Here is a 72,089-nt window from a genome sequence, read left to right on the forward strand (position 1 = left end):
CGCCCTCGATCAACGGGGTGTGCGGATCAGCTTTTGACCTTTGAGGTTTGGGAGTCGCCACCTAGTTATTACGGTCTAAGAATCGAATATAGACTCGAAATGGATAAATCAACTAATCTACTAAAAAAAACATGGGTCCGGGGATCACGTTATGGGGTTGGAAGGTATTAGGCACCAACCTCGCCCGGCAAACACCGGTCTCTACTAATTCCCAAATAAACTACATCGCTAAAAGACCTAAATAATAAAAAGATTACGAAATTTATATCTTTCTGAAGACAACGTTCACGTTCCCTCAGATCTGACAGAGTAACTTCTTGTACAGTATTCCTCATTTTGTTCTGTCTCCGGATCTGATTTCTGATCTCCGAGACAAGGTATCTCTTTCTTAGATCTATGTTATTCGGATTTGTTTATGGATTTTGGGGTGTTTTTGAAGGGTTTCTAGGTATTTTTTAGGTTAAAATTGAAGTATAGGTGTTAGGTAAGGAGTTGGGGCTTCAAAATTAGGGTTTATGCGAGGCTATAGAAGCTTTTTGACCTACTTCTCTTGACGTTTATTATTTGATACGAAAATAGGGTGTGAGGACCCCTATTTATAGATTTTTTTAAGTGTTTGTTTAGATAGAATTAGTGTTTAATTATAATTCTTTTAGTTAGAGTTATATTTTAATTAAAATTGTTTTATGTAGAGTTATATTTTAATTAGGATTGTTTTAGGTAGAGTTATATTTTAATTAGGATTGTTTTAAATAGAATTATTATTTAATTAAAACTCTATTATGGTTTTGACTTTTGGTATTATTTGATTGACTTTATGATTTTGACTTTAGTCTTACTTGGTTGACTTTAATATCTTGACTTTAGTCTTACTTGATTGACTTTAATTTTGACTTTAGTCTTACTTGATTGACTTTAAGATCTTGACTTTAGTCTTACTTGATTGACTTTAATTTTTTGGAGAACCCCCCTCTATTATATCTTTAATTTTTTGGACCCCCAAATGGAGGGGTCCTTGAATAAATATCTTGGCAACCATCAACAATTTTGCTTGAGAACCTAATTGATCATTTTTTTTTGTCAAACTTTTAAATTAATTTTATTAATATTTTAATTTAATTATTTAATGTTTTATTTATTAATTTTGAAAATTTTAATTGTAAAAATTGTTAAATTACCGTTTTACCCTCGGAGAGGACTTTTTGTGTTTCAAGTCGATTTTTGGTGTTCTATGATGTTTTGGAATCGGTTTTTCATAAGGAATTCAATGGGAATGTTGATTTTTGTCATTTATAAAAAAATTTGTGTGAAATGGTCGTGAACTTTATGAGGGGCATTTTCGTAATTTTGTCGAATTCTGTGAAAATTGGCGAAATGATTTATTTAATTTCGATTTGTTATTTTATGTGTTTGAATGAGTTTTTCTAAGCGTAACGTAGGCTCTAGGGTTGTTTTGATGTTAGGGGTATTTTGGTAATTTGGTCATTTTTTAGTGATTTTTATCGTAAAGCTTCTTTTTGGTCTGCAAGATGATGATTTTTTATGTTTCTGGGGTCATATTTTCCAGTTCAAGATACCTCATCCGAATTTCTGAAACATATCTAGTAACAAAATAAAGCATAAGAATAAACATCCATCATTGGGAACCGTTGGGAATGGGTTGACGAGTTGATTAATCAGACGAGTGCAAAAATAAGGTGTCTACAACAATGATCAGAAAAATAAATGTTTATTCAAAAGAAAAATAGCTTGATTGAAAGTGATTGACAAAGAAATGTTCTCATTAAAACATTTTTCAACAAATCTAACTAAATTATTTTTTACATGGACGCTTGGCTTTATTTTGATGGTCATCAAGATTGCTATCAGGCTTAATCCTCTTGGCTCTAATAACGGGTTCTTTGAATTCCGCTGGTCCGTCTGGATACCCTAAGGTGCGTTTGTTCCAAGCCTTCTCAATGAGATGCACTAACTTTTCAGTCAATGGCTCGGGAGGGAAAAAAGCTTTGTGTTGAGGTAAAGATAAATCTATAAGTACATCGTACTACTTTGGGATCTATGCAGGTTTGTAAAAAGATGTCTCTTCTAGTCCGATCAAACGAACATAATAGGATCTTTTGGTTCCTATAGGGGAATCAGTCATCCACCAAGGGCATCTTAAACCGATATGACGGACAAGGTGAAAATCCAACCATTTACTCCAAGCCTTGACTGAGTTGTGACGCACAAACAGGTTTCTTTTGGAAAAGTGTTCTGGCCCATACTCGAGGTTTGAAAGGACATCTACAATTTTAAGACGGTCACAAAGTCACATATAGAGTAGGTGGGGGCTTCCTTTGAAGTTTTCTCCCTCACCATTCTTTATGGCATTTAGACCTGAGAAAGTTTCAACTAGGATAAGAAGTACAGGGTTGGTTTTCCTTGAGAGTTGGGAGGCTATGTCAATGAAGGACTCAGGGACAGTTTGACCATCACTTTTGGAGGTTAGTATGTATTGGATTAGGATTCCTAGGCACAATCGATAGTCTCTAGTGGCTCGCCAAGCTTTTGGTTTTACATTGACGGGATGATTGCGGGAACGATACGGGCCCAGTAAAGGTACTATGTCCAATCTCCTGTTATAGACTAGGGTCTTAGCTTCTTCCTTTGAAATGTTCAGTCTTCTGACGAGGTCACCAGAATATCATGTCTTCAATAAGAGCCTGACTAGAGGTCCTGAAGTGGATATCCCCATAATGCCACAATAATCCTTATGAGTGGGGCACAAGTGCATATGCCCAATATGGAATAGGTGAAGGTAGGGGTTCCAACACTTAGCCATAGCACGTAAAAGGTTCCATTATATCTCAAATTCGTGGAAGTATATAGCACATCTCAACATGAATTTGTCAAAGTTGATTTTCTTTACAGGATGCATCCCTAGGACGGTTGTTTTGATTAACTGGTCGATCGGGTTATTGCCTGTGATTAGCATCCGGGTTTGACACAAAATGGTATCTTAGTATACTTCCAAAGTCCATGTAAAATATCTTTGTAAGTCATTATTCAAACAAATCATTTCCTTTATTTTACTTTCTTTTTGGGAAATTTTTTTCTTTGAAAAACATTTTCTTTTGGAAAAGATTCTTTCTGGAAAATATATATATATATATTTTAAATAACACTTTTTAGAGAACACTTTTTTTTGGAAAATACTTTTCTTTGGAAAACATTTTCTTCTTTTAAGATGGGTTGGACCTCGAAAGACTTTGATTTCCATTTTGATTTAAATGGCCTGGCCCATCATAATCGTTGAATCGAGATGGACTGGGTCATTATGAATCATTGCTAAAAATGGATTCTTTATTGGGTCGATGCACCCATTTTAATTTCAAGTCAGGTTAAATAAAAAATCTTGATTTTTGAGGACAACCATACATTCTGATCTCATCATTCACATATATTCATTATTCACAAGGTCCCATTCAATAAACAACCCAAGAACACCCATGATAAGTTCGAGTCGTGACCTATTGGGGAGGTTTCTAGACTTTAAGCTTACTATGTGCAATGTAATTTTATCTGACCACCCTTGCCCAAGTGCACCTATATACTTCTCGAGTGTACTTAATCAGACGGTACGTGGTGACTTGATTTGATATACTGTATATGTGATAATCTAAAACTTCAACCCACTTTTCTAAAGTCAAAAGCAGTCAGTTTAATCCCCAGATCAGAGGTGGCGTGCGATGCTTAAGCGAAAACACTCTTAAATCGCCTCTTTTGTAGAATAGACGTAGTTTATCCTCTTAGTACCGTAGTACATCGAAGTAGGATCTCGCTTCGACACTGGTTTTGACCAAGAAATGCAATTGATATCCTTATATTATCTTTGATATACCTATGGATACGAGTCAAGAGTTGTAGTTTTCATGAATAAGGATTTTTCTTTATGTTACTAAGGAGGCAAGATTGAGAGGTTCAAAGGTTGAGCCAGCACAGTTTGCAGTTCACCCAAATAGTAAGAAAAATTTCAAGAATAAGGATTTCAACAAAGGTGACAACAAGAACTTCAAGGTCTTCTAGATTAACATGTTCCGGGGTTTAAACGTCTTAGTTCATCAAAAAACTCTTCTATGTTATGGCATTTGAGATTATGTTACATTTTCAAGAGAAGATTAGAATCCTTAGTTAAGGAAGGAATTCTAGGTCCTCTAGATTTTTCAGATTTTAATGTCTCTGTGGATTGCCTTAAGGGAAAATATGATTAAGTAATAGAAGTTTGTAGTTACTAAAGCTACTAATTTGCTAGGATTAGTTCATATAGATATTTATGGTCCTTTTTAGATTCCTTCTCGAGGTGGTCAGTGTTATTTTATTACTTTCATTGATAATTATTTTAAATTTGCCTATTTGTATCTGATATACCATAAGGATGAGGTATTAGAAATTTTCAAAATCTATTAAGCAGAAGTTGAAAAGTAGTTGGATAAGAAGATCAAATCTATTAGTCTGATAAAAGTAAAAAGTATTATGGGATAATGGATAATGGATAATGATGGTATTAATCACAGGAAGTTTGTGGAATATTTGAGGGAGCAGGGAATAGTTTCTCAATATACCACACCTAGAATACTTAAGCAAAATGGGGTTGTTGAAAAAAAAATCGGACTTATGAAGAAGCTATTCGTAGTATGATGAGTCATTCAGACCTACCAGAAATTTTTGGGGTGAAATCTTGAAGACAACAATTTATATTCTCAATAGAATTCCTTACAAAGCAGCTTTAGAAGCTCTTTTCAAGTTATGGACTGGCAGGAAACCAAGACTTGGGTATTTTCATATTTGGGGTGTTTTACCAAGGCAAAGCTGTACAATCCAAATCAGAAAAAGCTTGATCCTCGAATGACAACTTGTCACTTTCTTGATTATCCCGAGAGGTCGAAGGGTTACAGGTTTTTTTGTCCGTCGAGACATATGGAAAATTTTGAAATCAATCGTGTTAGGTTTATTGAATATGGTCAAAATAGTGGGAATGAAAAGCGAAGGAAGATTATATTTGAAGAGAAACGTAGTGATTCACCAATATATTTTATTTCGCAACCTTTACCTCATTTGGTGGCTTCACTTGTCCATATAGTCGTTGTAGAAAAAGATACAACAATCCAACCAGAACCCAATCCTCAAGCGATGGTGGTCCCAGTTCCACAACCAATCATTCCTATTAGGAGATCTACCTGAAAACGTAGACCCGCTATTATAGATGATTATGAGGTGTACTTTCAAGAAGAAGATATTATCACAGGCGATGTAGATGATCCTTCTACATTCAAAGAAGCGATGAACTCAAATAAATCTAATTCTAGAAAGAAACAAATGAAAGAAAAATTGAGATCTATAGAAAAGAATGAAGTATGTGGATTAATGACGCTTTTAGAAGGTCATAAGATAATAGACTGCAAATAGGTTTTCAAAACTAAAAGAGATTCAAAAGATAAGGTCGAGAGGTTTAAAGCAAGACTTGTGATAAAAGGGTTTCAAGAAAAAGCAAGGTATTGACTTCAGTGAAACTTATTCCCTGATTTCTTCTGAAGATTCATTGAGGATCATCTTGGCGATAGTGGCACATTATGATTTAGATTTACATCAGATGGATGTAAAAACTGCATTTTTGAATGGTGAACTCGAGGAGGAGATTTACATAGCACAACCTGATGGTTTTAAAATTGATAAAAGATAACATCTTGTTTGCAAATTAAAAAGATCAATATATGGGTTGAAGCAAGCATCAAGACAGTGGTACTTGAAATTTGATCAAGTGGTGACCGGATACGGATTTAAAGAAAATATTGTCGATAAGTGTATATATCTTAAGATGAGTGGGATTCGATTCATTATTCTTGTGTTTTATGTTGATGATATATTGCTGGCAAGCAATAATGTTCATTTCTTGTATGTTACAAAGTCTTTTCTGTCAAAAAGTTTTGACATGAAAGATATGGGGGATGCTTAATATGTTTTACGGATTAAAATTCGTAGAGATGGACAAATTGGGTGTTTAGGTTTGTCACAGAGGGCATACATTGAAAAGGTGCTCAAAAGATTGGTATGGATAAATGTGCCCCTGGTGAAGCTCCTGTGGTAAAAGGAGATGTATTCAGCCAAGATTAGTGTCCTAAGAACAAGTTTGAGAAGATGGAGGTCGATGCATCAGAATATGCCTCAGCAGTCCGTAGTCTTATGTATGCAATGATTTGCATCCGACCTGATATCAGTTACATCTTTGGTATGCTTAGGAGATATCAGCAAAACCCTAATATTACTTATTGGAGAGCAGTAAATAAAGGACTTCAATATTTGTAGAGAACAAAATACTTTATATTAGTATATAAAAGATCGAGTGAGCTTCGAGTTGTTGGTTATTCTGATGCAGATCAAGCTGGATGTCATGATAATTCATGGAGCCATCTCATGGAGAAGCTCAAAACATACCATTTTGATAGATTCGACCATGTATTCAGAGTTCATTGGATACTACGAAGCAATCGGTCAAACAGTTTGATTGAAGAATTTTATCTGTAAATTAAAGATTGTGGATTCCATTGATATACTTATTATTATCTATTGTGACAACAAGGTTGCTATTGATTTTGCAAAGAATGAAAGAGTGACTAGAGGAAACAAGCACATCGAAATAAAATACCTTTTAGTATATGAAAATGTTCATGAAGGATTGTTCGAGATTGCTAAGATAAATTTTAGCAATATCATAGTTGACCTTCTTATCAAAGGACTCCCGCCAAAGATTTTCAAGGAACATGTAACTCATATGGGAGTTATCATGTCATTTATTTAAGTTATTTAAGTATTGATTTTATTTTATACTTGCTTTTTATTTATACTCTTGATAAACTATTTATTGTTGGTTAAAAAAATTGATTATGACTAGTCATTATTTATGCATTATTGTGTATATATATTATCTTTACCTGTGAGTAAATGTACTAGTAAAGTGTTAAAAAAATGCTTGGACTAGACACGACTTGGCATCACGTTGATGAAGTCTTCATTCTGGATAAAAAGGTGATGAAATATTACATGGTTGGTTGTTAGTAAGATATCAGAATGACATACGATGAGTATGAAGCTGGACACATAGGGAATGTACATACAAACAACATTGAGGAGTGTACATTGTCTTGATACCACAAAGAAAGTTCACATAAAAGTAAACTCCTAAATTTATTGATGTTTCTAGTTTTGAGACCATGAAACTGTTTTAGAGCCGACAAATAAACACTTTGTTACATCCATGATTCATCATTAGTGGTATCTTTGAATGAAAGCGACAGTTAAATATTATCTGAATTATTTTGAACAATTACTTTTCAAAAAAGTGCACTTGATTATTCAAAAGGCAACAATCCAATGAGTCGTTTTAAACAAAAGAAATATATAAAGGCTAAGTGGGAGATTGTTGGAATTATTATTATTATTATGTTCATTATTAAAATTATTTTGTAGTCCTTTCACATATACAAATTTTTATATAAATACTGGATTGTAATTTGTTCAAAACATTAAGCGTAAAATTGAAAAACATGCTTGTGGTCTGGCATTGGTTACCAACATCAAATATAATGAGTTAGTGAACATCCTATCAAAGTTTAAGTGGTATTCACCTAATACTAGAATTCTACAATGGGTAGAAAATCTAGTATCTTCTTTTATAAAAAGGTGGTCGTCCCACATCTTTACACACAAATTATTCTATTATTGAGATAGAGGTTCCCATCACTAAAGATGTAGGTAGAGTTGGGGTAGTGCATCTATTTTTTGCAGATCAAGATCAAAGTGCTCTTCGTGAATTATCGAAAAAGTGAATTCAGGTATTTTAATATTTATTGCTTTTCGATTTGATTGTTATGTTTTGTTTAAGATTAAATCCTAGATCCATGAATATTATGTTTGTAGTTTTTCTCAACAGGGTCCACCCAATAAAAAAATAACTCTAACAATTTTAAATATAATTTCAAGTTCATATATCTATATTTCACGGTAGGACACTGTCACTTGTACCCATACGGATGCAACATAGCAGATATGAGAGAAGAATTGTTACATGTAATGTTCAAAAAACTATAAGTCATTGAACTAGAGAAGTAGTTGAGCCAAACTGGATCCGCTAGGGTCCACCATCTGGTCAACCCAGTCCAACCACTGCATATACGAAGTAACAAAAAAATAATAATGAGAATGGGCAGGTATGAACAGTTTAACAGCACTGGGGTCAAAGTATGTTTTCAATTTAACCGCTCAATTCATATGGAAGTTATTGAGGTTTAAAAGGTTTTGTCTACGCAGGAAAGACCCCTGTAACGATGGAATCCAAAGTTCTTGTTATATGACCAAAAAAATGCTTTTCAAATTTAAATTTAAACTGCGCTTTTCAGTCAACGCTTTTATAAGGGTCATTATTTCCAAAGAACGTTAAAAAACCACTATCATGTGAATCTAAAATCCAACATTTTTAATATGATTATAACTTCACTTTTGTGATAATTAGGCTTGCATAGCCAGTACCATTAGCTTCATTAGCTTTTTTTTTTTTTTTTTAGAGAGCTACTATTGGCACCTCAAAGTTTACTAATTACACTCCAATTTTTTAATAAGTAAAAGTTTGGGTGCCAATAGCAACTCTCTTTTTTCCCTAAAAACAGGGCAATGCTCTTATTTTTGCGGGTTTTTTATTTGGGTAATTTACTATGCTCCCCTCGCTAATTTATTCTTGTCTTGTTGAAAAGAACTTTATGTTAATCCATAGAATTTACGTATTTTTGCTTCACCAATCAATGGATGATTCAAAATAACACAAAGAACCATTTGTTTCATTAAAAAATTCCACCAGAAAATTCAAATGATATATATTATTTATTGAAAAGAATACATTGAAGCTCTAATAAGTGCAATATGCTCCATCAAACAAATCTAAACAACACAGAATGGAATTAGTCCTCAGGAGGATTTTCAAACCAATTGAGCCCTTCACTATGTATATCAAAATTAGGTTCAATCCAAGTGCAGTACCACTGTTCATCGGTGTCATACCAATTTTCCTGAGAAAAGTTACCCCCGAAACAGTGATATTTTCCAGTCCAAAGAGAATAAAATACGATATCATTCCCATGGAACCTCGGAAAATAAATCTTGTTCCCTGTTCCTTTCACCGATGCTGATGCCATGATCGATGTGGTATGACTAACAAATAACATTCTATCACCCAAACTTTCTACTTTCACCCACTTCATCTTGAACCTATCCAACTTAAAAACACCAATTGGACTACCCAAATGACCAATAAATATTGATAGGAGCTCTCCATCACTCTCTACAATGAAACTTTGATGAATTGGAAACTTAGGTCCAATTAGTTTCGGAAGGACCCTCCATATACATTCGTCTTCATCCTCCTCTGGACTGAAAATTCCTAGCCTTCCATCTTGACCCAAAATATATAAAACATTGTCATAGAAAATAGGATTGCAATGAGATGCCATGAATGGTACCTTACCATCAATGTAATACGGAGTCCAAAAAAATTCTCCGTGACGACAAACCCACATTAAAAAAAACTTGGAATTAGTTATTTCATGGGCAAATACGATGCAGTTTGAGGAAGTTGGTGGGGATGAAAATGACACACTAGTAAAAAAAGATCCCGAATCATCAAGATTTGGAAGCTCAATGATTGCCCTAGTGAAGGGATTAAAGAAGAAAATAGAACAATCACTTCCTGACACTAACAACCAACCGTATTTGGAGTGGCGAATAATTGCACCTTGTAGTTCTGGAAAGTCCATGAGACAAGTGTCGTTGTACGTCACATGGAAGAATTTGCATGTACCACTATTGTTATATGGAAAGAACATGAACCATGGTGATTTATTAGAGCTAGATTCGAAGGGAGGAGGGGGTGACCTTAGTGGAGAAGTGATGGCTGTCCATCCTTTGCAAGTGAGGCGAAAGTGAATGCAATCACTTACAAAGAGATGAGATATGATCTGTTCTAAAATCTCCTTTGCCATGTCATTCCAAGGCCTCTCTTCTTCACTTACCTCATCTTTATCAAGGGATATTCTTGACTCTAAAATCTCAGTGTCTTCCACCTTTGCTTTCCCTTGCTTTGCCTGTAAAATATAAAGGTATACCTTAAGGATCAAGGAGTTACATGGGCAAAAAAGCATATTAAAAGACTGCTTGAAAAACAAACTAAAGCTATTTACAAACTATATCTCTAATGAAAGAAGATCAAAAAAAAAAAAAAAAAAAAAATTTTGTGAAAAATAAATGAATTACCGGTAAGGAGATACTGGGCACTATCCAGTAAGGTTGAGACCATACATGAACAACATCAGGAAAAGGAAGACCAACTGTGATAGTTTGGTTGTACATGTTAAATCGGTACAAGTTTCTATTATCTGGATCCAAGAAGTATATACAATCCCCTTTAACTCCCAAGTCTGACTCGGAGATTGATATACAACTTTTACTCAATAAGAAGATCGCATCGCCTATGCTTTCCACTTTCACCCAAACCATTGTGGAAAAATCCAATTTGAAAATATCAAAAGTCTCAACTACATCAGCATATATCCCCATGAAAATTTTCACCACCAGGAAGAGTTCTCCACGATATTCCGCTAAATACTTAGAACATAGCTTTGCATCTTCTATGGATAACAGAGGTAAATTTATTTTAAAATTTGTTATTGTTGCCGAAGTATCACCAACATCTACAACTGCAATCCCAAAAATGAAGAAGATATAGATCTTCCCTTGGACATTGATGGCACAAGTAATACTTTCCATACCATTGTGTTCCTTCCTAGGATTCAAGTCGTGATTGATCCATTGTTTGTCATTGGGTCTACAAAAATAAAGAAATTCATTTCTCTTACTAGTGAGCATCACGACACAGTTAGGATCACTTGGACAAGATGTTAGAATTCCCAAATCACTCGTTGAATGTTCTATGGGTGGTAACTGGATTTTTTCCATCGAGATCGGATTTAATAGAAAACATTTCGAGGAATAATTATCCAACATGACCAACCATTCATTAGAAGATGCTATACAACTCATTCCACGCATCTCGGGTACACTTCTAGCATAGTAACATCCATCCGATATAGTGAATAAAGTTTAGTTACGCTCTTTCCTCCCATGAGGGAAGATGAGAGTCGGGGAAAAAATAGGCAGGCAAAAGCAATTTTGCTTCTCAGTTTGTTTGAGTTTCTTCTGCAGAATACAACAATGGAAAAGTTAAGTATTCAATAACTTTAAATAATTATTGCCCAATGACCAATAAATTTGTATCAATTTATGTATGATAAGTATGAGGACCTTGGGAACTAGTACTCTTCTTTTTCTTTTTTGTGAGTTAACTATGTCTCCTTGTTGTACATCTACGGCACTAACAACCCCATCACACGATAGATCTACAATTGGAGTGAGCTCTTTGATGGTTTTAGATCCACAAGAATCCATTGGCGTCTCAGAGAGCTAGGACAAAAACCTGATACAAATTTCCATTAAAAAAATTATCAACTAACAAAATCAAACAAATTAAATATAACAAAATTTTTTATTTTTTTTTGATACTATGGTGTTCCCATTGACAGCGGGCCCTGGTACCATAACTGGGCTTGTACCCAGTCCATAGGCCATTGGGCATTGGTCCGACCCACACAGTCCTTTGCCAGGTAAGTCAGGATTCTTTGGAGGTTCGAACACATGATCAGGGGCAAGTCGCTGCTAGTGTCTTACCATCTTCCCACACCCCTGGTGGGTAAATATAACAAAAAATAGCCTAATATATGAGAGGCGCACATAAATAATGAAAATTGACGGCCACCGAAATCCCAAATTTAAAAATTAAATCCAACGGTGAAATTTTTTTTTTTTTTTCAATTTTTCTTTTTTTTTTGGGAGTTATTTAAATTTTATACTCTACATCTGTGTGGTACCCTGATCGTGCTTTTGGGTGTCACATGGGGATGCAATCCATATAGATAGGTGGTCTTTCAGTCCACATAACCCCATCTATATAATAATAAAATAATAGAAGAAATTTGACATTGAATTACTAGATTATCGACTAAGCTAACGTCGCATGCACGATCCTAAGGAAGAGAAGTTAGTACCTGAAACAAGTTGCTCTGAAGCTGGCAATCTTCTACCTTAAGGATTCGACAACCTTGCAACCTGGAGAAGGCAATCTTGATCTATCTAAGAACAATTTTCAACCCTTGATTAGTGACTAATGCAATAGAAAGAAGGAATAAGCAATTGGAAACAATATCAAACTTTTATGAGTTCTTTGGTTTTTCATGGTACAAGATGGGAAGGGATGGTTATCCTTTTATAGACTTGAGACCAGACAGATATTTCTCCAGATTGTGCCATTAGGACATGATCTGTGATTGGCTCTCAAAGATTTGTACAGATTTATAACGGTCATAAAAATTAATAAGAGACCGGATCGTATGCACCCAGAGTGGAGAATTGAAGCCCTCCTCGCACACCTCAAGACATACCACGTAAGACATAATTCACTGAATTAATGCCTAAAATATCTCCTTTTAAAAATTACCTTAGATTGTGACTTACCTGGCATATGTAGAGGTGTGGGAGGAGGGTTTCAATCCTTCACCGTGGGTGCATACGATCAGGACTCAATTAATAATATGTAAAAAAGTTAATATGACAAATATGTAATTAAAATAATTATTTGTTATCTTTTTATCCAATAAAACGAATAAGTTGACTAGAGCCCACAAAGCCCGAAAGTAAGCCTCCTGCCCATGGCTTGAATCTACTTGGCATGCGTGCATGCACATGTGTGATCATTGCGATCAATATAAATAGTTTATTGATCGATATATGAATTCCCACTTGATATTAGTGGGCCAGGTCTCTTGTTGAAATATGCTAAACCTACAATCCACTAGAAATTGTGTCCTAACTGACTCAACACTAGCTAGCTAAACATATCCAACAACATGTACAAAATAAAAGCAAAATACATGGCACACTTGGATCAAACTCGCTGCCAATAAATCACTAAAAATGATTTCACCATCTAATAATCCATTTTATGATAAATTTTGAGATCTTTAATTCAAATCACCCATAAAAAAAGTTTATAATAATAAAAGAGAATAATTAGATAAGAGTTAATATTTTCAAAATAAATATTTTGTACAACACAAATACATTGTGAAGAAACAAAGAAATTGATCAGGGTCTAGAAAGTGGTTTCTAGAGCCCTAATTATATAAATTTTACGAGTAAATTAGACATTAAATCCTCTAATTAGATATAATTCATTATTAGCCCATAATTATTATTGATTTCAAATAAAATACGTATTTCGGACTTAATTATGGTTATTTACGTGTAACAGGAAAAAGTCGCAAAGTTTCAACATGTATCAGAAAAATCTGAAGATTCTATTGCGATCCAGGATCCAAAACAAAACCAAAGACCAAGATTCAAGCCCTTTGGTCCCACATGAACCGTAGCACACTAAGGGTTCATTGCGGCTCGGTAGTGTCGGTGAAAGATTTCTCGAGATTTGTACTAAAGCTTGGTGACTACAAAATTGTCATATTGAATTAGGGTTTTGAAGTCTTGTGTTTATGGAAGGGTCTCGAACCCTAGAAACCTTAATATGGTCTCTCTATAAATAAAAGATGAAACCAGATCATCTCATCTCCTCTGAGATCATCTTCTCTAGATTTCTTCTATTTTTTATTTTTTAGATTTTTAGGTTAATTTCTGTTGAAGCTTTGTAATGAAGGATGATTCAGTTAATGTTCGGACTCAAGATCAATGAAGAAAACCTTTCATCTTTCTCATCTCTTTTCTCTATTTTATTTTCTTATTTGTTGTTTCTTATGATGATCATCGACTAGACCCTTAATTAGAGAGGTCAATGAAGTTAGAGCAATATTTTCTCTCACAGTAATTGTATAAATTTGTTAGTTACACCAATTCCGATCACTATCGATCCAACTTCGTACCCCATCCAACCTATCCTTTCACAAGATTGTTAAGACTTACAACTTCCCTTATCTTAGGGAATATGATGGTTGAAAAATGTTTCAAAAAGGTGATGACACTAAGGATTGAAGATAAACGAGGGATGTTGATCATTTAAAAAAAAATCATTTTTATGTTCTAACGATGATCACAATTTGTCTGCCTATCATATGGGATAGGAAGTTGATTACCGTGTTTATCAAATTAGATGCTAGGAAAATACCTAGGAATCAGACCTTTTGACAGGTCTAACTAAAGACGTTAAACTTAGTGCTACTTGGGAGGCAACCTATGTATTTTTCTTTTAATGAGTAATATAGTTAGAAAATAAAATCTTTTCTATAAAAAAATAGGTAGGAATTCTTTTATGCAAAACTGTTTCGGACATTATCATTGTTATCTCTAAATTTTGTCAAATGAGTTGTAATAAGACTTTGCACGTTAATGCCCAATCCGTTTCAAGTGTGATCTAACATTTATCTCTATTTCCTTACTGCTTGCATATTGAGGACAATATTTAATTTAGGTTTAGGGGTATTAGGTTAGCTCACAATTATATTGTTAATTTATTTTCAAGCTTAAAAAAAAGATGAAATATCAAAAAAATATTTAACACTGTTGAAATAGTTTCTTTAAAATCTTTGTATGTACTATTTACATATGAATTTCAAATTTTAGGCTCATATTATAATTTTTATCATAAGTTCTTTTTGGTTATTCCTTATTACGAAAATCATAAAAAGATTACTTTGAAAAATTCATGACACTTTTGATTGAGTCATTGGACAAAAAAGGTTTTATAGAACAAGAGTTGTTCATTTTTTCTATCTAGAGTATTAAAGAAAATCTAGTCTAGTGAACCATGACTTCCTTGTCCATTAGGTGACTGGTTAGAAGAAACACAGAACTGGTGTTAGTATGACTTGGACAACAACCATAAGATTAAACTAAGTACTTTTAAAAAGACTACCTACTTTTTGGAAAAAAAAACACCAGAAGAATGGTAATGTGTGAAAATGTTTAAAAAAATAGAAAGATATGAAAAAGATCAAAGTAAATAAAAAATGTTAGAATTAAAAAAATGCAAAAAATAAAAGAATTCAATGAGACTAAATAAAATATCTTCAATAGTGTAAAAGTTGTCAATGGTAAAAATGTGAGTAAGTTGGAATATCATAGATAAAGTCCCTTAGAGTTATTAAAGTGATCATCTACACCCCTCACTATCCTTGAAAAGATGCTTAGTTTTGAGTTAGAACTTAGGTAGAACCGACCATTCTTAGTAGTTAGGAGGTAAAATCTTGTTCTTGAAGAAGATCCTGCTTTTAAAATTAGAAAATTTGCATAGGTACTCAAGTTATTTTTGAAAATTTCTAAAGTAACGAATGAAAACTTATAACTCTTACTAAACATAAAGGACCTTAGATTGATTTGTGAAATGTTGTTATGTTTTCATTACATACGTCGATTTTGATTTTAATAGCTTTATAAAGTATTTGAATTTTGTGGGTATATTCATTACAAACCCTTACAAGTCTAACTCGTCTACCAAGGGTAACCTAGGGGTTTAAGGGTTTGCTGCATTCGCTAAATGCAGTCGTGTAACATACGAAAGTGGTTTGTAATTTAGTTTTTACTTAACTTTTACTTGAGACTAGTAAAATCTAGGTTTGAGACGCAATCAAGGTCTAGAAAGTGGTTTCTAGAGTCCTAATTACATAAACTTTACGCGATCATTGTTAGCCCATGATTATTATTGATTTCAAATAAATTATGTATTTCAGACCTAATTATGATTATTTACATGTAATAGGAAAAAGTCGTAAAGTTTCAAGATGAATTAGAAAAATTCATAGATTTTACTATGATCCAAAATCCAAAACAAGACCAAGGACCAAGATTCAGGCCCACATAGACCGCGACACACCAAGGATTTACCACAGTGTGATAATGTTGGTTAAAGTTTCCTCGAAATTCGCATTAAATTTTGGCAGTTACCAAATCATTATATTGAATTATGGTGAAGTCTTGTGTTTATGAAATGATCCTGAACCTAAAAATTCTAATCCAGTTTCTTTATATATTAGATACCAAACCAGATCATCTCATTTCCTCTAAAATCATCTTCTCTAGTTTTATTCTATTTTCTATTTTTTAGGTTTTTAGGTTAGTTTCTGGTGAATCTTTGTAATGAAGGATGATCTAGCTAATGTTTAGACTCAAGATCAATGAAGAAGACCTTTCATCTTTTCATATCTTTTCTTTATTTTATTTTCTTATTTGTTGTTTCTTACGATGATCAACGATTAGACCTTCCATTAGAATGGTCAATAAAGTCGGAGCAATATTTTTTCTCATAGTTAGTTTGGCCTTTACTTTATGCTTCATAGTTTTCATTACAAAAATTCTTAACTAGGGATTATTGGTTTGAGTATCTAATTTCTTAATTTTGATGGTTTATTCTTAGTTAAGCTCAAGCTAACCATGCTTTACCACAAACATCAAATACAAATCCTTTAATTTCATCTTATCGATTTATTCACAAACATTGAAATTTCATTTTAGATTTAACCGCTCGATCTTCCGATCCATCGACATTAGTTTTGTTGAGAGGATTGAGACAAGTAAATGAAAAATTAATCTAAGGAGAGGATTTGCTCAAGTGGATTTGACCGATCTAATACTTATACTGCATTTTTATTTCTTATTTTACTTTTAGTTAATTAGTGATATTCTTTCCTAAAACTGTTTTAATTTGTTTACCTTCAATCTTAACTGATTTTGAGTTAAAAGAATTATCGGATCAACATTGTCTCTATGGATCGATCCTTGTTTGTCAAGGTTTATCTGGTCAATTATTTTATTATCAATCTACACCGAACAAAAATCACATCTCTTCAAGTATATCTTTTTCAGATCTATCCATGCCCCTCCTTTCTAGAGGCATTTGCGTTACTTTTTCCCTTGTTTTTTTCCCCTAAGCAACTGTTTTGCAAGATAACTAAACTTGTAGGTAAAAACTGTTAGATTTTAATCATACAAAATCTCTTAACAAAACTATTATTCTATTATTTCTAATGGATCAAGAATCATGCATATATCTCAAGAACCTATTCATGTTGCTTAGAATCAAAGTTCAGGTACTTACCTTGTCCCATAATCCAAAATCATTGATCCAAGATTTGTGATAGAAATGTGTCTTTCGCAATTTACGTGTCAACGAATTGAAGAGCGTAAACCCCAATCGAGTTATTCAATTTCCAAACTCACATTCTCTCTCTTCTCTAACTAGATTGGCTAGGGTTCTAGTAATAGATGGAGATCACTATGTTCAAGATCCCATAAGTATATTATGTGCATTTCTTGTTGTTATTCTCTAATGGGGTGTTGATCCTTTTATATAGATGGAGATAGAGGGCCTAGAGATCCTCTCCTAGAAAGATTCTTATCTATCAAGGTTTCTTACTAAACTTAAAAAAGTATAGTTCTAATTCTAAAGATATTGAGGATCATGTTTAATATATAGAATTCTTGTGTAAGTGAAATTAGTAAAACTGTGTAGGTTAATGGACCACACAAATTTTATTCTAACATTCTCCTAGTTGGCCCATTAAACGGATTTTATTAAATGAAATTTTCTTTTACAAAATAATTTTGAAAATACTCAATTTAGGATTCTAAAAATAAAACATTTTACACATGACCATAAATTTTAAAATCTTATTAATAATCCTAATATTCAATTAGATTTTGTAATGTCATATTTCGATTAGATATTAATGTGAGTCATGACGGTTGTATGTCATTTATGCCATACTTTCTTCCATGTACCACACACACTAATACTTTTTCTGATATGGCCTTTAATTGTGCCCCAATCATTTGTTTTGTCAAGACATTTCCTGTATTACTTAAATCCAAAATAGAATATGATCATAACATAAATAAAAATAGGAAATAAATATAAAAAAACTTTTTTAGTACCAATATTAATGTCAATTACTAACTATTTCAAAATAACCTACATCAAATACATAAAAGATTTTCTTAAAAGATCTAGGTTGATAACATGTTCTTTGTAAGCTTTTAGTGATAATCCATATGTCAATGGATCAGCTATCATTTAAGTGGTATTAATATTCTCTACTGATATTAACTATTTCTAGACTCCATCTCTAACTACCAAATATTTGACCCCCATGTGTTTTGCATCATTCAAATACTTTCAATTCTTAAAGAAGAATACAATTGCAGTATTATCATAATATATCTTCAATGACCTGACTATAGAGTCGACAACCCTAAGTCTTGAGATAAAATTTCACAACCACAAAACATAACTTGTGACCTCAAAGAATACCACTAATTCATCTTTCATAGTGGATGAAGTACTAATGTTCTATTTCACACTCCTCCATGAGATAGCTCTACTAGCTAGTAGAAATACAAAACCCGGTTTAGACTTTTTACTATTAGAACATCTGATAAAATTTGAATCTGAGCACCCGATCACCTCTAGATGATCTGATCTCCTGTAAGTGAGCATATAGTCATTCGTCTCTTTTAAATATATCATAACCTGTGCAGCTTTTCAATGGTTTATTCCTAGGTTACTTTGATATTTTCTTAACATTCTAATTGCAAAATTAATATCTAATCTAGGGAACCAAAAGGTTGTCAAGTTGAGTATCCGAGATCATCAAGAATAGAAGCTCGCTAAGTTGAAAACCCAAAAGGGCGACTTAGGCAAAAGATAGGGCATAACAAAAAAAGGAAGAGCCTGCTAGGTTGAAAACCTGAAAAGGTGACCTAGGTAAAAATCAAGGCATCATCATAAAAGAAAGACAAAGTTCGCTAGATTGAAAATCTGAAAAGGTGATCTAGGCAAAAATTAGGATATCAAAAAAAGGAAAAGGGAAAATCCCACCAAGAAGAAAAATTCAGAAGAAAAGCTTACACAGAAACTGGGAAATGTAAAAAATCGTTCGAGTCGGGACATTCATTTTCAGTTGAAAGCTCACATTTGACGATAACAATATTGAAGTCGAAGAAACTCAAAAGCCTTTTTTGAATATTGTAAGATCTTTAAGAGTGTCCGCTAAGGCACTTCTTTGGCTTGGAAGTAAATTCGATGAATGAAGGAAAATTCATATCACAAAAAGGCTATGCGGAAAAATTTGTTCGCAAGTTTGGTTTGGACCAAAGTAAGCGGTGTTCCACTCCTCTAGATGCTAACATAAAGCTAAGACGTGATGAAGGTAAGTTTCTTCCGAATCCTCGACCTTATCATGCTTTTTTTGGTAGTCTCATTTATTTAACTATTACAATACCAGATATTAAATTTTCTATTGGGCTTGTTAGCCGTTACATGTAAGCTCCATATAAACAATACTTGGAGGCAGCTAAGCGAATCTTCAAGTATGTTTACTCCACAATTGACATGGGTCTTCTACTAAAAAAGGGAGTTATGTTCGAATTGGAAGGATATTCCAATGCTGATTTGGGTGGTGATTTAGATGATCGTAAGTAAACCAATTTATATATTGTCAACCTTATACTCTGTTCTACCTTGTATCATATATGGCGTGAGCGTAACCATAGTATTTTTGACAAAAAAGATATGAATGGGCGGCAACTTTGTCAATTGATTATGGAAGATGTGTGGGTAGCATTGAAGGCATGATGACATCAAATTCTGAAATGCTAAGATTGATCAATCTATGGGGTTGTCAAGGAATGTTGAAAGTGACGGAAAGGTTGGCTATTCGATGGTACCGCCTCCAATGCATATTATTAAATTGAATACGGATGGGTCAATGTCTGAAACAGGGGCTGGAATCGATTTTATTGCAAGAAATAATGAGAGAGGGATGATTACCACTGGTATGGGGAGATTAAATCAAATGGATATTATTGCCATTGAATTGGAAGCAATTCTAAAGGGTTTACAACATCTTAGAATGCAGGGGACATACATATATTATTGTGAATTCAGATTCGTTAGTGGCTGTCAATTGTATTAAGGAGGATTGGAGTACGTCTTGGAAATTGATTAGCATCATCAGAAATATTAGAAGAGCATTGCGGTGGTTTAACTCAGCTACTATAGAATTTATTTGGTGAGAGACAAATAAAGCAGCTAATTGGTTAGCAAGAAGAGGAGTTTTAAATGTGCAATTCTGTATTTTAGATTTTTTAAATGTTCCTGTGGATCTATACTACATCCTCTTGGAGGATATCAATGTTTGTTATTTTCGGCAATAGTAGCTTTTAATAAATCAGGGTGGGGCCCTTTATAGCCTCAGCTTATTGATAAAAAAAAAATGTAAATTGGCATGTGTTTCATGGTGTAGTAAGAAACAAGATTTGGTGTCTCTTTCTACGACAAAAGTAGAGTATAAAGTTGCATCTCTTGCCACTCAAGAATGTGTGTGGCTACGTCAGTTGATGATGTTTCTTCAAAAATTCACCAACCAACTACTATATATTATGACAATCAAAGTGCTCTCAAGCTTGCAACAAATCTTGTTTGTCACACAAGGTCCAAGCATATTGAAATTGAACATCATTTCATTCATGAAAAGGTGTTAGATCGATCAATTGAAGTTTCGGAGGTGCGAAACAATAACAACCTTGCAGACATCTTCACCAAGTGCTCTCCAAAGGCCAATTTGAATTTCTTAGAGCCAAGTTTGGTATTATTTCTAGAAAATCACTTTAAGGGGAGTGCTAAATTTTAAAGTTAATTTTCTAAAAGTCTTATTTTATTTAAGGGTTGTAGTGAGGATATTTATGTAATTTTGTATGGGCCCCACTTCACATGTGTGGTTAACATTTAAATCGTCTCGATCCATTTTCACTTAATAGTGAGGGGGTCCAATTGGTAAATGAGGATTTTTTAAGAAATGGGAATCGCCACCTAGTTTAGGTCTAGGAACTAGAAATAACTTCAAATGGATATGGATCGGCCCACGAATCAAATAAATGGATAAGGGGTCAGATTATGGGTTTCGAAAGGTGTTAGGCACATAATCCACCTGATCAAAATGATCGGTTTCTACTACGATCCAAAACTAACCTATGGTCAACGGAAAAAATTATGGTCAAGGTTATAGTCCAATCATCATCATCAATTTATATCGGGTTTGCCAAACGAATCTTATGGCTAAGATCCTCCAATTATTACATGATTTCTCTAATTCTGCACAAAATGGAAAATTTTGAAAAAGCCTTAATTTGAGCCCCATGATCTAAAGTCAATGAAAAATCCAAATGAAAATATTTTCCAAATCATCCAAAATAAAAACTCACAAAAAATCCTCCAAATAGAAAAATTATAAAATTGCTAAGTTGGCACTTATGAAGCTTCTAAATTAGGAATTTGAAGTTCCCTAAATTAGAATTTGAAAAATATATGATGAGTTCCTGAATTAGAATTTTCTAAAAATAAATTCTCAAAAATATAAAGTTTCCAAAAAATACCAAATTTTTGAATTAGAAAATCTTGAATTTCCATGAATATGAAGTTTCTAAACTGGAAAACGTAAAATCTTCTAAATTGGAAAATTACTAAAATGTGAAATTTCTGAATTAGAAATTTATGAATATATGTTGTCCTAAAATAGAAAATTATGCGGTTCCCATATTAGAAAGTTTCAAATATTGATTTTCCAAAACAAAATTATGAATATGAGTTTTCGAATTAGAAAATTATGAATTTATGACGAATCACCAAATTGGAAATTTATAAAATAACAGTAAAAGGAAATTTACCTTATTATGCTTACCAAATTGGAGATTGACAAATATCAGTGCATACGAAATTTTCAAATTTGAAGAAAAAAATTGACATTCATTTACTTCTTAAACTAACCAAACGGGCATGCATACATAATTCTCAATTTTTCCTAAAATCATTATCATTTAACGACATGTATATTTGTCAAGTCAATAAGTATATTAATCACATGGAATAATCTTAAACTCATCACCTACTCATCACGAAAACATATTTTCCAACCATAAAATATTACAAGGAGCTTGATTATCATCTTGAGTCATACAAATCGAATTCGAGTACAATGATCATAGCATTTTAATAACAAAAAAAAGTTTCCTAATAATATTAACATGCAAAAAAAAAAAAAAAAAAAAAAAAAAAAAGAAAGAAAAGAGAGGCATAAAAAATATTCTCCTAATCTTATCGATATAAAAACATAGAAAAAACTACATAAACTAAAAATATCCTCCTAATCCTATCAATATGTTAAAAAAGAAAATAAAAATGCATAAAAAAAAAAAAACATTCCACTAATCCTATTGCTATGTGAAAAATAAGAAGATAAAAAAATGTTAGAATGATACATCTCCCCTATTATGAATTATTCGAAATGCGACAAAACACCATATAACATAAATTTTGTTTTTTTATTTTTTATAACCAACTCTACGATGATCGTGATGCCAAAAATCAACATGAAACCTCAATGTATGGGGGCAAGTTTAGCATACAAAAATAGAGAGAAGATTAAACAATGTGCCACGAAGAATGAAGAGGAAGAGAAGAGAATACAAAAGTAAAAAAATAAAAATGTACCTACCTATTGAACAAAAAAAGTGGTGAATTGATTCCTTCAAGTCCAACCCAAAGACTTGCGCGTATTTGTTGCTGCGAAAATGCGAGAGACAAGAGTAGAGAGAGAGACGCACTTGTATGTGCTATAGCAGTACTGTGTATAAGAAAAAATTAGAAAGAATTGACGGATGTAGAGGACGTGATAGAGCTGGGGGGTTGTTACAGGTAGAGAGAGAGAGAGAGAGAGAGAGAGAGAGATTGGAGATGATGAGAGGCCGATAGAGGTGCTGATGGTCTGTAAGAGATATGAAAATCGAGGGTAGGCTGGGAGAGCTGTTACAGGCAGAATGTGAAAAGAAAGGTAGAACGTGAAAAGAAAGGAGGGCTAAAAGTGAGAGAGGGGACGAGGTTGCAGGTTTAATGGAGATGATGAAGATGAGTTGGGCAGAGAGAAACGTAGGGGCCGTAGTAAAAGGACTGGGAGATGGCTGTTGAGATGGAGAAAGAAGAAAGGGGCAGCAATGGGGGCTGTAATTGACTGAGGGAGACGAAGGCAATGAGATGTGGCTGCAAGGTTGGGGCGTTCTGGTATGGTCTGTGTTACAGGGTCGATGGAGAAGAGAGAAGGGGTAGTAAGGTTGGAGCATTCTTATATGTACTGTGAGGATCAATAAAGAAGCAGAGGTTGCAGAGATATAAGAGAGGTGTGGGCTATTGCAGAACGTGAGAGAGATGAGGGCTGTGTTGTAGGTTCAATGGAGAAGGAGAAGGGGGCAGCAAGGGGGGATGTTACACTGAGTTAAGAAGAAGATGTGAGACATTGTAGGGCTTGAGAGAGACCTGTGGCAACCGCTCTGTGAAGAAGAGAGAGGTATAGAGAGCTTAAAGAAGAAGGTCAATGGAGAAGAAGAAGACCCCCCTTGGAGAGAGAGAGAGACGTCTCTCTTTATAGCAAAAACCTTTCTATTTTTCTCTTTCTTTCCTCAGTTTTTATACATGTTTGCATCTCTTTCTTTTCTTGTTTTTTTTCTTTTGACAGAATGGGAGTAGCAATCCCACGCTACTCACCTCGTTGGTAGTCCCTTGTTGATGAGTTTGCAATTTAATTTTATCGATCGGTTGATGCTTTTTTGATTCGATTTTTAATTTGATTTTGAATTTCAATTTGATTGATTGGATTTTAAATTTGCTTTGCATGGTTGATTGGATTTTAATTTGTTGGTTGATTGGCTCTTAATTTTGATTTTAATTTGTTGGTCGATTGGATTAGTCGATTAATTAAAATTAAAATTTTGATTTTAGTTTTATTGGTTGATTGATTTTTAATTTTTAATTTGATTTTGCATTTTAATTAGTTGAGTAATTTTTAATTTGAACTAAAATTTAATTTTGATAAAATTTTAATCGTTTGATTTTTAGTTTGAGTTTGATTTTTAAATTAAATTTTATTTTCATTAGATTAGATTTTTAATTTGATTTTGAATTTCAATTATTAAATTTTTTTTTCATGTTTTCCTAAGAATCAGGGTTTCTAAGTCAAAGTTGGACATTGAGGGGCATTTCAATCATTTTTGTAATTTCTCATAAATTTATCTATTTTCGTCGATTTGAGTCTCGTTAAACTCGAAATCATATTCTGAGTGCGACGGTGGTAATTTCGAGATTTTTCGGAGGTTCGAAATTTATGAGGGGGCATTTTCGTCATTTTATTGATTTTTGTAAATTTTTATGAATTCTGGCGTGAGGTTTCTTTCAGTCCCAACGTGATCATTTCTAAGTCTCAAAGTCACATTTTTCTAGCGTAGTGAGGTCTCTAAGTTATCAAATTATGTAACGAACCTAAGCGTACGTGCTTGCTAAATCGGGTGTAAGGGTAACGATTCTAAGCGTGCGTAAATTTTATGTCGAGTCATAGCGAGTAAGGAGATGAAAATATTAGAAATGGAAAAGATAAATGACAATACTCATAAGTCTTCGAGTTCTTTACACTTATCATTAGGAATTCACGACAATCGGGTGACGAATTATCGAATTAGGCAGATGCAAAAATGGGGTGTCTACAAACACATGTCACTTTCTCTCTCTTCTTTACCTTATCACCTTTTCTCATATACTCTTCTAGAATCTCCACCTTTATTGATGAATCACATTACTATCAATTATCTCAATTTTCCCATGCAACCAACCTTGAGTACCAATGCATTTTTATTTTCCATCTTGAACCCTCTTAAAACTTTTTGAACAAGCATTCTAACATGCTAGAAACTTCTTCCACCACCTATATATACATGTATGAAGTCTTATTTACAACCAAATCCTTGAAATAACTCCTGAGAAGAGAGAAAGTGAGTAAGATATTATCAACACTCCAAATTCCATATCTTGTATAAGTGGAGGTCTCATTTTTAACTTGTAAAGTTTCTTTTTGAATTAACTCAATAATTGGCTTTTCATCATTTTAATTGTTCTTCTTCTTGGTTGTAAGTCTTGGGCTAGTGTGTTTCTACACTATTTGAGAAGTGGAGTTCAAGAAATTTGGATTCTGTTTTTTTCTACAAAAGAACCTGCAACATTTGCTTAAGTGAAATATCGTTGACCATGCAATACATTTAATTTTATATTTTATGATCAGGATGTCCGGATCCGTAGGCCTGACAAGTGGAGCGTGCAATACATACATTGCATCAATGTATTAAGATCAACATTGACTGAGATGCTTATTCCTAAGCTGGTCTATGTTTCTTAGATAAATTCTTAATGAAATGGAGATGCAAGCTTGTTCTTTGTTTTTTTCAATTGATTGGATGACATTGGCTCCATACAATGCTAAGATAGAAAGTCGCTCCTGCGTGAAGGGCATTTCTGAGGGACAAGAAGCCACAGGTACCTCAAGATGCGAGATCATGGAGATTGGTGTGAGATGGAGAGATGTGTCGTACTAAACCATCCGCATACAACACCAAACCTCGGCTCGGTTTTTCTTTCTTTGTTCTCCAAAACCAGAGAAAGAGAACTAATATGATTCTCTCTTCCTTTTTTTTAGAGAGTTACTATTGGCACCCTAAAGTTTACTAATTAACCCAAGTTTTTAATAAGTAAAGGTTTGGATGCCAATAGCAGCTTTTTTTTCTTACCCTAAAAACAGGGCAATGCTCTTATTTTTGCTGGTTTTTTATTTGGGAAATTTAATATGCACCCATCGCATTTTGGTCAGTATTAGAGATAGTTAACTCCCTGTGTTTTCAGACTGATGACATTGCACCTTGGCCTAAGAGGAAATGACCTAAATATGATTGTCTTCACGTCAAAAACTCATAATTTTTCTTCTGAAAATTGATAACTTGTTCTTGTCTTGTTGAAAAGAACTTTTTGTTAATCCATAGAATTTGCGTATTATTTATTTTTCCATAAAATTAAATAACACAAAGAACCATTTGTTTCAGTACAAAATTCCACCAGAAAATTCAAATGATATTTATTTATTTATTGAAAAAATACATTGAAGCTCTAATAAAGGCAATATGCTCCATCAAACAAATCTAAACCACACAGAATGGAATTAGTCCTCAGGAGGAGGATTTTCAAAGCAATTGAGCCCTTCACTATGTATATCAAAATTATAAGGTTCAATCCAAGTGCTGTACCACTGTTCATCGGTGTCATACCAATTTTCCTGAGAAAAGTTACCTCCGAAAGAGTGATATTTTCCAGTTCAAAGAGAATAAAATACGATATTGTTCCCATGGAACCTCGGAAAATAAATCTTATTCTCTGTTCCTTTCACTGATGCTGATGCCAAGATCGATGTGGTATGACTAACAAATAACATTCTATCACCCACTTCATCTTGAACCTATCCAACTTAAAAACACCAATTGGACTACCCAAATGACCAATAAATATCGATAGGAGCTCTCCATATGCATTCATCTTCATCCTCCTCTGGACTGAAAACTCTTATCTTCCATCTTGACCCAAAATATATAAAACATTGTTGTAGAAAATAGGATTGCAATGAGATGCCATGAATGGTACCTTACCATCAATGTAATATGGAGTCCAAATAAATTCTCTGTGATGACAAACCCACATAAAAAAAAAAGTTGGAATTAGTTACTTCATGGGCAAATACGATGCAGTTTGAGGAAGTTGGTGGGGATGAAAACGATACACTAGTAAAAAAAATCCCAAATCATCAAGATCGGGAAGCTCAATGATTGCCCTAGTGAAGGGATTAAAGAAGAAAATAGAACAATCACTTCGTGACACTAACAACCAACCGTATTTGGAGAGGTGAATAATTGCACCTTGTAGTTCTGGAAAGTCCATGAGACAAGTGTCGTTGTACATCACATGGAAGAATTTGCATGTACCACTATTGTTATATGGAAAGAACATGAACCATGGTGATTTATTAGAGCTAGATTCGAAGGGAGGAGGGGGTGACCTTAGTGGAGAAGTGATGGCTGTCCATCCTTTGCAAGTGAGGCGAAAGCGAATGCAATCACTTACAAAGAGATGAGATATGATCTGTTCTAAAATCTCCTTTGTCATGTCATTCCAAGGCCTCTCTTCTTCACTTACCTCATCTTTATCAAGGGATATTCTTGACTCTAAAATCTCAGTTCTCCACGATATTCCGCTAAATAGTTAGAACATAGCTTTGCATCTTCTATGGATAACAGAGGTAAATTTATTTCAAAATTTGTTATTGTTGCCGATGTATCACCAACATCTACAACTGCAATCCCAAAAATGAAGAAGATATAGATCTTCCCTTGGACATTGATGGCAGAAGTAATACTTTCCATACCATTGTGTTCCTTCCTAGGATTCAAGTCGTGATTGATCCATTGTTCGTCATGGGGTCTACAAAAATAAAGAAATTCATTTCTCTTACTAATGAGCATCACGACACAATTAGGATCACTTGGACAAGATGTTAGAATGTTCTATGGGTGGTAACTGGATTTTTTCCATCGAGATCAGATTTAAACATTTCGAGGAATAATTACCCAACATGACCAACCAGTCATTAGAAGCTGCTATACAATTCATTCCACGCATCTCCAGTACACTTCTGGTATAGTAACATCCATCCGATATAGTGAATAAATTGTGGTTACGCTTTTTCCTCCCATGAGGGAAGACGAGAGTTGGGTAAAAAATAGGCAGGCAAAAGCAATTTTTCTTCTCAGTTTGTTTGAGTTTCTTCTGCAAAATAGAACAATGGAAAAGTTACGTATTCAATAACTTTACATAATTAGGGCCCAATGACCAATAAATTTGTATCAATTTATGTATGATAAGTATGAGGACCTTGGAATTTCCATAGATGGTCTGACTGACAATGTTGACAGTGAACTGTCCACCAGATTGTCCTGAAAAGTATGAGTTCAAATGTAAATCTGCAAGTTCAAAACAACAAATAAAGAGGGGATGCAATTGAAAAGAGATTATAGATGGAATTCAAGGCCAATTTCAGAAACATCATCAAGAAGAAACATTTAATGTTTAGGAAATATTTCGGATTGTCCGAAAATGCTCTAAACAAGATTCTATTTCTAATCAAAATATTACCTCAAAATGATATTTTAAATTTAACAGCATGAAATAGAAGGCTTTGCAACCCTATCACTTTGGAATGAGTGCATCATGATAAATAACTCTAAATAGATTCGGACTTCATTAAATGGGAAGACTAGAGATCAAATCCAACTTACCAATCCAAGAAAACAAAAAAGAACAATCTTGTAACACTAATGAAATTTATCACAGACAGGATCTCTTGGCCTATTTCTATACCAAAACCTTGCTGTGTGGTCATGGCTACCACAACACAAGAAACAGAGAGAATAAATTCACTGGGAGATTACACTACACTCAACTGAGAGTGCATAGAGATAAATAGGCACTTATAACTTCTACCCTCAAGCTATTAAATCAAAACTATCATGCACGGTGAACACAACTAGCATAACATAACAAGTCAATGGATAATATAAAAAAAATGATTCTGTCCACAACTTTTTCTCTCTAGGGATAAGAAGTCAAAGCACCCTCATCCTATAGGTAGAATCACACCAAATATATTAAAAACTCACAGATCATGACATTAAAAACTCAACCTTTTGCAGAAATATTCTGCAAAAGAAATGAAATATTATAGAACAGCCAAGGGATACTGTTCTATATCTTTATCTAAACTTAGCCTTTAGCTTTGAATATCTAAAGAATTGATTCAATGGAATGAAGGCTTAATAGATGGTGAGGTCCACCAGTTGATGTTGATATATATTATGGTGTGGGTACCTTCTCATGTGTGCTGTAATAAGAAGTAAGATTTGAGGTGTTAGGTGTAGTCTAGGGTATTGGTGGATCTCATAAGTTCCCTATCTTGTTATAAATCCCGCTTTAGCATCTCATCTCGTCCAGTTTATGGAAATGACTGGGTGAGTCATCTCAGTTTGCACGAAGGTTGCTAGATGACTCGGACAAGTCATTCACGAAAAGATTTTGAAACTATGCAGTTCGAGAGGGAGAAGATTATATCTAGCGATATGACCAAAAGAAGCTGCGCTAAAAGGCTAAATGTGCACATTAAATTTAAGATGACTATTATTTTTTTGATAAGATGACTATTATAATATTAATTCAAAATATATATGATGAGCATTACTATGATAAAAAAAACAGTAAAAGTCATTGAGCATGTCCATGATTAGGAAGTTTTGATCCCTGTTTTCTACTTTCCATCTATTCGTGCATTTTCCTTTTTAAGTCTCAAAACAATAAACAAATTATTATTAATTGAAAAGTAAGTTTATAATGCATGAGAAGTTGAGGTAATGAAATATACGATCAAATAAACCAAATTCGAATGAAATGAATAGTAACTACTGACCTTTGATCTGTTATATAGCTGGGATCGGACCAGTGACCTCATCGTTGCAGTGGAGATCATCCAATCTCGATCTATCATCTTCAAAGCTTTCTTCCCAAAAATTTAGGGAGATTGATCAATTGAGCTACAAATACAAAGTTTACAGATCATACTTTCAACAATGTAAAACAAAATAAGAAAGCAAACAAATTTGATACAGATATCTTCATTTATCACTGTTTGTTTTCAATTACTAATTTATCAGAATAAAAGGAGTTTTTTTTTTATTTTTATATATAGCTAACAGAAATTTATTATATAAAAAAAAACAAATTGATAGTTGAAATACATTTTAACAAACAAATTTCTACTTTTTCAACCAAATATGAACACTTGATAACCTAAATCAGATTCTGGATTCATTGGTAGTATACAATTTAGAAATAGTTTAATCAAACACACCAATCTAGACTGAAAACAGTGGAAGAAGCTGTGGATTAAACAAAACAACAACCAAACATTCAATGATATAAAAAGAATGTAGATCAGAGCCAGAAAATCGTCTCACCATGGAAAACTCACTCGATCCTCACCCGAGCCTTCTTTGAAGACTGAAAATTTAAGCTTTTATTGTTAAAAGAAGCAATCCAACTAACTATGGAAAAATCACCACAAAAGCGATCAAGGCAGAATAAGATATGAGCAAACCTTGAAGAATAAAAGAAGAGGTTTTGGACTTTTGGTGGATCCCATAAGTTCTTTATATAGTTGTAAATCCCTGCTTTGAGTCTCGATACTCACCTTACGTATATGACTCAGGTGAGTCACCTGGGTTTCTAACGATTTCTAAGTTTAGTTAAGATATTTGAACTAACAAAACTAAAACTTAAAAATAAGAAGAAATAAGTCCCACCTTTGGCATCTCATCCTGAAATAGATTTTAAAACCATCCAGTTCGAAATGGAGATCATATATATATATGTATGAGTCGTGCTGAAGTAACATAGAAATGTTCTTCTATTCTGACATTTTGATGTGGTGGTGTACACATAACCAGAGCTACTTTTCACTTGTATCTCAATAAAAAGATCTATGGTTATGTGTGCACCGCCATATTAGAATGTACAATCGATGTACATTTTAAAGTTACTTCAACATTATTCTATATATCTTGAATAGAATTATTCTATAGTGACAACATAGAGCCTTACATTAGACACTAAGCTAACATGGAAGAGTCTACAGAATCGTAGATGCTTTTCATTAGTATCTTGAGCTAATACATCCATGATTTCGTGTACACTTCCACATCAGCTTGGTGTCTAATGGAGTGTCCTGCCCAGATTGTATACACCTAATGTGGAGGGTTAACATAGGTCTCTCACACCTCAAATCTAACCACAAATATCAAAAAGAGCTTTGTTAGCATGTGCCTTAGGGACATATATTAAGATGCATTAAATACGTATAGAAATAAACCTATCAAAGTATTTTTGGTATATTTTTTTAGTGCTTTTTAGGTACGAAAATAAATTTTTTCAAAAGGCACTAAATTTTTTTTGGAAGGTGTATTTAAGTTTTTTTATTGCATTTTAGGAAGGAAAAAATTTATTTATTTTTTAGTGCATTTTAGGTAGGAAAATAAATTTTGAAGGTGCATTTTAAGAAGGAATTTTTTTTTTTTTTGAAGGTGTATTTAATGTGTCTTAACATGTACCCATCGACAAATATTCTTTTGCTAGAGAATTTAATGTGAGATCTATGTGACAAGATATGTGAGGTGTAGGAGGTGGATTTTAGCCCACTTCCTGGAGTGTATATGATCTAACTTCTTTGATAAATTATATTTTAACGATGTTATAATATTTTGAATTCAAATTTATTTTTGAAGACAATCGTTAAATATTGTTGGATTATAAAAATTTAGAAACATTAAAATCTTTATCATTTTTTATAAAATTATTATTTTTATAAGTTTTACGATTTTCAATTTAGTACGAAGTGGAGTCAAGTTATATAACCTAAAAGTCTATTTCAACATGAAAGATGTAATGTATATGATCAACAAGACTATCGATACAATTTGAGTTCGTTTTAAAGAATAATTTCTCTTATTGATTTTGTGGTAGCAGAGATTCTATAATGGTGATGATTGTCATGTGAGTTCCGTAAAAATTGGACAGTAACAATAGTATCAAAGATAACGATAATGAGGGTGGTATAAGAAGATTGATGGTGGAAAAGGCTTTATATTTTTAAATTAATCAAACATTTGAAAATGGATTCTTGAAGAATGATCCTTATCAAGAAAATAAAATTGTAGGAGAATTACATATGGTGTCAAGCCATTGAGTTATCAGAGTTTAGAAATGATTTTCTTAACAACAATTCAAGGCTTTACCTAGATTTAATCTTTCTTAAATATAACAATTTCACACATGTCATGAGAATGTTGTCTTTCTTAAACAAACAGGAATGGACTAAGGGTTAGATGCAAAACTTTGAGAAGATAAATTAATGGTTCTAAATATAGTTAAGTCTAAGGTTTAGAGTTTAAGCAGGTCCAATAAGTTCCTTATATAGCTTTAAATTCCCATTCCATGTCTTGTCTCGTTCATGATAGTGAGAATTGAAAAATAGATTGAGATGAAGAAGAAAGTAAATCTTGATTTTAGCATCTCGTCTCGGTCTCTGACAAAACATGATGACTCAGGCAAGTCATCTTGATCTCGAACAATTATTAAAATCATCGAGCTTGACTTGAGCAAAAAAAAAGATCATACAAAATGATGTGATCAAAAGATGGATCAAAGACCTATATCCCTAACTCAACTTTTTAGGGGCACAACTCTGAAATGTACGCAAATCAAAAGATCTATTACATTAATTAAATAATATTATTATGAATATTACAAATGACTATTATAAGTCATTGAACATGTTTATGAGCATGAATAATGACCATTTAAAGGAATCAAAATATACATGTAAGATTCACTATTTATTTTTTATAAATTCTATTTTAACATTTTTTAGATTATTTTAAATTCAATTTTTGTTTAAGAAGATCATTATTAAGTATTATATTTAATCCTATTTTTGGGTAAAGTTTATTATTTTCTTCATAAACCAACTTGACTTTCGATGAGGAGTTTGGGTACGACTTAGAAAGATAGCATCCGATATGGCATACAAAGCTACCAACAAAAATGAAAACAACTGGATAGAAAAAGCTTCAGCTTGTTAATGAGGAGTATGGGAAAAAAAATGAATAACCAGTTAGCATCTAAATATATCAATGCCAAGAAGAGGAAGAAACCCTGCAACATCTCTTTATCAAGTGTTCCTTTGCAAGAAGTTTATGACTCACTTCAACAATTATTTTTTAACTTTTTTCGGGAGATTTTGGGATGGTTTACAGTAATTAGATGTATAATCCAAAAAGGAGTTGCCTTTGGATATTATCAGAAGGTCGCATGTTTTAAGAGATTCTATAATGGTTGATCATTCGATAGGTTTAGTTAGCTAGAAATGTTGTGATCTTTGACGAAGTGGAGCAAAAAATTATTCTTTGGAGGAAGTTGGATTTAATCATGGATGGGTGGGAGATGACACCATCCATATTCTTTGTTAGAGGAAAATTATTTGAGAATACTTTGAATAACATGACAGGGTTCAAGTCTCACATTTCAAAACAAAATTCCAATCTGTAACGGAAGGTCTTACACTTGCACTGCAAAAGTGCAAGAACGTCATAACTATAGTAGAACCCAATATCTCACATCTGACTTTAGTGGGTGCAGTGTTACTCTATACCTGGTTGAGCTTTGGAAGAAGGCTCAAGTTAAGAGATTAATGTGTCATCATCAGTCAATGAGTCATAATTACAATAAGAAAATAAAAAAGCAATTAGAGGAGTCTTGGGTTAAAAAGAAATCAGTTATATAATACATGGAGAATGCCAGAAGAAGCTCAATACAATATTTTTCTTCTTTTAACCTCACTCCCTTACATAGCCAAAAAAGAAAGAAAAAAAAAAGTGTGCCTATTTTGGTAATTGCTTATTTCAGATGGCTTGTCATGAGCTCCAACAACAACAACTACTGATAAATGCAACATCGACAACATTTTCTCTAATTAATCCAACCACGTTCATCAATTCAATAATTTTCACAGGAATTGCAAATCAAAAAAGAAAAAAATTTAAAAGACATTCACCTTGAATGTAATAAGACTTTCGACCACTAAAACTATTATAGAAAGAAATTTAGAAAACATCGTCTTCAAACAATGAGAGAGATATCTAACTATCAAATCAACGTAGTCCCCTGTTACACCCCTTATCACTCTCTCTTTAGCGGCTCTCTTTTACACGTTAAGAATGAACCCCAAAAATACTCTTTCAAGATAGGAATGGAATATAAGCAGGCCCTTTTGCAATTAGGAATTCCTTAGGAAGAGACTCCATGTCAAGATAACAGTTCCTTGCTGTAGCATCAGTAATCAGTGCAGCCCAGTTATCACATTGCATCAGAACATTGGTAATCCCAATGACAGGTTGGAACATTTTGGTTTTTATGAGAAAATATGTTAGAAATATTTTTGTATAATGGTGCATATAATAAGGTAGGGGGGAAAGAGAACAAATAATGTAAGGACATACCCCCATAGCTTTCCTGGCACGAGTGAGAGGGTTCTTGTTGTAGATTTCATCAAGTAAAGGGTCTACTTGGTAATTCACAGATAAAAGAACATAAAGGCAACAAAATCAATATCCCGAGGACCGCACCTCCCATACCTGGCTTTTTTTATGCCTTTGGATGTGATCATTTTTCATCTTTTCTTCATTGATAATCACATCATCACATCCCACTCTGTAGGTTCAGTCCATGGTGGAGGTTCATTAGTTTTTTTCTAGTTGTAGATTTTGGCCGGCTTCTCAAATGTGTGTCGATTTTGCAAATTTGTCATGATCACGAGAGGACGAAATATCAAAGATTACAACTATTCCACTCATAGATCAGTGAAAAACAACAATTCAAATAAAGGATTCTCAGGGAAATCGTGAGAAAAAGCAAATTTCCACTGAAAAAAAAAAAACATATAAATTCATATTTCATCATCACATCAAATAAAACCCCGAGTCAAGCACAACCTTGTTGGAATGTAGATCCATCAGTAAAAGGATAGTAATCCTATAAGGTAATCAATAATGTGATTCGCCAGTATGCTTGGTTTGTCTCCATTTAGTAGAATAAAGCATATTTGAGAATTGAGATCATGCATGTGAAGGGTAGAAAGAGGGATGAGGGAGGTGAGGACCTTAGCAAACACTCCTCGTCTGGGACCTACAACTTCTTCTGTATACACACTTTAACTTTGGCTAAAGTCTCTCCTTCATGGATGATCAAGAAAAATGATTCCCCAATATAATGAATCTGCTGTTGGAACCAAATTGGGTTTGAATATGACAAATTCAAACAGCTAAACACATGGAAGAAATAGTTTTCACCACATAAAATTCAATGTTATTTACGATCTGGTTTTGAGATGCATCTTTTGTGAAATGATTAACATGAATCAAGCAATTAAGGACAAGGGTTTTCTCTTCCTTTGGAATCTATGAAAGATTCATTCAAGAATCAAATGAAGAATTGGCTTCATATATCTTTGGGGATTGAATTGCATTAAACAAAAAAAAAAAATTTAAAGGCAACAACCGGTAACTTGTCATACTTAACAATTTACTAAAAAAGAACTCATAAATAAGGATATCAAAGATAAAACTCATCCTAGCAGAAAATAACATCCATAGAACCAAAAGAGGTACAGTTCTAAAATATCCAAACAACAACTTGCCTCCTCTGCATGTACAGTCCAGTAGTGATCATTTATGTTGTTGATCTTTTCCATAGGTGGGAAAATCTGCAGACGCAGAATTATGATCTAGACAACGAAGAAAGATTTACAGTACTATAATAACCTTTATTGCATTAAACAGATCACTTTAAGGGTGAATCACAAGAAGCATCAGTCAAGATACTTCAGTTCCTCCAACAACTAATTTCACAGGGCTCATCACACTGAAGACATTTTGAAGGGTTCTTAATGAGTCTGGACCATGTTAAGGCAGATTGTTCCAAGTTGAGAGAGTTTTTAATCAACGGATACAAGTTTTTCAGCTCAATTTCTAAAATAACATGACACCAATCAACAAGTATAAGTATGCTTACACATAAGATCAGAGCCATAGTTATCACAAAGAAATCATGCATAGTGAGTTTTGTTCCAACTTAGGATCTTTTACAAGGTTAGCAAATATCACTGCACCAGTTTTAGATACAATGAACAAGTTAATAATGGTTGTTAGTGATGACCCAATGAACTGCTCCATATCTAATTGTTTCCATGGAGTCTGCCTCAAAAAAATTCCTCTAAATGAACTAGACTATCTCTATACATAATGACCAAATTTGGAAGCAATACATATGTCAATGTTCAGCACAACAAGAAAAAAAATTGTTTGGTACTGTTGAGGAAAGCACATCTCCATGCACATGTCAACGCTAGCTATGTATTAGCACTCAATCCTACGGTCAAACCAATAGAACCTCAATACTTTCCACGCATGAACACTTACAAATGAGAGTGACAATTATCATTTGCAGCTTTAGAGTCTATGAATTTTGCTGCCACACCAAGAGGCCTCTGCCAGTTTCTGTCCAACCCACCGACCTGTAAATGACATTTGAAATTTCTTTCTGATAAGCATACAGGTCCAATGTGTTCTCCGTTGCAAAAAATAAATTAATTCAATATATAACCCAATTGACTCTGAAAAAGCATCAACTTTGCCAAAAGATTCTAATCTTGTAAAATTGGCACCAAGCCCCGTGATTTCAACACTGTCTAAAGCTACTGTTAAGTGAGTCTTAAATTTGGAAATCAACTATTAAATTGAAGGAATAATCAGAAAGAAGGAAAAAAACCTACGAATGCCATTAGAATTAAAATTCTCTTGTAGGCAAAATCAAGTTATTGATTTGATCCCATTAGTCTGCCCTGCACCTACTTGCCAATCTCTAAGGCCACTTTTACCAATTAATGCTAGCATGTTTCAAAGGTAGTACCATGGCTTAAAATATCACATCAATTGTATGTTTCAATTAATGAAAAGCCCAATAAGATACCCACCGATATATTCGATACAAACCGATACATTTTCAAGGACAATGTTTTGTATATATTGCGGCCAATACATTCCGATAATTTAAAACATGGGTAGTACTATGTATAACAATGTTAAAATTAAACATACCAAGTACCATAAACTATAAATGCAGCAGTAGGATAACTAAATCGAGCACACAATTAGAATCACTCCACTTATGGTTTGAACATTAATTTATGTAGTCCACAGTTCAAATCATTCAAAATTTCCCTCTACTCATATCACTCCATGGATCCCATTTTCTAGTCTCTTCAGGTGTCATAGGGATCATCGAACAATAATAGTTTTCCTATTTTTTCAAACAGAAGGTCGAGAGCACAGAACCCTAGATCCATAGATCTTTTTCATTGGGATACTCTTTAAGTCGTGACGAATTCATGTGGTTTTGGTACGCGGCTGACATGGCAAGAGCACAGAAACATAGATCTTTTTCATCGGGATACATAGGAAAAAGATGTGCGGTTCTGTGCCCATGCCACGTCAGCCGCGTACCAAATCCGTGTGCATTCATCATTATTCTTTCAGATTATATAATTTGACTCTAGAACTTGATACTATCAATGTATTTAATTGAAGATCAGAAAACTCGTTCAAAATGGTAAAATTTTTAAAGAACAATTCCAAAGTAACTTCCTACTATACTACACTCAACACCGTGCTGACATAGCAGTGTGCAGATAACCATATAATTTTTTCATCGAGATACATGGGAAAAAGTCGATGGTTTTCTGCACACTACCATGTCAGCAAAGTGTTGAGTGCAGTGTCATCGGAAGTCATTTTAGGATTTTCCATTTTAAAAAAATGGTAAAGATTTTAATGTTTCTAGATCTTATATACCTGCTATTCCTACACTACACAGATCTTGTCACATAGCTCTCATGTTAAATGTTTTAGTAAAAGAAGATTTTTTTGATCTGTATGGCAAGATTTGAGGCATATTCAATCTCAAAATAAACCAATGTGCATGGTAATCCATGTGGGCCCAACGACCCTTTTTAACATTTGAAACTTTAAAATTAAAATTTGAAAATTTCCTTACTAACTTAGTAAGATTTGAAGTCCTACTACAGGTTGCTTTGATGAAATGGATTATCACCTTGGCAATCCAAGACCCTCTAAATTTATGGAAAAACTCATATCCAATAAAACAATTCAACTTTTTTTTGTATCTTTTTTGGACTGGATGCACATTTTGAAAATGGATGGCTACCTAACTTCCACCGAACTTGCAAATTTAAATTTATAATTCAACGGTAAAAAATTTTACATGACTTTTTTCAAAGTTCATGGAATTTTGTTCTCTACAATTATGTGGCATCCAATCATGTTATTGGATGCCACAAGGTGAGGTCAACGACCTTTAGTAAGAGTTGAAATCTTACTAAGTTTGTCTGGTTAGTGGGACTCTTAAAATTTCTGGGCAGGGGACGTATGGACAGGAGGTTTTTTTATTTATATGGCCCCTTGTAAAACGGCTGAATCAGCTCTGTGACCTAAATATTTTTCCCCACCGAAATCCTTACCTAACACACCCTCCACTTCTTGTAATAGTAACAAAATCCCACCAACCACGATTTACTCTATATGACCTGTCACATCTATGGGAGAAAGTTGCCGCCAAGCTCCTACATATTTCTTCTATATAAAGGAGTTTTGGATCCACCAAAACCCTAACCCTACACCTTAGACTTAACTTTCTTCAGAACCATTAATCTCTTCTCCATGGTCCACATCTCACTCCCAAACCCTAACCCATTTCTTCTTCTTTTGTCTTAACCACTTTGAGTGGTATTTCCATGGTGAGTAGTTGTTTTGGATTTTCTTAATAATTCCCATTTCTTCTTCTGTTTCGATAGCTTTCGTTATCAAAATAATAATAATAAATTTTCTATCTCCATTAAAGGCTGGGGTGAGGATCGAATGGTTCTTCTGTGGTGAATCATTTTTTCTATCTGATCTATAATCATTTTAATGTGATTGAAATAGTGGTTGTTGTTTTGTTTAATCGAAAGCTTGTTCTACTGTTTTTCTAATCTATATGGATGTGTATGTGTTTTGTCAATTTGTTGTTTAATTCTTATAATACCAAGGAATCCAGAACTCAATTTTGGTTATCAAGTTTCAAAATTAGGTTTGAAGCGAAGATTTTTTTATCGGTATTTAAAAATATATCTTTACAATCAATTTGGTTTTTTTGTTTTTCTTAATAATTTTCTATTACCACTTTTTAATAAAATCTCTTTTTATTTGGATAAATAAAATTTAAGAAAAAATTGTATGTGGAGATCTGCAGTCAAGATGTTATTCAATAGTGCTTAATCTCTTTAATTTTTTGGATTGTGGCCTTGGAGATCAATTTCAAATTTATTTGCTTTCTTATTTACTTCTTCATTGTTGAAAGTATGATCTTTATTAAATATCACATTTGTAGCTTAAGTAAAGGATCGCCTAAATTTTTTGGGATAGAAGCTTTGAATATGGTAGAGTTTAATTGGATGATCTGCAATGCAATGATGAGGTCATTGGTCAGATCCCAACTTACTTGCAAACCGAAGGTAAGCAGTTTCTTTTTCTTTTTCTTTCATTCAAATTCTTTTTATTTTGTTGTACATTTTACTAGTTCAAGTTATATCTTACATGATACAGTTTTTTATTTTTCAATCAATGTAATGTATTGAGATACCTTTATCTCATTATTTGAAGATGAATTTAGTTTTTTAATTTTATTTTATTTCTATTATGGTTCTAGCAGTTGAAGTTTATTGAATCAATAGATTTAATTGATAAATAAGTAATAGTTTGAAAGAAAATAAAGCATAAAGCTAAAAAATAATTAAGAGAGAATAGATAATTAAATTGATTGATTATTATTAATTTTCAGATTTGGAACTCTTTATATAGATAATTCCATCATAAAAACTTAGAATCCTTTTAAAGTACTAAAAATTAACATTCCTAACCTATCTATAACATAATACTAACTTTCTAATTCTATTAAAACTCAAATTAGACTCTTCTAAACACTTCTAATTATAACCTAAATAATAAAAATAAATTAGAAATTAACAATGAATTGTACTCCGAACATAAATATGAAATAGAAATCCTACTAGAACTAAAAATAGAAATACTACTAAATTAGGATTGTATATGTCCTACATCACCCTTACATAGCCGAAAGGAAAGAAAAAAAATGTGTGCCTATTTTATTAATTGCTTATTTCGGATGGCTTGTCGTGAATCCCAAAGACAAAAAGTACTAACAAATACAACGGCGACAACATTTTCCCTAATTAATCAAACCATGTTCACCAGCTTAATAATTTTCACTGGAATTACAAATCAAAAAAGAATTAGAAAGATGTTGACCTTAGTTGTAAGAAGACTTTCGACAACTAAAACTATTATAGAAAGAAATTAAAAAAAATATCATCTTTAAACAATGAGAGAGATATCTAACTATCAAAGCTTCAAAAAACAACTCCAATTTCTAGACACTTTATCATAGCCTTCACCATATTCAAAGAGAGAAACCAAAGTTACCAAGAAAATTCATTAAGAAAAATTAATGACAACGGGAAGGGAAACAAAAGATGACTAAAGGGCGAAAACTCACTTATGATGAAAGAAGTTATTTTTGGCATATGGACATATGTTAAAGCATCCATTCCCTTCCTAGGTGACAAACCTAATGCAATAAACAAGCTATGCCATATTAAGAATAGAAAATAAAAGATCCATGATTGAGTAAAGTAAAGGATAATAACACTATGTATGAAGGCTTCTAGGAAATCATCTAAAAGGGATAGAGAGTGATTAAATAACATAAGATTAGAATTCAATAGTAGGGATGTCCTAACATGAAGATTAATCGGGGGTAGGTAGATAAATTAGAAAAAAATATATTTCAAACCAAGCATCAAAATAAACTTCCTAGGTAGATCATGAACCAATCCAAAAAATAAAAAAATGACAAATTTTCCCTTGATTTGATTATGAATAACTTAGTATAATTGTGTTCCAATGTCTTCAAGACAAGGGATTAAGCATATTTTGTATATTTATAAAATTGTTTAAATTGTATAAAGTATATTCCCAGCCAATGATCGGAATAAACTTCCTAGGCACATTCATAGATCAAGCCCAAATAGAAATAAAAGATAAAATTAGCCTTAATCTGATTAACAGTACCTTAATATAATTGTGTTCTAAGGTCTTCAAAACAAGGGATAATCATATTTTGCTATAAATATAAAATTTTCTAAAAGAATTATAATATTTCAAATTGTAAACCTATAAATTTCATTTCCATTAGCATTAATTATGTGCTAAATGGATGAAGTTTTTGGCGCATGCCATTGACGCCCAAATGTTTGACATGTGGCGCAATGACATTAGCAATAGAGAGAGCTCTCTCTCTTGCCCACTGCCCACATATTTGTTTTTTGAGATTTCAAATCTTAAAAAGGAGGTCCACATTGATTATCATATTGACAATCCAACAACACAGCCATATAGATTTCATGAAAATATTTATATTCAGAAAAAAGAAATTAAAAAAATATTATTTTTCGACCTTAATCGAAGGTGTTGAAAATGGATGGCTACCGAGAACCAAAATTTAAATATAAAATTCAACGGTGAAAAATAACTATTTCTTTACTCTCTTTTTTTAAGTTCATATAATTTTGTCCACTACAACTCCATTGCATTGAATGTCACAAGGTAATCAAATCAGAAAGTGTGCTTTTTTTCACTATGGGCAGGAGGGAGAAAGGGGCGTTGGGTACATTGGCTAAAAACAACGTGCATTTAGCATCACTCTTTATTTATAGGTAAGTGGTTTATCCTGACTTTTATTGTTTTAAAAATTCTACTGTTATTATGGGATGATGCTTTGCAAGATCAATTCTTGGGCTTATTAAAATTCATCCTGCTTGTTTAAGAAACTCAAAATTGTATTTGGAAACAAACTAAGAAAATAATAAATGATTCCTAAAATATATGCTCCCTTGAAGCAATAGAACCCAAAAGTAAAAGTTCATGTACATTCTCGATTTTTTAGAGCTTTTATTTTTGTTTATTTTATTTTATAAGTAATTATTTATATCTTTTATTCATATCCTTCCATAGCAGATTCGTTGACAGCATCAACATTTTTAGTCTTTTACTTCATCTATTATGGTAGAAAGTTTCAACTTTGGTTTAGTTTCTAGAAATTTTATTTGCTTTATTTGTTAGCTTTAATTATTTTCTTAGAAAATATGGTAGTTGTGAAAATTTCCCTTTTTAGGGACAACTAATTAACTAATAAGACGTTGTTGTATATTTTAAATGAAAATATAAAAAACATCAAGGAGACCAACGCTGAATGTACAAAGAGTTACTATGCTACTATCGACAATAAATTTCAACAAATCTACCTCGAGATCTGTGAAATATGATCACAAATGATTTTATTGATTTTTGATGAAAAATGAGATACAGATCTCAGTGTTTCCTCTGATTAACAGTCAATTAAAAAATAGTGATGATGACGTATGTAGCTTTTCCTTCTCTCTGGGCTTTGTGCTTTATCGGCTGAGAAAGTTACTATGGTGATGGTTTTACTTTGTACTTGATCTTCTGTTGAGGCTTCTGTAGATTTTCTTCTCTCCGGATTTTGTGCTTTATTGGCTGAGAAGGTTTTCTTGATTTTCGGAGAAGGGCTTTATGCTTGATCTTCTCTTTAGTCGAAGTTCGAATCTCTAAAGAACTTTGCTTTGTCTTTGGAGGAGGGCTTGAGAAATTCTTCTTCTCTAGAGGGAGAATTTTTGTCTTCTGAGAGAAAGTGATCAAAATCTCCTCTCAATGAGAGAGGCTCTTGTATTTATAGAATTAAAGGTAATTTAGCTTTTCAATTATACTTCAACTTAAAGAGGTTTAATTGATTTATTTAAAAGGCTAAATTTGTCCAAATCCAATTTTAAGGATTTTATGGATCATTATTGGGCCGAACTCATTTGTTTGGGTGTAGGGCCCAATATTTAATGTGTGGATCACTTGATTTTTATTTAGATCATGCGCTTTATCTATGAAAGCCCAAATCCAAACCATATGTGGCCCATCCCAATTAATGGCCCCAATTTAAACTTATGGGCCCAATTTTAATTTAAGGGACTTTCGTTAATTTAGAAAATGACAGAGACCCATTTAAATTTTGATACCTACAAATGCCTTCTCAAGGATGCATTGTCGGTAGTGTAACTGATGATAGCGCATCTTTGATGTTTTTAAGTTAAGTTCGAGTGATTTTGACATATTTGAGCTCTTTTACGAACAGTTATCATTCTTTTCCAATCCGAAGAGTTGTATTTTCTATCCAAAGAGTTGCATGAAGACTTAGAAGAAAAGGTGTACATGTCTTTACCTCCTAGATTTCATTGCCATTCGAAGGGATCATCTACTTAAGGGGAGTTTCTACCTTCTGCTCAAGCTCATTCCCTTAGCTCTTAGTTTGTGTGCAAACTGAATAAGTCTTTATATGACCTCAAGCAGGCATCCAGACATTGGTTCTCCAAGTTTTCGTCTGCTTTGATAGCTCATGGTTTTATCCAATCTTTAATTGATCCTACTTTGTTCACTCGATAGAAAAAGACTTCATTCATTGCATTACTAGTTTATGTAGATGATATAATCATCACCACTAATGATAATGCTGTTGTAGATGTTTTAAAGAGATTTCGTCATTCCCAATTTAAGCTCAAAGACCTTGGTCTTTTAAAACACTTTCTTGGTCTTGAGATTGCTCGTTCCATAAAAGGCATTACAATTTCACAGAGAAAGTATGCTCTTGAAATATTGTCTGATTTAAGTTATTTGGCATGTAAACCAACCTCATTTCCTATGGATCAGAATTTATGATTATCCACAACAGAAGGAACGCATCTTCCAAATCCACTTTGTTATAAGAGATTAGTGGGTAGACTTCTCAACTTAACCATTACAAGGCCTGATTTATCATTTTCTATTCAACTATTAAGTCAGTATGTTGCAAATCCCACTGAGATTTATTTGGCAGCTACTCATCGTGTCCTGAGATACATCGAAAGAAATCTTGGCCAAGGCTTATTCTTTCCATTAGCAAATGTTCTCCAACCAAAGGCATTTTGTGATGCAGATTAGGTTGTATGCAGAGATACTAAAATATCTATTATTGGTTTTGTGTATTTCTTGGCCAATCACTCATTTCATGGAAATCCAAGAAGCAAACTACAGTGTCTAGGTCTATAGTAGAGGCTGAATACCATGCTATGGCAACAACAACATGTGAAATTACTTGGCTGCGACACTTGTTATAAGACTTATTTGCACCATAGTCTAGACCGACTGTGCTTTTTTGTGATAATCAGGCTGTCCTGTACATGCAGCCAACCCAGCTTTTCATGAATGTACAAAACATATAGATATAGATTGTCATATTGTTCAAGAAAAACTGTTGGCAGGAACTATGAAAACCTTACATGTTTCCTCAATTGGGTAGCTAGCAGATATTTTGACTAAGCCTCTTGGCTACAATCTCTTCTCTAATATTCTTTCCAAGCTGGGTGTTATTAATATTTACACTCCATCTTGTGGGGGAGTATTAAATTATAAGTCAAAATTTAGTAAAGTCACACATGTACAAATCAGTTAGTTAGTCAGTTATATGATAACAACTCAGTCTGTTAGTCAGTTATATGATAACAAATCAATCTATTAGTTTGTTATGATAATTAGCTATCAATGTATGTGTATGAATAGAAGTCTGATTCATGTAAAAAGAAATCAATGAATACGATGCAAGTTCTTTCTTTTATCTCCAATAGTTATCTCTATTTTCTTGCAACTATTTCCTTCTTACTCTAATATTGACACCCCAACCATGCCCTTAGCCCTTGACTTCCACCCACTAGTTATTAGCATTCACCGAATCTCTCTCTATCATGCCACGACAGTGAGTTTTTGAGTTGGTCTATAAGAGTCGAGTAAGAAAATCATTACACTTCTTTTATAGTATGTGCTTTCCACTCCCTTACCATGGAGCTGCTTTAAGATGTAGCATAGAGCTGAGGGATACTCATCGTCTTAATCATCAATGACCTGATATTCATTAAACTAAGATCAACAATGTGGATTTCATGATTGCATTTGCCAATTGTTGATTTAGGTCCAATTTAGACTACTCAACTTTCCCCTAGCTTTCTATATACACCATTTATCCTAGCCACACTAGGTGAGCCAAGAAAACATGATAAATTGTGCTTAAAAGATTCAAATTAATTAATAGATGACTTAAGATTTGGGAACTTGTTTTACTACTCACTTGTAGAGTTTTTGGAGATCTATAGAAGATGAGATGGAAGCATAGATTGTGAATTTCCATACATCATACTATATTGATTGAGGCATGCATCTTCAAAGCAGTCATATTTTGAAAAATATACGGAAATTTTTTTTCCATCAACTTCATTGTCTCCTAACTTTTCATCTCCCCAAACTATCACCATTTCAGCTTCTAACTTTTCGTCTCCATCCTTCGTCACATCTAGTGTACAACGCCACTAATAAACCTGAAATCCACCAATAGAAAGTACAACAGAAGAATTCGAGTTGATTGGGATTAATGTTTGAAGTAAAACATTCAACACTAATCTTAGATGTTACATAGGACAATTTACACACACCACTCTTATTTTTGTGCTTATTTGAGATACCCCTGAATTTTCAAACTAATGACATACCCCACACCTCCCTTATCACAATATTCTATGAGAGACTTACCTACCCTCTTCAACCTCTTACCAAAACACACCTTGGATTTTGGTATTTGTTTAAGAGAGATTCTATTGCCACACCAACTTTTGCAAATGCCACCCCAATTCATACGTAAATCACCCAAGAATTAGCACACTTGGGATGGCAATAGCAAATGTTGGTGTGGCAACACTACAAAAACAGCTTCTTTTTACGGTGGGAAATTTACGACGTTTTCTTAAATTCGTTGTTAATTATAGGCCAACAACGGTGTTTAATATTAAACCGTCGGTAATCCTACTATCAATATTTTTAAAAGTTTATAAATTATTTCACAACGGTTTAAAAATGCTGGTAATACCATACAAATAACGACATTTTTAAAAAACGCCATTAATTAGCTCAATTAAATGTTAAATAGATAAAAAGAGATTTAACGACAGTTTTTATAAGCAGCTAATACATATGAAACAACAACATTGCATATTAAACGTCGGTAATCATTCTGTTAATAATTTTAAAATTTATTAATTATCAAAATGCAACTAACAACGGTTTAAAAATGCTGGTAATACCATAGAAATAACGACATTTTAAAAAATGCCGTTAATTAGCTTAATTAATTTTTAAATATGTAAAAAGAGATTTAGCGGCGATTTTTATGTGCCGCTAACACACATGAAACAACAACATTGTTTACTAAACCATTGGTAATCCTTCTGTTAATAATTTTTAAATTTATTAATTATTAAAATGCAACTAACAGCGGTTTTAAAATGCTGGTAATACCATACAAATAAGGGATTTTTAATTAGCTCAATTAATTTTTAAATATATAAAAAGAGATTTAACGGCGGTTTTTATGTGCAGCTAATACACATGAAACAATGACATTATTTACTAAACCGTTGGTAATCCTTCCGTTAATAATTTTAAATTTATTAGTTATTAAAATGCAACTAAGAATTGTTTAAAAATGCTGTTAATACCATAAAATAATGGCATTTTAAAAAACACTGTTAATTAGCTTGATTAATTTTTAAATATATAAAAAGAGATTTAACGGCGGTTGTTATGTGTTGTTAGTACATAAGAAACAATGGCATTTCTCTTAAAAATCGTCGGCAATTTAATCCATCATTTTTAAATTAATTAAATTTATAAAATATGCTTTGTAGCATTTTTTAAACGTCAGTAATACAGTCTTTAGTGGCCATAATTAATGAATTGCCGTTAATTAATTTAGTTTATTTGGTTATAAGCAGCAAAAAAATTTCTTCTCTTTATTTTCCTCTATAGACGCACTCTGTTTTAGTGAGATCGTCACTTTCAAAATATAAATAGTAGCAATCTCGCTACCTTTTAGCAAGATTGTCATGTTTCGAATAAATATCAGTGATTTTGCTATCTTTTATAAGCGAGATCTTTATATTAAAATGTCTGCAATGTCGCAATGCATGTTTTTAGAATCAAAATGAACAGTGTACTTGAACGGGAATTTCGACAAAAGTTGCACATGTTTTCAAAATTTTATCTTCAAGATCTTCAACCTTTTCCCTTTTATATTATTAAACAATTTGAGTATGTGTTCAATAGTTGGGGCCTTTTCTCTTTCATCCATGCTTCTAAAGCTGTCTTGTTTCGTTTCTCTCTCCTATACCTACAAAATATCCAAATTTACATCTTAAACAATAATTCTTATTACCATAAAAAATAAAAATAAAAACAAAAACAAATTAATAACTAACAGGGGAAAAAATTTGAATGAGTTATTATTTAGTACATCTAAAGTATAATATAAGCTTTTAGATCAACAAAATCTTTGTCATAGATCTCTATGAGGATACCATTTCACTCCCTATATTTCCCAAACTACCCAAAGGTCAGCCAATGAAATGGTTGATATAACAGGGTGCACAAGGAAATATTCACCTTCCTACACATTAACACATAAAATCATAGTTTTACAACTCATTGAGTCAACTCAAAACTTGATCAAGTCAATTCCACTTGATTGGATTTCAAGGTGTCATGACCCTAAAACTTTATGAACCCAACTTGCCAAGTTAACTTGACAGATCAACTTACTCAACTCTTCATTTCGACCGAGTCATCCCAAAAATGAACCACATTGCGTTAGAAACTCAACCAATTTAATCAGTTATATATAATATTTTTTAGGAGATGTATCTTAAAAATGCTTATATATTAAATATATTTATTTATTTCATCTAAGTAGACTTGCAAGTTTTTTATCCTTCTAGATTAGTTGGACATTCGATTCAATTCAAGCTCTTGAGTTTTAAAAATGTGTAAAACTGCATGTTGATTAAATACACTTGAAAATTAGACTCGATTTAGATGTTCATAGAGTTGAATCTCAACTCAAGTTCGCTTGTAAAATAAGAGAGCTTCTATTGCCACACCAACTTTTTCTTATGCCACCCAATTCATATGTAAATGACCAAAAAAGAAGGTGCTAAAATTAAATGTCTTTTAGAGGTGATTTTGTTGTAAAGTGACACCAACGCAGCAATTTGATCGACAGTTTTGTAGGAAGAGCCCCCAAAAGAGACAAAATTAGTGGCGATTTTTGGGGAACCATCGACGAATCACCAACTCTTTTTGTGATTTTTAGCGTGAAGCTTTGATTTTGTTTCCTCTCCCTCTTGAATTGTCTTCCTCTATTTCCTTCTATCTCCCTCTCGCACTCTCTCCGTCTATCTCACTCTCTTGCTCTAACTCCCAATCTGTCTTTCTTGCACCCTCTTTGTCTCTATTACGATTTTCATCCCTACAAGAGATGTAGAAGTTCAACTCGTTGTAGTTTTTTTGCTAGGGTTTTGGAGATTTGAGGTTTGTAGAGGTTTCATTTTTAAATCTCATTTACTTAGTCTTGAATGTTCTTTCATACTCTCTTTGAATGAAGATGAGTTGTAGTATTAAAAGGGTGTTCTTGATAAATTCCTTTCAACGTTATTCTAATGTTATTACTCCTTTCTCCATCAAGATTAATTTTAGAGCATCCGTTTAATGTGGCAATGCTCCATCACTATCATAGTTACATTTGAAATCATTTATGGATCATTATTTTCCATTCAAATTCCAGTGATTTGACATCTGATGTTTGGTATTCACTCATTATTGGACTTTGAATTGCCTCATTAATTTAGGTAACACCCACAATCTTAAATGCCCAGATTCTGTCGTCATCATAGAAACTACATAAGGTTTAGAAAATCCTCCGATGTAGAGTTTTATTTTTATCCAATGTTGCGAAACCACATTTGTGAATTAAACTTGAGTGAACTTGTTTTCTGTTGTTAACTATTGATAGTGAAGTTTAATGTTTCCCTTGAAAGACATTTATATATTTTCAATTTTTAAGTTAAAATGATCAAGTTTGTTCAGATTCTAGTATTGTTAAATTGTTAGATTTGCACCTATGAATCTTGAATTGATTTTCATATGCTAGTTTTTTTTTTTTTTGGCTTCAGTTTTTGTGTAGTTTTTTTTTTTTTTTTTTTTGCCACAAAAGGTTGGAACAGGGTGAGTTGCCCAACCCACACTTGGACAAAGCAAAACAGAGTCAAGCCATATGCACAAGAGGGGCCTGACTCAATCAAGCTAAATATTACATTGATTATCACAATCAATTAGCTCATGGGAGCTAGTAGTTTCTTGTTCCATCAAAGAGAAATGTCCAATTGTCATTTTTTGGGTGTCATCAACAAATGGGTTAAAGCCCTTTTGCTTGTCTTTGAATTCTCAGGTAGCTATTCTACCAAACGTGTTTTCCTTTCCTAACAAGGGATCCCCGTAGAGTCAAGTTCCAAAGACAATGGTGCTGGGTCCTGTCATGGGTAGTAGAGTCTTGCATTTGCTTCTCTTGCATCTTCCCTTCTGTTTCTATTTAGTTTAATTTTAATGACAAAAAATTTAATCAAGTTGACCATCCTTATTACATAAGAATAGAAATTTTCTCTTTTCTAATTATGGATTCTTAACATTTTTTGTGTTATTTACATTATTACCTGCCCTCGGAGTAATCCAATATAACTTGCTAATCAATGGTATATATGGATGCTTCTAATTGATTGCAATGATCAACTTATGATAGGAACAACTTATTCAAATGGAAAGGAATAGAGCATCTGCTACTCAACAGGCAAGATTCTTTTGTTCTTCTTATTCTTGTTTTCCTTTTTTGCAAGTTAAAGAAGTAACCAAAATATTGAAATATTCAAGTTGGTGTATTGTACATTTATACTAAGGTTGCAATCATAGGAAACCTAATGAATTGGCTGAAACTATTCATTGTTGCTTTTTTCTACTAAGGTTTGATTATGATGTGCTATGTTGTGTCAAATAAGGATAGTGTTATTATCTATTATTTATCAAGTAGATAGTAATTGCAGCAATGGGATCAATTGTTGTTCATGAAATTTTGGACAATGTTTCACTGCTAAAGCTCATGAAGATTAGGTGCACATTATTGGCCACAAAAAATTGTCTTGGTTAAAAAATTCTATTTGTTATAGTTTGAGTTTGAGTTTTTGCCTTGGATAAGTTATTTCATAATGGTTTTGTTTTGCTTTTAGATGACAAAGTGAATTTATAACACTTGCCTTTCTTTTTTGATTTACACATATCTATTGTCAACTACTTAGGCCAATAGAACATAAATACGCTCATATCTTATTTTTTCTCTCATGTCGTAATAGTTCCAATGGGTAATCTTTTACTTGTTAACCCAGATATCCTTGAGGGTGTGGATGATCTTATACAACTCAATTACTTGAATGAGCAATCAGTTCTACATAATCTCCAATACAGATATTCTCATGATATGATTTATGTAAGTATAATTTCAATCAAAATGTTAATGATCAGGGTCTAGAAAATGGTTTCTAGAGCCCTAATTACATAGACTTTATTGGTAAATCATACACTACTGCATATAGTTCATTGTTAGTCTATAATAATTCTTGTTTTCAATTTAATTATATAATTCAGAACTAATTATTGTTATTTACATGGAACAGAAAATATTCGTAAAGTTTCAAGGCGAATCAGAAAAATCCGAAGTTACCACTGTGATCCAAGATCCAAAACAAGACCATGGACCAAAATTCAAAACATTTAGGCCAAATTTTGCCGTGGCGCCATGGCCAACGGTGGCACCACAGTCAATGGTGAAAGTCAAGCCTTGACATTCGTAAAGAAGCTTGATGACTCAAAGACATTCGTCTTGAAGTAGGGCTTTTGTATTTTTGTAATCACAAAATGTTTCTGAAACCCTAATTATCCAATAACTCTATAAATAAGAAATTAGACTAAAGGTCATCTCATCTTTCATCTCCCTGGAGATTAACTTCTCTTTTTCTATTCTTTTAGTTTTAGGTTTTTATATTTTTCTTTCTTAATTTTACGAAAGTTGTAAAGAGGCTCTATTAGTTTCAAAATCGAGAAGTAATAAAAAATACCTTTCTCTTATCTCTACTCTTTCTTTCCATGTTTTCTTTATTTTATTTGTACTTTATTGTTCTTGCGATGACTGTTGGCTAAATCTCCATTAAATCGGTTGAAAAAGTTGGAGTAAGATTTGTCAGTATTTTTACTGTTCTCATAATGACTTCATAGTTTTATTGTAACAGTGTTAGGTATTTATTATTAAGTTAAACATTGAATGTTTATCAAAGTTTTGATGGTTCATTCTTTGATTAGTCTAAGAAGAACTATACTTTTTAGAGAACAGTTAATGTTTATCTAATAATCTCGGCTTAAATTATTGCATACTTTTGATCTCGTTTATATTATAACTGTTTGATTTTCTAATCCACTAACATTAACTTTGTTTAGTTGATCGAGATAAATAGAGAACCAGAATTCACTAATAAAACTTGTGAAGGTGGATTTAATTGATCTACACTTCACTTTTGTATTTTTAAGTTTTTATTTTAATAGTTTATTTCAGATAAATTTCTCTTGAAAACTATTTTTAATCGGTTACGTAAACTTTAATTGAATAAGAAGTAAAAATACTTTGGATTAACGTTGTTTCTGTGGTTCGACCCCTTGCTTGCCAAGATTTTCTTTTTTTATTTATTTTATAATTATCTACAGCTTAAACAAATTGTCGTCGCTACTTGGGATAACGGTGTAATCCAATATCTTCTTGGCGGCATTTTTTTATTTTTTTATATTTTTCTTACCAATGTTAATCTTAGTGCCTGTTAAGGTTTTCACCAAGTTTGATTTTTTACCATTTTTGCACATCGATGCCCTTTGTAGGATTTTCATCTTGTCAGTAGTTTTGAGCTTGTCACAATTGATATTTTTACTCACGGCGCCTTTTCAAATTTTTACTCTGCCCTTTTAGACTGTGTTATATTTATTAACATTACAAAGTAAAATGGATACAATAACCTGAGTCCATACAAATTCCAAATGATTCTAGTGGTTTGGTGATTCGAGTTGAGCTAACAGATTAAAGACTCTACTTCGTAGCTATTTTTCTTGTGATTTAATCTTACTTCTATTCTAGTAGTTACATATGCTTTCGAATATCCGATCTAATCACCCCTCTCGCATCTTCCAATAATTTTTCTGACCTAGGTCCAAGATGCAAACATAACATCAATGTGTCCTTATTGCTCCTAATTACTTCTTTTTGTTACTACCAAATGTTATTTGAATTCTGACATCGCCAATCAGCTAACTTTAGGATCTTACCTTCGACTCATTACCTAATCAAATCAAACTTTTATTGGCTTATAATGTAGGCTATGACTATGGTTAAAGAAAGAAATGATAAAAGCTCAAAAGGAAATAAATGTACTAGCTAAGAATTGGGTTGCCTTTATTCTTTCCTAAACTACCATTTTTGTTAGAATTCTCAATGATGTTTTCTTCTCGACTTTCTCTTGGCCTTCAAGATGCGAGTTAAGGCCATATTTGAAAATTCTCTTTTTGACTTTTTTCCCTTTTTTTGTATTTTTAACCTTTCACAGTTTATCCTCATGTGGACCAGGAGTTATCTGAATCCTTTTTTTTTTGACTTTTTTCTTTTTTTCCAACTTTTTTTTATTGAAAATACCTAACTATTCCCCCAAATTCCCCAAGTGTATTCTCAAGTTTGACTAATGGAGATTTTAGTAAAAGGATAGGAAATGAAAAATGGCCTTTCTTCCTTTTAAGTATCAGATCTTAAGTGTGATATTTTTTAACTATGTCAGCATTTAATGGCTTAGGAAATACTTTTCCATCCATTTCCGCGAGGATTAACTCACCTCCTGTCATCACCTTCTTGATTACAAAGGGACCAACGTACTTTTGTTTGAACTTACCTCTTGGATCTTCTTGAATCAGGATGATTTTTTTAGAACTAGATCACTTGGCTGGAAACATCTCGGTCTAACCTTCTTATTGTAAGCTCGTGCAATTCACTTTTGATACAATTGTCTGTGACATATTGCAACGAGTCTTTTCTCTTCGATTAGGTTCAACTAGTCATACAGTGTCCTAACCCATTCAGCCTTTTCTAACTCTACTTCCATGAGGACTCTGAGAGAAGAAATTTCTACCTCAACGGGAAGGATTGCCTCCATTCCATAGACGAGTGAGAATGACGTTGCCTCAGTAGAAGTTCTTATTGAAGTTTTATAAATGTGGAGAGCAAATGGTAACATTTCATGCCAATCTTTGTACGTCACTATCATTTTCTCAATGATCCGCTTAATGTTTTTGTTAGCTATTTCCACTGTTCTGTTCATCTTCGATCTATAAGCCACCAATTTATGATGCTTTATCTAAAAATCTTCACAGAGCTTTTTTATGTCTTTATTTTTCATATTGAGAGCGTTATTTGATACAATGGCACTAGATAGGCTATATCTGCAAATGATATTCTCCTTCAAGAATTTGATAACCTGTCTTTCCATAACGTTAGTGTAAGACATGTGTAGACACTCCATTTTTGCACTCGCCTGATTAATCAACTCGTCCACCCGATCGCAACGGTTCCCAATGGTAGATGTTTATTCCAGTGCTTTATTTTGTTACCAGATGTGTTTCAGAAATCCGGATGAGGTATCTAGAACTAACAAAATCTTAGAAACCACGCTACGTTAGGAAAATACGATCCTAGAAACATAGAAATCATCATATTGCAGACCAAAAAGAAGCTTCACGATAAAAATCACTAAAAATGACCAAATTACCAAAATACCCCTAACATCAAAACAACCCTATAGCCTACATTACGCTTAGGAAAACTCATTCAAACACATAAAACAACAAATCGAAACCAAATAAATCATTTTGCCAATTTTCACAAAATTCGACAAAATTACGAAAATACCCCTCATAAAATTCACGACCATTTCACATAAAAAATTTCATAAATGACAAAAAGCAACATTCCCATTGAATTCCTTACGAAAAACTGATTCCAAAACATCCTGGAACATTGAAAAATGATTTAAAACGTAAAAAATCCTTTCCGAGGGCAAAACGATAATTTTACAACTTTAATAATTAAAATTTTCAAAATTAATAAATAAATCATTAAATAATGTAAAGTAAAACATTAAAGTCAATCAAGTAAGACTAAAGTCAAGTAAGGCTAAAGTCAGGATATTAAAAGCCAACCAAGAAAGACTAAAGTCAAAGTATTAAAGTCAATCTCATAAGACTAAAGTCAAAACCCTAAATCAAAACACTAATCTAAACTAATCAAGTCAATCTCATAAGACTAAAGTCAAAACCCTAAATTAAAACCCTAATCTAAACTAATCAAGTCAATCTCATAAGACTAAAGTCAAAATCCTAAATTAAAACCTTAAAGACTAAGTCAATCTCATGAGACAAAATTCTAAACCCTAATTGAAACCCTAAAAGAAACCCTAATCAAACTCTAGTCTCCTAAAAAACTTTATAAATTGGAACCTCTACACCTTATTTTCGTATCAAAGAAAAAATCCTAGAAAAAGTAGGTGAAGAAGCCTCCACAACCTCCCCAAAACCCTAATTTTGAAGTCCCAACTCCTTACCTAACACCATACTTCAATTTTAGCCTGAAAAACATCTAGAAGCCTTTCAAAAACACTTCAAAATTCATAACAAATTCGAAGAATCCAAATCCAAGAAGGAGATACCTTGCCTCGGAGATCAGAAATCAGATTCGGAGACAGAACGAAGCAAGGAGTACGGTACAAGAAGCAATTTCATCAGATCTGAGGGAATAGAACCTTTGCGTATCGAAGGTAAAATTCCTATTATATTTTTATCTAGGTTTTGTCATTAGCAATGTAATCTTATTTGGGATAAGTAGAGACTGGCATTGCCGGGCGGGGTTGGTGCCTAACACCTTCCAATCCCGTAATGTGATCCCCGAATTTAGTTTTTCTGTACTAGATTAGTTTTTTTATCCGTTTAGAGTCATTTATCGGTTCTTAGACCGTAATAACTAGGTGGCGACTCCCAAACCTCAAGGGTCAAAAGTGGATGATGAGCGGTGGTCGTGAAGACGAGGTGTATGGTATATGGAGAGGGGGTCGAGTTGATCCCTGGGAATATGGTGGTGTGTAGGGTATAACAAGGGGAGGTCAGGTTGAATTTTGATGATGGGGTGATCCGTAAGGTATAACTAAAGGTGGTCGGGTAGCGGTATTTTGATGAGGGGGATGGATAGTGAGGTTGGCCATTCTGAGAGGTAGCTGTGAATTCTGCGATGAATCTGTATAACGGTTGACTGTGTTAACCGTTGACGTCCTTGATTCCTTCGTGAAGCGTACCCTGACTTTTGCACCGATAGGTGCTATCAAATCCGAGGGATTGAAGTCGAGTTCTCCACATACAACATTTACCCTATGCCCACTCCCCTCTCCATTGTGAGTAGGTAGGGGGTTTTGGTTGATGTTTTGTTGTTGGGGTGGGTTGGCAGGCCCATCTAGGATGAGAGCCTTTTTATCGATCAGGTTCTGTACTTGATGCTTGAGCTGCCAGCATTGATCTGTGGAGTGACCTGGTGCACCCATGTGGAATTCACAGAGCAGGTTAGGGTTGTACCCTGGCCCTTTCACAGCCTCAGGATTTGGTGGACGCTTTACCAGATATTCTCCTCTGAGTAAGAGTGGCAGTAATTCTGATAGTGTCATGGGCAATCTGGTAAATACTCTGTTTACCCTGTTAGGTCGTGCCTGCTGGTTTTGCCCATACTGTGGTGCTGGTTGTGCTTGCAGAGGAACTGTCTGAAAGGGGTTCTGTGGTGCTGGAGCCCAAGCAGCTCGAGGTATTGGCGCCCAAGGGACTTGTGGTGCCTGCGGCCTCTGAACTGGTGCCTGAATGAAAAGAGGTTGGCTGGGTTGTATATTGTTGACTTGAGCTTCCTCTTTCTTTTTGACAAAAGGCACGAACTTCTTTTGTGCCGATGTCCCTGCCGCTGCGCTTAAGGCTGTGAAGTCAAATATTAAACCAGTCCGGATCCCGTCCTCGACCCGGTCTGCCACTTGAACTAAATTTGATAAGGTGCCTGTGGTGTGTCCAACTAGATGAGTATAAAAGGCATGCCCTAGTGTTGAGATGAACGTGGTGTTCATCTCTTGTTCAGTCATTGCGGGCCTCACTTGTGAAGCAGACTCCCGCCATCTCTGGGCGTACTCTTTTACTGTTTCCCTTTGCTTTCTAGTCATCTTGGCCATATCATTTCGATCCAGACCTACATCTGTGTTGAACCGATAATTATGCCAGAACATTTCAGCCAAGTCTTGCCAACTTTTGATAAGCGTATGGTCCAATCCAGAAAACCATTTGAGTGCAGGCCCTGTCAAGCTTCTTTGAAACAACTGCACCAGTAGCCTGTCATCTTCGCCGTATTGGCACATGGATCCGCAGTATAGTTTTAGATGTGACAGAGGACACCCCACCCCATTGTACTTCTCAAATTCCGGACATTTGAATTTGGCCGGCAGCTGTGCATTAGGATAAAAGCAAAGGTCCCTGAATCTTGTCCCTCCTAGAGTATTTGCACCTTTCATTCGTCTCATCTCTTCTTGGAGAGACTCTATCTGCTGGGCCATTTTATTATCAGTGACATTTTTGGCCTCAGGCACCCTGAAGTCACACTCATCATCTGGGATTACCACCGGGGGTGGTTGATTCTGTGGGATGTAAAGTGGAGGGCCCTGATACATTGGCACCGTAGGAGGTGGGGTGGTCTGTTGATCTGGTCGTGTCTGTTCAAGGGGTTCCGGGTTTGATCCAGATGCTTGGTGCTGAGCGGCTTGCGCTTGTAAGAAGTTAGTATTACTAAAAACAGCCATCAACATTTGTTCTTGTCTTTTCGTTGTTTCTATGAGCTTCGCTATCATTGCATTAGCTTCGGCAAGTTCACTTGTCGCAGGTTGTGGATCCTCTGAGTTGCTCATAGTTGATGTAGGTCGAAGGAAATACGGAGGCTTCTCAGGGTGTTTGTACTTCTTTCGTTTGGCCACCTTGGGTACAGAAGACCAAGCATTACTATCTTATTTACAAAAAAAAAAAATGCTTGACATTTCATTAGGTCGGGTAAAGTTATTTATTTTAAAGCAAACGAGTTTTAAAGAAAGAGTTCTTTGGCTTGGAGCCGACCTTAACGTGATGTTGGCATCAACACGGGACTGGTAAAATATTTTGAAAAAGAATTACATCAGCACGGAGCTGGCATCGACACGGAGTCGGTAAAGATTTTTTTTTTTTTTTTTTTTTTAAATGATTACATCAGCATGGAGCTGGCATCGACACGGAATCGGTAAAATTTTAAAAATGATTACATCAGCACGGGGCTGGCATCGACACGGAGTCGGTACAAATTTTAAAAACGATTTCATCAACACGGAGTTGGCATCGACACGGAGTCGGTAAAATTTAAAAACGATTACATCAGCACGGAGCTGGCATCGACACGGAGTTGGTACAAATTTTAAAAACGATTTCATCAACACGGAGTTGGCATCGACACGGAGTCGGTAAAATTTAAAAACGATTACATCAGCACGGAGCTGGCATCGACATGGAGTCGGTACAAATTTTAAAAACGATTTCATCAACACGGAGTTGGCATCGACACGGAGTCGATACAAATTTTAAAAACGATTTCATCAACACGGAGTTGGCATCGACACGGAGTCGGTACAAATTTTAAAAACCATTTCATCAACACGGAGTTGGCATCGACGCGGAGTCGGTAAAATTTAAAAACGATTACATCAGCATGGAGCTGGCATCGACATGGAGTCGGTACAAATTTTAAAAACGATTTCATCAACACGGAGTTGGCATCGACACGGAGTCGATACAAATTTTAAAAACGATTTCATCAACACGGAGTTGGCATCGACACGGAGTCGGTAAAATTCAAAAATGATTTCATCAGCACGGGGCTGGCATCGACACGGAGTCGGTAAAATTTAAAATGATTTCATCAGCATGGAGCTGGCATCGACACGGAGTCGGTAAAATTTAAAATGATTACATCAGCATGGAGCTGGCATCGACACGGAGTCGGTAAAATTTAAAATGATTACATCAGCATGGAGCTGGCATCGACACGGAGTCGGTAAGACATTTTGAAAAAGAAGATTACATTTTGAATTTTGTACACCAACCCATTAAACAATTCATTTATGCCATGATTATCCACAAATATACTGAAAGAAATTTCATTGAACTATTGAAAATTGTTTGACAGATAAGATTTTCATTGAATTACAACTTTCAAATAATCCTGTTTTACATTCTTTTACATGGACGCTTGGATTTGTTTTGATCGTCATCAGGATTGCTGGGACAATTAGACTTGCTTCTTTTAGTTCTAACGACTGACTCTTTGAACTCTGCTGGTCCATCTGGATACCCTAAGGTGCGTTTGTTCCACGCCTTCTCAATGAGATGCACTAACTTTTCAGTCAATGGTTCGGGAGAAAAGAATTGTTTGGGTTGAGGTAGCGAAAATTCTATAGGTACTCCGTACTGTTCTGGGATCAAAGCAGGTTGGTAAAAAGATGTCTCATCTAGTCCGATCAAACGGACATAATAGGATCCTTTGGTACCTAAAACAGGGTAGTCCGTCATCCACCAAGGGCATCTCAAACCAATATGACGTGCAAGACGAGAATCCAACCATTTGCCCCAAGCCTTGACTGAGTTGTGACGCACTAACATGTTTCTCTTGGAAAAGTGCTCTGGCCTATACTCGAGGGTTGAAGGAATGTCCACAATTTTGAGACGGTCGCAGAGCCACATGTAAAGTAGGTGAGGGCTTCCTTTGAAATCCCTTCCCTCACCATTTTTTATGGCATCCAAACCTGAGAAGGTTTCAGCTAGAATAAGAGGTACGGGATTGGCTTTTCTAGAGAGCTGGGAAGCTATGTCTATGAAAGACTCAGGAACAGTTTGACCCTCGCTTTTGGAGGTCAGTATGTATTGGGCTAGGATCCCTAAACATAATCGATAGTCTCTAGTGGCTCTCCAAGCTTCTGGTTTTACATTGATGGGATGACTACGAGAGTGGTATGGACTCAATAAGGGTACTAAATCCAATCTCCCGTTACGGACTAAGGCCTTGGCTTCTTCCTTTGAAATGTTTAGGCCTGTGGCGAGATCACCAGAATATCCTGTCTTCAATGAAGGCCTGACTAGAGGACCTGAAGTAGATATCCCCATGATACCACAATAGTCTTCATGAGTAGGACACAAGTGCATATGCCCAATGTGGAAGATGTGAAGATAAGGATTCCAACGCTTAGCCATAGCGTGCAAAAGGTTCCAATCTATCTCAAACTCGTGAAAGTACAAGGCGCATCTCAACATGAATTTTGCAAAGTTGAATTTCTCTACGGTGTGCATCCCAGTGACAGTTGTTTTGACCAATTGGTCGATTGGGTTATTGCCTGCAGCCAGCATCCTGAGTTGACACAAGAGAATAGTTCAGTACATTTCCAAGGTCTATGTAAAAATTACTTTTCTTTTGAAACTCTTTGTTCTTATGGAAAACACTTTCTTGAAAACACTTTTTTTTTTTTTTTTTTTTTTTGAAAATTTGATTTTCATTTTGATTTGAATGGCCCGTCTTATCATGATCATTGGATCGAGATGGACTGGGTCATTATTGAATTTTTGCAAGAACTGGATTCTTTATTGGGTCGGTGTACCCATTTTAATTTCTGAAAACAAAATTTTGACCTTTGAGGACAATCATACACTTTGATCATTCACATACATCAATCATCGAGTTTCTTTCAACAACCCGGGAACACCCGCGATAAGTTCGAGTCGTGACTTACAGGGAAGGCTTCTAGACTCTAAGCTTACTACTGCAATGCATTTTTATCTGGCCACTCTTGCCCAAGCACACCTATATACCTCTCAAGCGTACTCAATCAGACGGTACGTGGTGACTTGGTTTGATATGCCGTATAGGTGACAATCTAAAACTTCAATTTACTTCTCTGAAGCCAAAAACAGTCAGTTTGATCCCCAGTTGAGAGGTAGCGCACGATGCTGAGCAAAGGCCCGCTTAAGTACCTCTCGTCTAGAATAGACGTAATCTATCCCCCTCGTACTGTAGGGTACAGCGGGGCAGGATCTTGCTTAGGCACTGGTTTTGACCAAGAAGTGCAATTGATGTACTTAGATTATCTTTTATATACCTATGGGTACGAGTCAAGAGTTGTAGCTTTCATAAATGGTTTTCGCATCCCGCGAGGGGACCGACCACGTACTAGTACTACGTTGGCAATCGGGACATGTGACCGTGCGGCTTACAATAGGACAAAGGCTCAGGTCGCTCCAACGTGGGTGTATTAATATACCTTTCAGAATCACCTGATCAAACGGTATTGATGCCCCAGTTTTATATACCTTACGGTACGTGATTGGAGTTGTGGTTTTCATGAATGACGTCGCATCTCCGAGGAGACCGGGCCACGCACTAGTGCCACGTTGGCTATTAGGGACATGCAAGCGTGCAATACAGTAATGTAAACGTGCTAGTGGTGTGTGCAAATAGGATAGGGTGCGCCCGGGGCATTTTCCAGATGGGTGGGCCCGTTGGCCAGATCATAACTTTTTAGATAATTTGTCCATAAGGGTTGCACATTCATAGTTAAGCATCAACCAATCGATTTTTTTTTTTATTTATCATTTTTTTCAATTTTATGAATGAACTAATCATAAAAGGACTTCTCTTTTTTTATTATAGTCCAACCGATGATCACTTTGAATTTTCATTTTGATCAATCAAAAAGTGGCGAGCGGTACGCCCTGAGTTTGAAAAAGATGATCTGTTTGATCTTTTGAGGCTTTAAAACTTAAAATAAAAATAAGTTCCAAAAGAAAAGTTTCCAAGACTGATGTAAGGAACAAGTTGAGCAAAAAAAAAAAAAATTTTTTTTTTTTTTAATTTAATTAATTTTTTTTTTTTTAATAAAAACTTTTTTGTGCTCATTTTGAGGCACATTGCCTCTGGTTTTTGGCTTGGGCCAAATTTTTTTTCCCTTTTTTATGCTTTTCTTTCCTACTCATTTTGTATCGCGATGAGACGTCAAACGAAAATGATAGCGTAAACGATAGTAAATGAGCTCAAAAACCGATTCTAACTTGTCAAAATGTTGCTGACTTTGTCACATTTGGTAGAAAATTTTGTTCTACCCCAAATCGATATGCACTAATAGCTAATCGGAGATCGGACGAGAAAGTTATGATCATTTTAAGTTCGACTGTCCATTCGGCCAAAAAAGAAGAAAAACGACTTTTTTTATTTTTTTATTTTTTTATTTTTTTATACACATTTTGAGGCACATTGCCTCTGGTTTTTGGCTTGGGCCAAAAAAGAAAAAAAAAAATTTCATTTGTTTGGTGATACGCATGCTTAAAATGACATAATCGGAGAAATAAAGTGAAAATCGGATTTTTTGTTTTTTGTTTTTTTTTTCAAGCGAGTAAATAAATAAAGGAAACCTACCTAAAAAATAAATACAACAAACACAACAAGTATTGTTAGCTTACAAAAATAACAAATAAAAAATAAAAATTGATTAATCAACTCGTCAACCCGATCGCAATGATTCCCAATGATGGATGTTATTTCCATTGTTTTATTTTGTTACTAGAAATGTTTCAGAAATCTGGATGAGGTATCTCGAACTGATAAAATTGTAGAAACCACGCTATGCTAGGAAAATACGACCTCAAAAACATAGAAATCATCATTTTTCAAACAAAAAAAAGCTTCACGATAAAAATCACTAAAAATTGACCAAATTACCAAAATACCCCTAACATCAAAACAAACCTAGAGCCTACATTAAGCTTAGGAAAACCCTTTCGAACACATAAAACAACAAATCAGAACTAAATAAATCATTTCACCAATTTTCACAGAATTTGACAAAATTACAAAAATACCCCTCATAAAGTTCACGACCATTTCGCACAAAAATTTTCATAAATGACACAAACCAATATTTCCATTGAATCCCTTACGAAAAATCGATTCTAAAACATCCTAGAACATAAAAAACCGACTTAAAATGCGAAAAGTCCTCTCCGAGGGCAAAACGATAATTTCACAATTTTTATAATTAAAAATTTCGAAATTAATAAATAAAATATTAAATAATTAAATTAAAACATTAATGAAATTAATTTAAAATTTTGAACCAAAGAAATCGATCAATCAGGTTATCATGCAAAATTGTTGAGGGTTGCCAAGATATTTCTTCAAGGACCCCTCCATTTGGGGGTCCAAAGAATTAAAGATATAATAGAGGGGGGTTCTCAAAAAAATTAAAGACAATCAAGCAAGACCAAATTCAAGGTATAAAGTCAATCAAATAAGACTAAAATCAAAATTAAAGTCAATCAAGTAAGACTAGAGTCAAAATTAAAGTCAATTAAGTAAGACTAAAGTCAAGATATTAAAGTCAATCAATTAAGACTAAAGTCAAAATTTTAAAGTCAATCAAATAAGACCAAAAGTTAAAACCCTAATAGAGTTCTAATTAAATAATAACTCTATTTAATAGAATTCTAACTAAAATACAACTCTACCTAAAATAATTCTAACTAAAATACAACTCTAACTAAAAGAATTCTAATTAAACACTAATTCTATCTAAATCAACCCTTAAAAAAAATCTATAAATAGGGGTCCTTACACCCTATTTTCGTATCAAATCATAAACCCTAGGAGAAGTAGGTCAAAAAGTCCCCCTAGCCTCCCATAAACCCTAGTTTTGAAGCCCCAATTCCTTACCTAACACCCATACTTCGATTTTAGCTTGAAAAATACCTAGAAGCCCTTCAAAAATACCCCAAAATCCATAGAAAAATTTTGAACAACCCAGATCTAAGAAAGAGATACCTTGCCTCGAAGATCAGAAATCAAATCCAGAGACAGAACGAAGCGAGGAGTACTATACAAGGAGTTACTCAATCAGATCTGAGGGAACGATAAAGTTATCTTCTGAAAGGTATAATTTCTTAATTTTTTTATTATCTAGGTCTTTTAGCAATGTAACTTATTTGGGACAAGTAAAGACCGGCGTTTGCCGGACGGGGTTGGTGCCTAATACCTTCCAACCCCGTAATGTGATCCCCGGACCCTTTTTTCTTTCGTAGATTAGTAATATTTGCCTTTTAGAGTCAAAATTCGGTTCCCAGACCGTAATAACTAGGTGGCGACTCCCAAACCTCAAAGGTCAAAAGCGGATCCGCGCACGCCGCGGATCGAGGGCGCTTTCAGTGGCGACTCCACTGGGGACATTGAAGATCAGACTTGAAAAATCCCAAGTATGGGAATATTGCCATTGACCTAGATTATTTTTTCTTTCTTTCTTTCTTTTCTATTTAATTCTTAGTCAATTTCTTATTATTGTCCGGTTACCGTTTTTTGTTCATTTATTTGTTGACCCAATCATTAATTTCTGTTTAATTCCAGATACGTTAACGTGGTACATTTTTTATATAGTTCAATCGAGAGTGACTTAGGGTGACTCTAAATAATACTAAATTTCAAAGAACAATGTTATTGAGGGCAGAATAATGATAATGGAGTAATGAAACAAAAAAAAAAGTTTTTTCTTTATTTTTCTCCCTTTTTTAAGGTATGTCGATTCATTTTTGGATAACAAACGATTTTGTAGAGAAACATGCTTCATATGTTATTCGATAATGTTTTTTTTTTTTTAAAGGAGAAATTTTTTGTTTTTATCATTTAGTTGTTTTTTATATTTAGGTGTTCTTTTAGTAGGCAAGACATGTTGCCTATTGACAGCAAAATAAAAAAAAAAAGTTTTCCTTTTTGAGTTTCAGTCGGCAGCAGCTCCTAGTGGTGTGTCCCTAGTACAACCCGATTTAAGCTTCTAAACTCAATAATTTTAAATGGGGTGTTTTAAGTAAAAAAACCTTTTTACTTTTTTTCTTTTAATTAGTTATTTTAAACGTCTTCTTCCCCATTCAACTCTATCAGTCTCGATAGAGACTCGAGAGTTCTGCCGCTCAAGGGTTGCAAACCCCATATTTTGGGTAATAAGGCTCGAACGATCTAGAGATTAGTGGTTTTGAGTTTGTTTTAGTCCTCTACTTCGCGACCGAACAAGAAAACAGTGAACCAAATGGCGAGTAGATGGCGGTCTATTGTGTGAGATGAAGGATTCGTTGAAGATAATAGACCACATGATTAAACTCGACGTTGATCTCTCTCTGTGTGTTTTTTTCAATCATATATCGTTTTGATGCTCGATCCCAGTAGTTGTGAAGTTTTTCCAATCGGTTTTTGTTATTTTGGAAGCTTTTGACTACAACTTCAAGCGTAAGGGGAGTTAGTTGAATCTCGATTGCTTCTGCTTTCTTTCAAATAAAAGGTTCAAGTCACCAAAAGGAGTTTTTTTCTTCATCTCAGCGTTAAGATGGCGAATAATTTATCGATGAATTCCTTGAGTTTTTTACAGGCTGCAACTTCTTCACACGTTGTTTGCTTGATGTCTCCGCTTTACCAATGGATGGCATTGAAGGTTCTGATTTTCATGTTGAGTGGGTTCATGTTTTTTTTTTTCTGAATTAGATTCAATTGGTTCTGTTGTTCTTTAAACGGTAGCTAAGGTTGATCTCGACTTGATAGTGGTTGAGTTCGACAGCAACATATAATCTGTTTCATAAAATTATTTTGGGTTTTTAAAATCAATTTGTTCTCTAAAAAAAAATAATAATTTATTTAAATAAATAAATAAATAAATAAAGATTAAAAATTTTTAAAAAAAAATAAAAATAAAAAAGAAAGTTCAAAAAAATAAAAATAAAATCAATTTTTAAATGTTGCTAACAGCAACATATGTTTATGTCTTTTGGTTTTGTTTTGTTTTCTGAATTTCTTTTGATTGGGCTCAACTTGTTTTTTTTTTTTTTTAAATAAATAAAAATATCCTCTTTATTTCATCGATCATTATTATACCCTCAATTCGATATCCTTAGAAATTTTGAATTATTTTGGGTCGCCTCAAAATAACCTTGATTGGGCCATATAAACTTTTTGAGACTTGGAACTATGGGCTTATTTCAATGATTCGGACCATATTATTAGTTTATGTTAATTGCCTATCTACATTGCCGTAATCTTGTTTGAGATACATGTTTGATGTTGATCATAATGTTGATGTGATGGAATGTGATCGGATTGGTATTTAATATTCATGTGATATCAATGTTGTAATGGTTTGATAAGGCCCATGGGCCCATGTTGTTTGGAAAAGGCCTCGGGCATACCCCTGTAGACACCCCATTTTTACATCCGCCTGATTAATCAACTCGTCAATCCGATCGCAATGATTCCCAATGATGGATGTCTATTCCAATGCTTTATTTTGTTACCAGATATGTCTCAGAAATCCGGAAGAGGTATCTCGAACTGACAAAACTGTAGAAACCACACTACGCTAGGAAAATACGACTTCAGAAACATAGAAATCATCATCTTGCAGACCAAAAAGAAGCTTCACGATAAAAATCACTAAAAAATTATCAAATTACCAAAATACCCCTAACATTAAAATATCCCTAGAGCCTATATTATGATTAGGAAAACTCATTCAAACACATAAAATAACAAATCGAAACTAAATAAATCATTTCGCCAATTTTTACAGAATTTGACAAAATTACGAAAATGCCCCTCATAAAGTTCACAACCATTTTACATAAAAAATTTCATAAATGACACAAATCAATATTTCCATTGATTCCCTTATGAAAAATCGATTCTAAAACATCCTAGAACATCAAAAACCGACTTAAAACGTGAAAAGTCCTCTCCGGGGGTAAAATGATAATTTCATAATTTTTATAATTAAAATTTTCGAAATTAATAAATAAAATATTAAATAATTAAAGTGAAACATTAATGAAATTAATTTAAAATTTTGAATTAAAAAATCGATCAATCAGGCTCTCAGGCAAAATTGTTGAGGGTTCGTAAGATATTTCTTTAAGGACCCCTCCATTTGGGGGTCCAAAGAATTAAAAATATAATAGAGGGGGGTTCTTCAAAAAAATTAAAGTCAATCAAACAAGACTAAATTCAAGGTATTAAAGTCAATCAAGTATGACTAAAGTCAAAATTAAAGTCAATTAAGCAAGACTAAAGTCAAGATATTAAAAGTCAATCAATTAAGACTAAAGTCAAAATATTAAAAGTCAATCAAATAAGACCAAAAGTCAAAAACCCTAATAGAGTTCTAATTAAATAATAACTCTATCTAATAGAGTTCTAACTAAAACACAATTCTACCTAAAACAATTCTAATTAAAACACAACTCTACCTAAAACTATTCTAATTAAAATACAACTCTAACTAAAAGAATTCTAATTAAACACTAACTCTATCTAAATCAACCCTTAAAAAAATCTATAAATAGGGTTCCTCACACCCTATTTTCGTATCAAATCATAAAACCTAAGAGAAGGAGGTCTAAAAGCCCCCTAGCCTCCCATAAACCCTAGTTTTGGAGCCCCAACTCCTTACCTAACATCCCTTCTTCGATTTTAGCCTAAAAAACACCTAAAAGCCCTTCAAAAACACCCCAAAACCCATAACAAACTCGAAGAATCCAGATAAAAAAAGAGATACCTTGCCTCGGAGATCAGAAATCAAATCCGGAGACGAATCGAAGCAAGGAGTACAGTACAAGGAATAGTTTTTGTCGGATCTGAGGGAACAAGGTTTTTGTTATCAGAAAGGTATAATTTCTTACTTTTTTTTATTAACTAGGTTTTTTTTAACAATGTAACTTATTTGGGAAATTAGTAGAGACCGGCTTCGGCCGGGCGGGGTTGGTGCCTAACACCTTCCAACCCCGTAATGTGATCCTCGAATTCAGGTTTTTTTTCTGTTCTAGATTAGTTTTTTTATCCGTTTAGAGTCATTGATCGGTTCCTAGACCGTAATAACTAGGTGACGACTCCCAAACCTCAAGGGTCAAAAGTGGATTCGCGCACACCGCGGATCGAGGGCACTTTCAGTGGCGACCCACTGGGGACCATTGAGGATCAGACTTGAAAAACCCCAAGTATGGGAGCATTGCTAAGACGACCTGGACTGTTTTTATTTCTAGTTATTAGTTTGCCTGTTTATTTTGTTTTGCTTTTATCCTTCTTTATTTTTCATTCAATTATTGATTATGTTTTTGGATTATGGATATTCTACTTTTGCATATTATCATTTTTTTTATGGTTCAATTGAAAGTCATTCGGAATGACCCTAAATAATGCGAGATTTCAATGAAATAGTCTTATTGAGGATGGGATAATGGTTTTTGGACCATGATTTTTTTACACATGTGAGTATATTTCGATTAAAAATTTAGGTGTGTGCTTGATTTGTATTTGACCATTTTTCTTATAATAAAAATAAAAAAAAAATTCATAAAAATAATTACTGTTAGGAACAGCAACGTTTTTTTATTTGATGGCCGATGTGCAATGTACCCTTCGATAACATTTTTAATTTGTTTTTTAAAAAAAATAATTAAAAAAAAAAAAATTAACATGCTGTCCATTGGCAGTAAGGAAAAAACCCAATAAAAAATTGGTTTTTAAGTTGCTGTCAAGCATTGGTGTGCCTTTAGCAAAAAGTTAACTTTAATCACCAAACCCTTAATGTGTTTAGTATAATGGAGGGTGTGCTGTTAGCAGAAACATCTTCTTTCTATTCTCTATCTTCTTCCCAAAGGAAAAAGAAGAACACAGCAAGATAGAACGTCTCTCCTTCATCCCTCTCTCTCTCTCTCTCTCTCTGCGAAAGCAGAAACCAGCCACCATGTCCACCCCAATCAAAGATCGGAGTTTATTCTCGAGTTGTAGGAGTATTTTTCGTCTAATTGATAGATTATTCAAATACTTAAACCGATCAAGTCTGTCACCGTTTCATCTCCAGTGACCATAGATCAAGTCGAAGCTTTTGATGTCCTCGATCTAAACTCTCTTCATTCATCCCAACAGTATCTTCTAGATTTGAGATTCAACGAACTGCATCTGAGGGCTGGTGATCAGAGATACTCCATTTACAATAATCTGTTAAATCGCAGAAGGGATCTCGGTTGAAACCAAACCCATATAATTTTCAATTCAAGTCAAAGTGTTCCGATCAATTGAGTCCGAGAAAAATCGTTGAAGAAAAACTATCTTCTGGTTAATTAAAGACATCGAAATCACATCTCCATCCCCTGTTGATGCGTCTCAGACTCAGAATCCCAGAAAAAAATGGATTGGTGAGGTTTCTGAGAGGTAAGCATCACTGAGACTGAATATCTGTAGGGGTTGTTTCAATTGGCGAACTGTTTGTTTAGATTTTAGTTCGGGTCTATTGTCAGATATTAAATCCGAAATGGTTCGTAATAATTTAGTCTTAAGTTCTGTCATTGGTGATTTTAAAGTTTCTAGTGTAGTTTTTGTGGCTTTGAGTTAGAGGTGGCTGAATTTCTTCAACAGATGGGTTCGATTATCCTCAAACAAATCTGGAGCTAATAACTAAATCAAACCCCAATCATCTCTTTAGCCAAATAAAATGAGGAGGAATCTTCGACGGATCTTGGTTTGAATTTCGGTCTACATCTGTTGCCCGATCGTCTCTAATCTACCTCGTTTCCTTCTTCTCGGCTCTTCTTCAAAAAATATATATATATATATATTGGTGATTACACTTTTTTAAGTAAAGGAAAGCAAAGAAATTGTTGAAAACGCCAATTCAATTAGGGGCATTGCTCGAATAGTGAAAGTGGGACTTGAAGTCTTATGGTGAATTACTAGAATTTTTGGGGTCAAAACCGGTGGATTGGATGAAATAACAGTTAAAAGAATTTAATTTTGTATAATTTTTTTTAATTGGTAAACATAGTAGTTATTTGGTTGATCCCTTTTGAACTTTTATTGTCACACCAATTTTTGCTTATCGCCCATCACTAAAATATTAGCTGATTTTGTTTGTGATTACGAACTCTAAATTGGTGGGACATTAACAAAAGGTGGTATGGCAATAATGGCTCATTTGTCACTTACACGATTTTTATTTAGACTCTTATTTTTAGTTTTTTAAAAATAAAAAATTAAAAATAAATTAAAAATAAATAAATCACTCTTTGCCCCAACAACCATCATCCTATCTTCAATGTAATATTCTTTGAAATACCGAATTATTTTGAGCTATCCAAAACAGTCCTCGATTGGGCCATAGAGAAAGAGCCATTTTTTAAAACTTAATTGATTGGCCTATGATTGATTATCTTTGTGTCATTGATTTTTGTCTATTCAATGTATCGCGATCCTGACTATTAGATAATTTTGATATGCATGTTTTGATGTAATAGTTTCGATTAATATTTATGTGATAGTTATAGTATGATGATTGGATCCAATCCATGTGTTTAAAAAAGGCCCCGAGCACACCCCACCCTGTTTTGCACACACCACATGCACGTTTACTGTTTTGCACACTTACACGTCCTATATAGCCAACGTGGCACTAGTGCGTGGCCCGGTCTCTTCGGAGATGCGACATCATTCATGAAAACCACAACTCCAGTCATGTACCTTAGGATATATCAAACTGGGGTATCAATACCGTCTGATCAGGTGATTCTGAGAGGTATATTGATGCACCCAGGCTGGAACGACCTGAGCCTTTGACCTATTGTGAGCCACACAGTCACATGTCCCGATTGTCAACGTAGTACTAGTACGTGGTCGATCCCCTCGTGGGATGCCAAACCATTTATGAAAGCTACAACTCTTGACTCGTACCCATAGGTATGTAAAAGATAATCTAAGTATATCAATTGCACTTTTTAGTCGAAACCGGTGCCTAAGCAAGATCTTGACCCGCTGTACCCTACTGTACGAGGGGGTTAGACTACGTCTATTCTAGACGAGAGGTATTTAAGTGGGCCCTTGCTCAGCATTGTGCGCCACCTCTCAATTGGAGATCAAACTGGCTGTTTTTGGCTTCAGAGAAGTGAGTTGAGATTTTAGATTATCACCTATACAGTATATCAAACCAAGTCACCACGTATCGAAAGGTATATAGGTGTACTTGGGCAAGGGTGGCCAGATAAAAATGCATTGCATATAGTAAGCTTAGAGTCTAGAAACCTTTCCTTGTAGGCCACGACTCGAACTTATCATGGGTGTTCCCTGGTTGCTCTATTTAATCCAACCAAAAGGTAAGTGGGTGGACCGGTCCACACTACTTCAATCCAACCCGCAATATCGGTCCAACCCAACAAACTTAATTGATGAGACATACTGGTCACTATCAAGTTAAACCAATTAGTCCCATTGGTAAATGGATCTTATGGATCAACATATGGACCGATTGAACTAATTGGCTTAAAAATATTATATGAAGTGATGCAAGTGAAATATTCAAATCCATTGGGTCGAACCGACCCAAACTCAATTGGGAACATGGTCCCAATCACCTTGCATCAACCAGTTTAGTTCAATGGACTGAATATTTCATATTTAACAAGATCAGTAAATCATTTTTATATAATATTTCTTGATCGAAATATTTCATTGGTTAGAGATTTTGAATCTAGGGGCTAACTTAACCCATGCTATCAAGAGAAACCTCTATTTATTAAAAGTCTACTCTAGGGTCCGTAACTAGTAATCCACCTTTAATGGGGTTTTCAGGGTTATCATTGCACCCAAACTCAAGCGTCCACCTTCTAGTTGGAGTCGTAAGTCCAGTCGGTTAGAACGAACGTTGGTACCAAGTCAACAGACAGCAATGGCTTCAGAATTTGAGCTCACAGAAATCCGTAAGATTTTGACAACCTTTGCTAATGATATCAACAGTATAAAGGGCAAAGTGGAAGTCTTAGAACAGATTTCAGACTCAACAGGCAATCCTATTGATGATCCTAAAGGAAAAAGGGTAGAAGAAAATACAGCAAGACGTGCCCATGAAGTCTTCGAACTCGATGGAGACGAAGAGTATGTTGATGAGAATCCAGTGTTAGCCAACAGAATGTCTCAACTGGAGTCAGCTATGAAGAGTATAAAGGGTATCAATGAAATTGCAGTGGGCATTGAAGCCCTGAACCGTATCCCTAGAATTCATCTGCCAGAGAAATTTGTGGTGCCTGAAATGGACAAGTTCAGTGGGACAGGGTGTGCAAAAACACATCTTAAAGTGTATGTTACTAACATGCGCACTATGGGGCTTAGCGACGAACATATGACATTACTATTTCAACGAACTCTGTCAGGATCAGCTCTACGATGGCTGATGTTTCAAGATCCAGCTATAGTAGGTATATGGGAGAATATGTCAAAGGCTTTCTAGCATCAATACAAATACAGTACCGAAATTAAAACTTCAAGAAGGGACTTGGAGTCAACTAAACAGAAGAATGGGGAAACATTTACTGACTTCATCAGTCGTTGGAAGGACAAGGCTGCACAAATATGGGATAGACCTTCAGAGAAAGAACAAGTGGCTATTATCTTAAAAAACCTCTCGCAAGGGTATGCCCGACATCTAGTCTCCCAGTACCTTCCTACATTCGAGTCTCTATTGCAAGCTGGTAGCCAATTGGAAGATGCTTTCGCTTCCAGAATCCTTTCCAATCCTTCTGACAACAAGTTCAAAAAGCCTTTCACCAATTCCAAGTCTAGCGCTGATCATGCCTATGTAGCCAATACGTCTACTACACCTGTCCAATCTACTATCTTGCCTAGTAACCAAGTTAATCCTAGTCAACCTCGACCACGTAGGAAATTCACCAATCTTGGTATGCCTTTGAGCATTGTCTTTCAGAAACTATTAAGTAAAGGGTTCATTGCTCCTCTCCAACCTCGACCTTTACCAAATCCACTCTCCGCTTCTCACAATCCCAACCTATTTTGTGAGTTTCACCAAAATTCCGATCATCTTACTGATCGTTGCGTTGCTCTTCGTCATACAGTTCAAGACCTCATTAGCACCAAAAAAGTTACTGTCCCT

The 72,089-nt window shown here is 34.1% G+C and overlaps 1 protein-coding gene and 1 long non-coding RNA gene across 2 annotated transcripts; one reads left to right on the forward strand and one right to left on the reverse strand.

The window, feature by feature from the left end:
• Positions 1–8,987: 8,987 nt before the first annotated feature.
• LOC147410568 (uncharacterized) lies at positions 8,988–30,269 on the reverse strand. Its single transcript, XM_086436201.1, has 5 exons — positions 30,109–30,269; positions 29,562–29,685; positions 11,383–11,554; positions 10,336–11,277; positions 8,988–10,166 (listed from the first exon to the last, which is right to left on the reverse strand). The coding sequence occupies exons 4-5, from the start codon at positions 11,128–11,130 to the stop codon at positions 8,988–8,990; spliced, it is 1,974 nt and encodes a 657-aa protein (XP_086292327.1). The 5' UTR covers positions 11,131–11,277; positions 11,383–11,554; positions 29,562–29,685; positions 30,109–30,269.
• Positions 30,270–38,362: 8,093 nt separating this feature from the next.
• On the forward strand, positions 38,363–43,500 carry LOC147410569 (uncharacterized). Its single transcript, XR_015178739.1, has 4 exons — positions 38,363–38,573; positions 39,206–39,329; positions 41,541–41,609; positions 43,097–43,500. It is a non-coding gene; the product is annotated as an uncharacterized LOC147410569 (long non-coding RNA).
• The last annotated feature ends 28,589 nt before the right edge of the window (positions 43,501–72,089 follow it).

This window comes from Akebia trifoliata, chromosome 1 (genome assembly GCF_017979445.1).
Source record: "Akebia trifoliata isolate Shusen 1 chromosome 1, ASM1797944v1, whole genome shotgun sequence".
Lineage (NCBI taxonomy): Eukaryota > Viridiplantae > Streptophyta > Magnoliopsida > Ranunculales > Lardizabalaceae > Akebia > Akebia trifoliata.

Coding starts and splice junctions, on each gene's coding strand:
- LOC147410568 (XM_086436201.1), bottom strand. CDS start 11,130: ATGCGTGGAATGAGTTGTATAGCATCTTCTAATGAATGGTTGGTCATG. Junction 10,167..10,335: donor TGCCCAGTATCTCCTTACCG/GTAATTCATTTA, acceptor TATATTTTACAG/GCAAAGCAAGGGAAAGCAAA.